We start from the raw sequence: 72,089 nt of genomic DNA on the forward strand, positions 1-72,089 counted from the left end.
CTGCTGTTACAAGACCCTAAAGCCTGGCAGCTAATTAAAGCTGGGGAAAGATCCAAGAAAAGTTACAGCACAGAAAATTATTATTCACGCTTTAATTTTCCAGTTGAAATAATACAGTGAATCTCACTTCCAATATCATCAAAGTCAGCAGTAAAAACATAGCCACCACATACCCTGATCAGGAACAGTATAGGAGACCTCTGATTAAGGGAAAAAAAACGAAAGCCATGAGTAACAAAATCCAGAGTGAAGACTAGAAAGCAATCAATGATTACATTTTGAGTGAATAATACCTGCAATTAAAAAGGCTAAATGATGAAAGATTTAAAAATAAATATTTGAGGGCATATCTTTTCCCTTAAAACCACTTCAAAGTAGGAAGAAAACACTGCTTAAACTATTTTTCCCTTAATGCAAGATCATCTACATCAGAGTCGATGTTAATTAACGATCCCTATTTAGAGGTTAGGGTTATTTATTACGGTGCTGCCCTTCAAATATATTTAAATGATTACAACATATCTCAAGGAAAATTGATAAAATGCCTATGTCAAGTTTTGTGAAAAAAATATATACCTTCATTGACCACATCAAATCTGACCAGAGTCTGCATAACTAGTAACGGCACTGCAGCCTGATAAATACAGGTCCTCAGAGATGACAGAGCTTACTCTTGCAAATAAACACCATCCTAAGAGCCACTCTGCTCGCTGTGCTGTAAGAAAGCAGCATTTACGCCCTTTGTCAGTGAATGTGACAAAGGGGATTTGTGTGTTTAAGTTCCTCCGACTGTGGTTTAAATAGTTGAAATTCTCATGGGGAAGGGAGAGATGGTCCCAACCTTTTTTCTTCTTTTCTTTTGGTGGCAAAGAAGCTATCACAGTTCACATATATAAACAGCAGATTATCTGGCAATTGTACTCAAAAGCTGCAGTCCACTCTGATAGAGGACTTCACGTAAAATCAGTCCCATAGATAAATCTAGAGGACTAAAACCAAACTTTTAAAACATTACTGAAGACTAGTGTATGGGGTCAAACCATTAGATAAAACATACACAGAAAAGCTATTTATATTTTAGATGATGGAAAAATCTCAGATTAAGAATTTGTGATAGGTACACTCATAGAACTTATCAAAAACAGTAAGTTGAAAATGATATTAGGATCAAAACCGTCTGCAGCCTCTTGGGCAACATTTTAAAATGATTCTGTAAACCAGCATTGAAATATTCTATGTACTAAATAATTTTTAAAAATAGCCCTGTACACAATTATGAGATGAACAAGCAATTTTTGTTTCTAGACTTGGCCATGTGAAATCTAACTAAAGGCAGTCATACATTCCTGTGCATGTGCACAAACACTGTGTCAAAACATTTCTGTTGGCCTTAGCTGCTTGCTTAATTCTGAGGAACGTACCTCCATCTTAGGGCTCTTGCGAAATTGTTAGAATGAGTCATCTTAAAACAAACAAACCAACAAACCCAACAATAAATGCAGCTCTTTGCGGCAGCTTTTAGAGATGACTGAAGGCACAGTAAATCCATTCTGAAGTAACTTTTCATGACTAACCATTTGTTTTTCCACACTGCAATAAAAACAAAAAATAAAATCCCCGAAAACCTTCCAGGTATTTTCAGAGACGTGGGTGGAGGACTGGTTTAGGGTGGCAGGAGTCCCACGGAGAGAAAGTGTTGCTCTCCTGGGCTGCTGTAACTGAGGTAGTGGAGAGGCCTGAGCTGGGTCCTACACAACCATCAGCCTAGAGACCAGCTGGTCTGCAAAATTTATCTCCTTCATTAGCACCTTAGTATGAACACTGAAAGTGAAAAGTGTCCTTCTGAGGGTCTGCTACGTGGGGGTATAGGACTATAGCAGCCTTTGGGAACAGCAACGTGGCTCCCCCACGTATCGTCCTCAGCTTTTGAGAGCAGGGTCTCAGAAGAGCGTACATGAATATCGCTTGCAGAAATACTGCCGGTGAAGAGTAAAGTAATTTATTACTGTAAGTTCAGCAAGATTTATAACAGGGTTTTTTTTCTTCAAACAGATATTGCCCAAAAATGTCTTTAAAAGAGGGATGGGATTCCATTTCTGAACTAACCTAGGTGAGAGATCAGACTGTTAAATCTTTAGCAGGATGCTGGACATACCTCAAAGGAATATATTAACTTCAGGATGACAAAGCCCATATGCCATTATATCTCTAGACTAATTCATTTTATAACATGAACTAGGCATCACAGGCCAAACCACCAAAACTCTGGCGCTCCCAAGTCTAAAGTGACTTCATCTCTCTGCAAGCTTGGAAATCCACCTGGCAAGAATCCACTGTCTGGAAAGGAACTGTTCCTTTTGCAGAAAGCATGGCTGTTAAGAAAAAAAACCTACCCCATTATCCTTGGAATATGTTTCAGAGTTCTGAAATTCAAGGCCAAATTTTAGTAATGGCTCATGAGCAGATTCTGCGACGTATAAAAACAAAACACAAAAGCCCAAATGTTCCCGAAGGAAAAAGTTGCATGAAAAATGCCCGCTGCTCTGGGGCCTCGGACACGACTGTTCCACGTGAGTGGTTGGAGGTTTATGGTGTGGGAGTATTTTCAGTTCCTGGCTTGTCCCAAAGGAGCCGTGGTTCTGACTTGCATTCTCACCTCATCCTGCCACAAAGCAAAAGCTCTCAAGGTACGGAGCCCCTACGGCGTTCATACCGATGGCTGCGAGGGTTTCTCTGGTTATGGGTACCGGGAAAGACTCCCAAGAAGGAGAAAACCACTGTAGATCGTGGAGTTTCACGCAGAAGACGTGACCGCTTGCTACTGCTGATCAGTTAATTGTTGTCACTTCTCTCAAAATCAGAAATGAGGATGCTTTCTTCCAAAGCAGGAACGTCAGCGTTAATCTGCGGCAAATAGGCATTTCTGACCCACAGTATCCTGCGGAAGAGTTGGTTATTCTCTTTGCACAGGCACCACAGAAAAAGGGAAATGGCAGCCAGCATCACCAACGTCACGAGAACAGCCAGAGCTACAAGCCCATGGTATGATGCTGAAAGGGAAGGACAGAAATTGTTATTAAGCCAATATACCTATAATTACAGATAATTCTAAATATAAACGTATAGATGTTTTATGGAAAACATATTATTACTCCTTATATGTCACTCATTTTAAATTACAGGTTTAACAGTGAAACATGTTACCTCACAAAATATCAGCTCAAAATGTATTACTCCTTATTAAAAAAATTAAGAAAGTACAGAAGCAACTTACCTTTTTCAGAGGGTTCTGTTGCATCAATATCTGAAAGAGAATCCAGAACTGTCATAAAATTACCCACAGAGCTAACAGTTACGATATATATTCTGTGTGAAATTGATACTGAGAAGACAATCTACGTAAAACCATAAGAGAGCAGGCTGTTCTTTGTTTAATTTGACTCATGTCAAGGGGATTCCAAGTGGCCAAATTAGACATGACTTAATCTGTTATCTAAAAATCCCTTAAATTTGGCGGAATATATTAATTGACATTTGTGCAAGGATGAGCAGCCATATTTATCCACTTTTTAAAGTACAAATGCATGAACAGAACCGTGCAGTAGTCGTTGCGCCCAACAGTGACTTGGGCATTTTGCGTGGGCTCTGGAAACCCTTCAGCTCTCACAGACCCATGTTCCAACAGCCGTGGTGCCCGTGCCGCTCTCCCAGGCTGCACCTGCCCTTCCTACAGGCTCTGTGGAGCTCAGCCTGATGCTCGGCACATGATGCTTTCCCACGCAACGGAAAGTCCACCACAGTCAGCAATAACGCAACAGCTGCCCAGGTTCCTCAAAAGGAGGTTACCCTGGCTGGTTGGGTTTTTTACAGCTATTTTTTCTAATATCAAGGGACAGAATTATTTAAATGAAAAATAAGAGCAAGTAAGCAAGCAACAAGGACCATGTAAAACAATGGTTATAAGGACACAACTGCCTTCTTTAATGGAAGTACATACCTGCATCCATTTTACATATAAATCCCTTTTTTTCTCTGCATGGAGATAATTTCCAGACTCCATCTGTGGTCCTCAGGCTGATACAGGAATTCCCTTTGAGATGCTCATATTCAGGCTCCCTGATGCCCCAGTTAGAATAATTTAAGGGAGAACCATCAGACCAGGAGACTGTCTCATCTAAGGGCAGAAATAATAAATCATTATAAAATACAATATTTTGATAAATATAGAATCATAGAATCATAGAATGGTTAGAGTTGGAAGGGACCTTAAAGATATCTCAGTTATATCTCAGTTATAGTTGGACTTACCCTCACATGAAAAAAATACTGTATTATGGAATGCCAAGATTTTATCTGTTTGGCCACTGTATTACTTTTTTTTGTTTGTTTTGAAGGATTTAAAAACATCCTATGTAGTTGACGTAGAAGAAAGCCTGTAGTGCTTCTTTAAGAAGAAAACAAAGGTGTTGACATACATGCATACATATTGAGTAGTGAGAATACTAAGTAATGATTAAAGAAAGCTTGACTGGTTTTACTACATCAGGTAGTAAGCAGTAAAAAGAAAAAAAAATCTCAAAAGACAACAGTGTTTTGGAAGATGGTGACACCAGCATTAAAATAACCAAAACCCAAACCAGCTTCTTACATGCAGCTCTCTTCCACCCAAAACTTACTGTCTGTAACATTCAGGATGTTCAACCAAACCATTTGCACAGAGTAACCAAAACTGCGCAATTCTTCCAAAATGAAGGCATTTTCATCTTCATCTTGAATAGTTAGAAGATTTGATCCTACAAAATAAACACAGAACAAATTTTCAAACAATCCACACCATTAAAATGTAACACTGCATTTCAAAAAGTTAATATTACAGGCCTTGTTTGAAAAGCTTGAAAAGTCTGGTTATACATTGTAAGTTCTTAAATTTACAATTAATGTGAAAATGCTTAGGCTGATATAAAACTGTTCTCACATTATCGTAAAACAAGTCTGAAGGAGGAAAAATTAATTTTATGTGTTATTCCAGAAATCAATATTTTCACATGGAAAGGAACATTTTTTCAATCTATGTTCCCTCCAATGTCATAGTTGGCTGATGAGCTGCGCTATCATTATCTTCAACTAGAGAAAACACATGCCATGATTTCAGTAATTTCAGAAAATATGTGAGTTTTTTAAGGTATCACGATGAAATTTTGCAGCTACAAAATAACCACTTACCTTGATTTCTGCAGACTTCATATGCAGTATCAAAACTTGTGCCCTGCAGAACTGTGGAAAAGCTGTAGCAACTGTTTTTGAATTTGATCCAGGGAACAGTTTTTTCTGAACATAAGCCTTTATAGGCAGGGAGTTTCTTTTCTGTGATAGAAATAACGGCACAGCTTTATTGGCACAACAACATACACAATATAACATTCCACACGCTGTTTTGGAGTAATGCTAATAAGCACGCTATTGCGTTACGCCTCTATTTTTCAAAGTGAAAATCTAGTGGTTGTATATATTTGGATTAGAAGAGCAAAGCTGGTTTTATTTCTGATCAAACCCGTTGCTGGATTGCAACAGCAGTATCAGGACAATCTAACCGGCACTGACGCGCAGCGGGAGTTGTGAGCAAACTATGGGCACGTCAGAGCCCTGCGGGCTGCCCAGCATCTCCCAGAGGGCTGGGGATTTCCGAGGACTGCGGAGTTTCTCCCCATTAAGCCGCAAAGACGACGTCTGCCAAATACCGTGGTGCAGAGGAAAGTTTCCAGCCTCTCCAGCCTGCAACGTGCCGCGGCAAAGAGTCCCTCTGACTCAGGGCAACTCTACAAGCTCACTTTGCGATACCCAGCATCACTTTTTCGGCAGTGCTGTTGATTCAGCTACGTTACCTAGGGTCTCACACACCTCCTACTTTGCTGCAAAACGCATTTTTTTAAAGCTGAAGTAAACCTTAGGCTATATAAGATTACATAACTTGACAAGCAAATTAGAAAATTAGTCAGCTTCAAAACAAAAAGCATGCTAAAGGATCATTTTGGTCTTGAAGGATTCCAAAACGGCTTTCTTCTCAACAGACCCAAAAGCTATAACAAGCTGTAAGTGAACCCCTGGCGATCAATACAACCGGATAGGAATATTTTGAGAACTGGATGCTGCCAAAGACTCTGCAGTCCTGGACTGAATGGAGATCCAGACCTGAATTCTGGATTCAAATGAAGGCCGAGTAACTGACAGAACATTGCAGGAAACACAATATATTTTAGGGTACAGGAAAACATTCTTATCTTTACGAAAAAGGTTGCAAAATCTTTTATGTGCAATCAGCGAAGATGTGACTCTAATTTTTCACTTTGGTCTGAATGCTTCCCTTCTCCCATCCCACAGTTAATTGCAGCAAATGGAATTTATCTCCCTTCGAGCTAGGTTATTAGCAATCATCATTTTTCACAGATGATACAGTGCTCACCGAAGAGACAGGGTAAGTAATTTTACTGTTTCTTTTCTATTATGAAGGTTCTCTTCCCATTCTCCTATGGACCAGACCTGATGGCCAATATTTTATGGGAAAAAAATGGTTATGCAAATAGGAGATACAGCAAGGAAATGCCAGCAATATACTTCAGTTTTAAATAATACTATCATCATTGCTTAACCTCAAACCAATTAATTTCCTTTCACATACTTCCACTGTCAAGACATACATTTGCAGCTGCAAAGATTTAATATAAAACTTCACTCTGACTTACTAGGTGGCACATGGCAAACTGCTCCTTGCAGAAGTCGCTCGCAGTTAGCACTTTTCCAGTGCCCCGAAGTATCAATGTAAACGCAGCTGCCAAAGGCCTGGGACTCGTCGTCTTCCCAGAAGGTAAACAAAGACCTTGTCCCATCCGACCATTCAAAGTTAAGCCCGTTCTGCCAAAACAAATTTAAAATTATCTTTCTGATATGCTTTAGCACTGTAAAAGTTCGTCTTCTTCTGGTGGCATCCACACCAGATGTTACAGAATGTCTGATGTCTCTGAAGGCCGGATAGATCCAGAAGGATCTACAAAAGACAGATCCAAGGGCCCTCCCAACTTACTTCTGGGAGACCACAAACTACGTCTAACCTGCTGTTTTCAATAGATGGTTATTTGGGCCATTGAGCAACTACAAATAAAACAACATCATTTCAATGTTGACACTACAAGAGATTTTCTGTGTGTTTTTAAATGTTTTCTGTGACTTTTAGTTTTCATTAGTTATTGCACCAAACTGGCTCTCATTAGATTTATATATTACATTGCAAAGAAATGGTTAGGGCTCAAGCTTTCCCAGGTTTCATTTCCAGATGCAAACTTCCTGTGACTTCAAAAGAATGGCACAACTCATTGGCTTGTTACTGGAAAAACTCCTTTGCAGCATCACATTCATAGCCAGGGAGCCCACTACGTACATCTGAAGTGAACAGCCCAATCCAGTGGTTGAATCCCAGCCGGTTCACAATGACTGTGAGGAAAGCCTGGTGGTACTGGTTGGTAATGCTGACCAACTCCGCCCCGTTTGCCATGCAGGTTTTTAAAGCTGAAGACCACGTAAAATTCCCACGTATTAGCTTATATGTCCTGTTTCCATATTCTAAAGTATCTGGCACAGGGTACATTGCAGATGCGTTGATGACATGTCTGGATGTGTCTGTTATAAACAGAAAGGATTTATTTATTTTTCACAACAGACAGCTTGCACGTAGCAGAACAGCTCCTAAAACATCAGAACCATCCTTAAAAACAAATCAAAAAATAGCAAACTCCTTGGTTTCAGGAAGGCACTGTGAACTTCAAAAAGAAAAAGAGGATGGCTACTAGAACAGTATCTAAAATTCCATCACAGCACAAAACATTACAGGAGTTTATGAGTTTAATATATAACCAAAAAAAAAAAAAAAAAAGATAAACCCTGGATGGAGTTAGTTCCACTGACTGGATCCTTGAAGGTCAGTAAGAAATCACCTGGGATCTGGGCATATCCCAAGGGACCGGCAGTAGTGGGCTGCAGAGTGCTCTTACCCTAGATACCTTGCATGTAATTTACATTACCTCTTTTTTCACCCGTTATTTTTAATAATTTCCAAGATCAGTTTACAGCAGCAATCCTGGCCTCACAAATAATTGTTCTTGCACAACCGAGAGGATGACAAACTGTGGTTCATGGTACAAGTGCTTGGGAGGTTCTTGAGCTCATCTTTATTATCCATGAGCCAATGCAGGGAAGATCAGAGTACTAGCGCTTAAAGATAAATCCTGTGTGCATGGAGACTTGACTTAAATCTCTTTTTGATGATAGACTAACACAGCAATGTCCAAAAAAAAAAATTAAAGGAAGAAGCAGACTTTTTAGTTTTAAGAAATAAAGAGAGAGAGAATCTCCCATGTCAAAAAAAAATCAGGAGACAATGACCATTCTGCTCCAGCCCTGACTGTGATGCTGCTGTGCTGGCTTTTCTACAGGAGCCAAATGCCTTAGCTAATGTGTATGAATGCCCACAATACAGTTTAAACAGGACTATAAAAATAAAGCAATGCCTCAGTTTTAATCCTGTTTGTCAGTTTGGATTAATTACTTCTGTCTGTAAGGCTTCTCTGTGATTACAAAATGAAGTGGTTGCTTTGCTACGAGGTGGAGTGTTTTTAGACTTGGTTCCCTTTATGACTAATGGAAGAGGAGTGTTAACAGGCATCTTAAAATAGTAAACTGATTTATTATTTGTCATTCACAAATAATTTAAAATTAGAAATTTCTAAGCAAGAAGAAGTTCTGTTCTTGAGCTAACTGAAACAGTCTATTTTTTTCCAGCTTTCAGTGTGTGTCACTGCCTAAAGAAAGAAAAGGCAGGCAATGCAGTAAAACGCTGACACAATCTTAACTCAAGCAACACTAAGAGAACAGAGCCCAGTTCAGATCTCCTGCTGGTTTATTTCACTTTAGTCTCCTACAGAAAATAATTCAAAAAAGGGGAGACAGGAGATGGGATGTGGACGGGATGGCAGAAGCAAAGCACCAGCTCATCCTTCCAGGAATTGACACATCTGTTTGGACATTTGAGCAAACCTAGCAGTTCACTACCACCAGCAAGAGGCTGCCTCACTTCTCCCTTCCTTCCTTCGTGGGGAGGATCCTGAGCACCCACCACAGCCCCAACACCCCCCTGGCAGCCTGCAGCATGGCCACCCCAAGGCAACAAGTTTTCCTTCCTGCCTTTTAATGCCTTTTCCCTCTGTCTGAAGCAGCAGCAAGGGGTTAAAATACAAACGTTCGGGAGGTAAATGAAACAAACCAGCAGGAAAATGCATTTATTTATTTTTTCTACACTACATGCAGGATTACTCCAGCAATCCCCGCAATTGTAGTTCATAATAAATGATGTCAAATACAGCTATGATTTGCTAGAGCCACATGTGAGCACTGCCCAAAGCTTGTATTTGTTTATTCTACTTCTTGACTTGCTCTCCCTCACCCCCTAGGCAGCTGGCAAGGAGAGCCTTGTCTCTTTAGACCCAGGGCTTAACTAAGAGGTGATATATAAAGTTGAGCCATGTAAAGCCACCTCCACCGTAGTACAGCACCCAAGGACACTCCTTACAGTTCTCAGATTGCAGCCCTCCCTTCGCTTTAGGGTTAATAATTTGCTGCTGGGTCTATTTTGGTACCAAGCTCTATCAGGTTCCCGCAGCCTGGGGATGGGCTCCGAAGCCACCCGAGTGCCCTGTGGATGGATGCCAGCGGCTCCTGAGCCAACAGGCAACGCTACGGGATGTGGCTTGAGGAAAGCAAACAATGTGTGTTCCCCGCAAAAGCTCCATGCTTCTGGCAAGTCAACTTCATGGGGACAGAATTAGAGAAGGGTGAGAAGAAAAGCCAAACTACCTATTTGACTGGCTAGTCGGTCCACACTGCTCACAGAAATACATTTTCTAGAGTCTATTCTGATTTAAAATTGCAAGTCCCACCACCTAAAATTTATATTTTTTTAGAAATCATATTTTTATCAAAATTACCCTGTTTTGCCTTTTGTAATTTCATGCTGTTACTCTGCTTGCAATGACAGAAAACATGAAATTTAATCTCTATTCCTGAATCTTAGATATGCAACAGAAAGCTCAAAGTTAGGAAGAAAATGAACAAAATACTTTTTCAGAAATTACTTCTACATCACACTGTTGATTTATTAAATACTGTAGAGCTAGTCTGTCTAAATATCAGAGTAGAACTATCTTAGAAATCTTTTCTGCTCCTGGTTTTATAGACACCTCTAACAAGATGCTTCCAGATGAGAATAAAGTAAACTGAATTCAATATAGTAAGAAAAGAGAACAGAAGCAAAGCAAAAGAAAATCTTACCCTGAGTCTTTTGGCAGATAAACCCATAGTTTTTCTGACAATTTTCTAAGTACCATTTTCCCGTAAAATGAAAATTAGGGTTATTTGATACCAATGTACATAGTGGAAGTTGTTCTTGAATGTTTGCACTGTTATAACGCTGTCTCTGCAATCAACACAGAACCTCATATTAATTAAAAAAGACACCGTGTAAAAACAATGCATAAAAATGATTACATTACATTTAGAAGAATAATTATCTGAAAGTCACTATTATAAATATTTAGGTAGAACAATGAACACTTCCATAAATAAAATTTGAAACAACAACCTCCTAATGAAAAAGTCACAAGCTTTCACTGAACAAACTAAAATGCTAAGCCCAATATGGAGTAACATAGTGTAAAACAATATATTAAAATATGAAATTCATAATCTTATTCCTAAACTTTGCTCAGACCCAGCATATGACACTAACCATATAATTCAAACTTTGGTGCTTAAAAGCAATTGCAAGAGAATGTGACTATAGACACAAATTACATAAATAACTCTCTCAATAGTGCCTTTTTTGCTACCTCTAGTTATGCCTATAAATCTGTGCCCACAGTTGTTTGAAGTTGCAAAAATTAAGAGAAGACTAATTTGCTGGAACAAGTTAGGCCTTGTCTTTGTGGCAGTCATTATTTTTGTGGATAAAACATCTTCCCACTGTCCTTAAACCCCCTGGAAATACTCACATCCACTACTTCAACTGGAGACCAGTTGGAATACACTGGAAGCTTTTCATTCACCCATTTTTCATAATCGTCACTCTGGAAACCTATCCAAACACTAGTTTTCCGTCCAAATAGATTCATTGTTATGAAAGCTAGAAAATGAAACAGGAATAAAATATAAATAACTGGTAATCACTTAGGGACAGATGAAGTCTCTTCCACCATACTAAAGCAGTGAATAATTTAATTACTAATCAATGTCATTACATAGTTACTAGAAAGTAAGACCTTGAGCAGCATTTCAGTGTCATCTAACTATAAATTCAGTTAAACTGATTAACTTCAGTTGGGTTAGGATCTAGCCCATTAACTAACAAGTTTTCAAGCAGCTTAAACACCTTAAGTATTAGTTCAGGGTACCGTCCCACTGAAAAAGCTTTTCTCACTTTTAGTTGGAAATAAGATTTCTGCACTGAAGATAGCCAATGAGATTCCTCCCACCTCCAAAATAAGTGGTTTTACAAATTTATGAAGCTCAACCGCAGATTACTATGAATAGGGATTATAAATGTTTACAAATGTGCTGGCATTTATTTCTCTGACCGTTCCAGCCTAGCGCTATGCTTATGTGGTATAATATAGATCAGATTTTAAGTACTATTAATGGATAAAAATAAGATTGCTTCTATAACAATGTGGTGTTGCATTCATAAGATAGAAATTTTACATAGCAAAATTTTAAATGGGTATTCCATATTTTTTTTTGTATTTCTAATCCTTGGTAGTAAGCATAAAAGAACTTATAATTTCTCCTCAAAATGTAATTGTCATATAGGTCAGTAGATATTTGAATCTTTACATTTTAGGAAATAGGGGAAGAGAAACACTAACTTGTTTAAAGCAGCAAAACCATAAGTAGGATCTGAGCGATCTTTTTTCCGAAATCTGTATCCAAGACAAAACTTTACTACAGCATCCTACCTAATGAAGATGAAATTTTATTTATTTAACAATATTTTCAAGTATTCTACCTTGTTCCAGTTCATCTTCAAGGGAAGCGAGTGACCCATCATGGCTACTGCAGAACTCTTGTGCAGAATACCAGGTTCTCAGATGCTCTGGATCCTTTGGAATTTGTATCAAAAAACACTGTTTTAAAAAAAAAAAAAAAAAAAAAAAAAAAGAGCTTGTTTTGGTTTTTTCTCCAATTTAAAAACCATTTATCAATCACTAAGAGCGATCACTAAAACATTTCACATGCTGTTACTAAAAACTAAGTATTTCATTAGTTTCTGTCCTGCAATAGGCTTCTCCAACATGCTCGGTATCAGTGTTCAGCTGCAATCAGGCTTGGATTCAAATTACTTGTTTAAAGGCAAACACAATCTGGGTTAAATTTATCCTTGTAGTCCCTGCAGTTTAGCACCAGGATAAATCCAGCCACCTCAATGCACGCTGCTATTACGGAATGTACGTATTTCAGAGAAGCCTAATGAAATCATTGCCTTTCAACCTTCAATTGCAAATAGACTTTGGTTTATAATTATCTTTGATGAGCCCTATTTGAAACAGCATCTTCTGGGGGATGGCAGCAGTTTGGGACCATTTTGTACAACCAGGGGTCAGAGATCTGTTTTGAGACCATAAAAGACTCTTGGAATCGTCATAAGTGGAAAAGAGAGGATGGAACAGGCTTTTTACAGCAAGAGCACAAATACACTTGGATAGCTTTTGCATATATGAGTATTCATCTCCTTCAACTAAAGTAAAATTTTTGACATCTAATTAAGACAACTTCCGTGTGCAAAGCTACTTAATATCTGTAAACCTGTCAGTAGTTATAAACCTAAAGACTCTGCTTTCAAAAAGTAAGAAATCTTCAAATATCGAATAATGCTTAAGAAATCTAATTTCTGTCATAAGTACAGAATGCATTTTGAATTATCAAACAGAAAAAATGTTTTACTTTGAATCCAAAGTGCAACCAGCCTTTGGGACATATTCCTTGTTGGTTTTGGTCTTTTGGAATCTCTTTCTCTATTTTCCATGCAAATTTACGCTTACAAATACAAGGAAGAGAGACAGTACAGTTTTCATCACCCCAGAGTCCTGTGTAAAAAGAAAAAATCACAGTTCAATGTTGGCTTAAGAATCGGAAAGGGTTTTTTCTTAGCTAGCTTAGATATCATTAAGAAGGGAATCCTTTAGTCATTAAGTAAAACAAGATTCTGCATCAAATATATTTGGACATACCGTACTGCAGTGGATTTGATCATCCATGGGACTCATATTTTTATTCCCACTTTGATTTTATTAAGTTAAAGCAATTCCTCTACACTGAGTCACATAACATATGCCTCTATCATCATGTATTTAAAAAAATACTCATTATGCAAAAAAAAATAAAAATAGGAAAGGTATAGAAATTATGCCTTCCAGATAAAATAGTTTGACTTCCTTACATTGAAAATTGTTGGCAAGATCCAGGTACTGACATAAACTGCTGACCTGCTGAATACACGCTGACCTGAAAATACATTTTTCAGTGGAACACAGTACACTCAACAACTTGTTGACCAGCTCCCATCTACTGGCCAGCTGATGGGGGAAGGTGGGCGTCCCTTCCTGTTATCTGATACTAACTATAGTAACATAAAACTCAAGCATTCAAAAGTCATGAATCAAAATCCTATGATTATGTGTGGAAAAAAAGAGGGGTTTTTTAGTTTTAATTTTTTTAAATTTTAGCATTAATTCTTTTCAGTCACAAATACAAAGCTGGGTATTTTTCCTTTTCACAGAACCTGACATGTTTTCTTTATCATATGACTTGCAGATCTTCAGAAAACAGAGACTGAGAGATGACAGAAATCACTGGAAGCAGCAGCACTGTAAATTTTTTTTTATTACTCAAGCAAACTGTAGAGCTATGTGGTGGTATAAAGGCTAGCACTAAAACCATGGCATCCAAAGATCTCTCATCAGATTGGCTATAGGGGCAAAAACAAACTAGAAAGCTCAGTATTTAAAGTTGTGTGCTGATAGAAAAACAGTTTATAAACGTACGAAAAATTATTGCTTGTCCATCTGGTCCATTTGGCTATGAGAAAACTGACTGTGACAACCAGCAATGCATTAACATTTTTGCTGTGCCACATAACAGATTTTTAAGCAAAACTAAAGATTCAGTATCACTGGAATCTTTATATTTTGACATTCGAGTACTGGAACTATTAATATACTTTTAAATCCTACAACCTAGTCTCTGAGCGTATTCATGATATTTTTAATATTATTTTCTTAACCATGAAAGTAGTTATGCAAATTATAACCACGTAAAAGGACTATGTAATACCGGACCATGTAATAGGGATTGCATTTCTTGAAAGCAATTAAAAAACTATAACCCCTTTGGCCAACAACAGAATCAAGTCACAACTCCTGCAACAAAAGGAAAGACAAAATAAACCTGTTTGTGATGAAATGAATCCGCATCTTTTCACTGGTTTCTGCAGATCTCTCTCCCTCCCTTCATTCCAGTTCTGGTATGTTACTGGTGATTCATCCCTCCAGCTGCATAGAAATGTTAAGAGTGTAGTTACACTTTTTCCTGCCCTTACCTCAAAATACAACCTCCATTAAAAGTGTTCGTAAGCAGATTCAGGGTAGAAAGTGCCCCTTTATTAACCAAGCTTTAAAAAAAGACAACCACCACTACCAAGGTTGATATTCATATATTTGGCTTGCATATTTTAAACCCCTTTTAGAAGAAATACTGTAACATGAAAAGAAATTAAGGGTAATATATTCTGAATGATATTTACATGAGAACTGAAGTTGTCTCTTGAATATCCCACTCAGTCACCAAACTGCTTTAGCCCATCAGACTGCATGGCAGCCTGTAAATGGGGCACGTCAAGTACAACCCCCAGCAGCAAAAGTGTAGGTATTCTTACCGAAATTCATCGCTGAGGTTTTCTGCATGCAATCCAATCCACCAGTGAACATCATTATTCGACAGCTACAAAAAAAAATTAAAACTTATTTGCCACATGTTTAATTGTTGTTGCCCTCTATTAAAGCATTAACAAACCTCTAAAATCAGGCTGTTCGTATTCAGATGAACAGCATCTCCACTGGGTTCCAATGGGAAGAACAGGTGCTAAATCCTGCCCATGTTAATTTATGTCACTTCAGTAAGGTTATGCACTTAAGTAGAGCATGATTTAGCCCCCAGTTTCCACTGGATTGCTCATGTATCTTCTGTAAACTAGGAATTTTCAGTTTTAGGAATTTACAGCCTATCTGGCTTGAAAAGGACTGTAGTCTTAGGCTAGAATTTGTTTTTCCCCAACTACTAAAAATAGACAATAGCAAGTATTTCCTTTCAGCATTAATATACTGCTGGTTCCTTCTTAATGTCTTCAAAATGTTTTCTATGAATATTTACTGACTTCATATAGCTCATACAAGAGATTCCTAGAGATGCTTTCCAGACTGATTGTTGTTCTCCTGAAAGGTTCCAGACCTCTGGTCCTAAAGGGTGAAGCATTATGGATCAGTCAGAGAAATGCTGTTATTCAAACCGCCACTCATTATTGCTGTGCTGACTTGATTCTGCCTTAAACTATGAACGGGCTTCACTTTCAGGGTTGGCCACTCCACAGTCACAGTTTTGGGGCCACTGGGAAAGAGCTAACAAAGGGAAAAAAGTTCTGAATGTGCAGGACACTGGAAATGCCACCCTGTCTCTGGGAAGCATTTATTTTTTTCCATAAAGAACTGAAGTGCAGCCTGTGTTGTGGCAGCCACACTGCCCTTGGAGTTACAGTTAGGATTTCACCAGCTCACAGCTTATATAGCAATATCAACTGCAGAAAACAGACGTTTCTGACCAAAAAAACTAGAGACTCAGGAATGCTGTCTGATTTGGCATTGCCTGGCCCCTGAGTTTATAAAGTTCTCTAATCACAGCACTCAGCCTAGACATCACAGTTTTTAAAGAAACAGTGAAAAATGTAGTTTCAAATTCCATGCTAAGAAACTTTAACCAAGTTTTCTAATGACACATGCTAAGTCTATTGGGGCTGCTGAGTATTATTTTAGTGATTGCCATCCTTATTCCTGCTTCCACAGGAAAGCAGTTACAACCACTTCAGGACACACTTGGCTATACTGGGAAATCTTAACCAAAGCCAGCAGGCTTTACAATCCCTGTGTGTTATATTCAGAGACAAAACTTGACGGAAGTTAACCCGATTTCCAGTGCCAAGGGAGTAAACTTGGCTTTTTCATCGCAGAATGCTCACAAACTGCCATAATACCCACTAACTTTAATAAGTTTGCTTTTAAAAGATCTCTTATAAGTAAACATGACTTTAAAGAAGCATTCTGATTAGCCATCTGAAGTGATCTTAAGCTGGAAAAATAAATCTGTTTTTTAAAAGTTATACCATTTTTAAAGTCATAAACATTCAGTGGTAGGTAAGGCAGTAATTACATCACAACTCAGTCTCTGGTAAATGCAGAAGAAGACAGCCCGGTCAGCTGTGTTGCTCTTTCATTATAAGCTATTTCTGCCATGAGCTGTTGGTCTAAATCCGGTTCATCGTGTTTTAATACAAAATTACTTAAATAGCAGATAGAAATGATGCATAATTCCTTGGAAACTTAGAAACCCCATCTTAATACAACAGAATTCTACTTATGCTTTCTATTAAAAGTAGAGAAGGCTGTACACAGTGCAAGAAAAACTAGCGTGGGTTGAGAGCTTCTATACCGAGAACTAGTTGGTTTTTTAAAGATTATGCTATGATATACCTTACATTACAGCCATATAATTTTGCTCTCAGTAAGACAGACAGATTATTTTTATTCTTTTTTTTTCCCCCATATTTTCTTTATTTTGCTTTTACTGAGAACACCTGAAAAAAACCACACTTAGCTTCTCAGGAATTCATCTGCTTTTGCAGCTATTTCTCAGCTTCAAATCTTTTTGTTACATCAGAGTGCTTCACAGAAATTCTGCTTTCATCCAGAGGGAATTTAGAGGCCTATGTCTTTTTTTCTATATAAATATCCATAGTCACAAAGGGGTTTAATTCAGGAGACATCATACAAATGTGTGAACACATGGGAATGTTGCTAAGCGTACACAGAGGAAAAGGTAATCTATTTTCCATGGTCATAAGCACCCACCTCTATGGTTTAGAGTTCTAGATTTCATCAAGGTGCAGAGAAATTAGTAATTCTTCATTCTTGGCCAGCTCTCCCCAGGAGTAACCTTTCAAATCATCACATTGAAGGTTTAAACTATGAAGACCATTTCAAACATCTGGCCTTGCTGCCCATGTTGTGCTAATACACCCACTGAAATGTCCCTCGGTATTGCCCCTGATGACCAGCTGTGAGTTGCTGAGTGGGAATGGAATGTTAACTGTGGAACTGTGCAGGATCAGGAGACATCCTGGTGGATGCAGAACCACTATGTGAACACCTGAGGAACCATGATGGGTCCCCTTGTTCATGAAGGGGTGGTTAAAGAAGAAGAAACAGAGAAGGATGCACACCACATGCAAAACAAATCTCTCTCTTTACCCCTACTTTCATCACTTTGTGATAGGAAGCTGGTCTTTGCTCCTAGTAGGTCTTTTGAGGCAGACTAACTGACCTGTTCATTAGCAGGTATTATGCTGCAGATTCTGAAATGATTTCTTTAGCTAAATAGTGCCTCAGGGAGGGATGTGGGAAATGAAGACAGCAAGAGAATTATTTCTGAAGTAAAATGTCTTTCAGACCCTTCTCGGAGCAACAGGCAGCCAGATATTCCAAAAGATGCAGCAGAAAATAACCAGTTACTGCATGAGGGTTTATTTTTTTCCAAAGGGGAAGTTTTTCTTACCTTCTTAATTTTATTTAGAATAAAGGCTTGTTCAGCAGAAGAATGTATTGTTGCCATTCCGCTACGAAGCCAGCTACAGACAAACTCATAGGTTTCCCAGTCTGTAGGACTGACATGGAAAAGATATTCTGCTCCTTGATAATACAACCACGGCAGTTCTAGAAAACAAGCAAGAGAGTTAGTGCTGTGCAGGGGTAAAAACTCATTTCAAATCTCATTCTATGTTACACCCATGGCCCGCCTTCAGCCACACGTCACAGGACAGATATGCCACAGCAGAACCATATCCGACATATCAAATTATGAAAAAAAAAAAAAAGCACGACGAGTAAATTTTGGGTTTATATTCTATCCTGTGATACTGCAGTAATGGTTACAGGGTTGCCCAGCCTTTGCAAAAAGGCAGTTTTAACCTGATGGATAGGTTTTCAAACTCCCGTGCTTATTACTGGCAACATTCCTTTACCTAACCTGAGTAGTATCTGATGTTTCAGTGTTCCTAAACAAAAGAGTGGCAGATTTTGATCTGTAGCAACAAGTTCCTACAAAGTTCCTTAATGTAAATTTTTAACTTAGAACATTTTAGTTATTATTTTTATCAATGGCTTAAATTATATTGTTTCAAGATGCAAAAAAAGAAAATGTTTTCATACCAGCTACGTACCAAACCGGATTCTTTGGTTTAACACCTGCAAAAATACATAAATAAATTAAAACATTGCTGATTAAGAATGAAGAGAGAGATTTCATTGAAATTGCTTTTTCCGCATAATAAGGATTTAATCAAAATAATGAAGAATATTGCTATTCTCGTTCAGGAAAAATAGAAAAAGGAAACATGGAATAAAATAAAATAATTGCCACATTTACTAAACAATATTTTTAGTATCCTTAATAAACAAGAACTTTGTTTAACTTCCTAACTAACTGCTAATCATTGCTATCCATTTTGAAACTGACTGCACATATTAGACCTGTTAACTGGCCAACAAACCCTAATGGACATATATAGCTTTACCATGGTTTCATGCAGAAGACCAATGAAGTCCAGATGTGGCTAAAAAGCAGGCCTTTAGATATTTCATTTCCTTGTCTCTCCTGAATTGCAAGTAATGGGTATAATAATTAAAATTTCACCTTTTGGTATTTTGCATATCCATTCACGCTTTTCATTGCAGCGTGCTGGAAAGACCGTTCTATTTACTTTGAACACACCACAGTTTCTTGAGTCATCTTCAACATACTTGCTTTCCAAAAATGAAGATACAACCTGAAAACAGCACATTCATTATCTTTAACCACCAATCCAAGAGGAAGCACTTCAAAATCTCATTATGGAGAAAAAGGAAAGATTTGGAGATGCGTGTACGGTAAGAACATCGTAAGTAATAACTAGAGGACCACCTCAATTAGGGTGGTAAAATCCAGAAAATAGGATCCATAATCTCACAATGTCCTGTTCAAATTTCCCACTTCATATCAGATGACTCCTTCATAAAAATAATTTAATAGCTATGAAACCTAATGATTTTTTGACATGATTAGCAGTGGTTACCCACACCTCACAGCCTTTGCTTTGGTTCAACACGTTGCATGATTGAGTTTTACAGTTGCATTCTGTAATTATTTAAATAATGCTGTTCTTTAGGGCTGAAAACCGGTTAGATTTTAAAAGCTGACTGTTCTTCAACTGTTCAATGTTAAATCCCAGATACTAACCATTAGTGTGGCACGTGGCACCAGCATCTTCAAGGATGCAAAATCAAAAGCGGTATTAAAAAAGGAAAGACCTAGCTCTGAATGCAGGCGCAAACCTAACGGCCATAGAAAAAATAAAGTGTGTAAGCACAGCTCTATGGCTTTCCAATGTATGTACATATATATATATATACACACACACACAGGCTCACTCTGCACATACCTGGTCCTGGGTTGACCACAAAGTGCTTTGCAGGAGAGCACGCATCTGCAAACTTTTATAACCCTACCAAATTCGTTTCTCAGTTGCAAGGTTGCTATTTTAATAGTAGTGTACTATTGACCCTATTGTAACAATTACTTGAAGTGAAGTAGGTGGACATGAAAAACAAACAGTTTTCCTGGCCAACGTTTGCTCACAAGGCTTATTTTTGTGAACATATGCTCAGATATGACTCGAAAATTTACTAAAATATGTAGTATACAGATAGTTACAGGTGTTCTGTCAGACCACTGCCACGTCCCTCCAGAAAGCGGGTTTCTTTTATTAAATCCAATCCAGAACTGCCTTTCTTCTGTTCTATGAGGGAAACAAAGGAAACAACACTTCTCATGCACTTTTTTCTGTAGCTATTAAATAGATTATTTTTTAAATAGTGCAAATACCCATATTCATTTTTTTTAATTCAATATATCATTCCATAACACATTACTTGTTAGTATACTTAAGTAAACTCTGATTTTCCTACCAAAATGCTAAATTGTATCTTTAAAGACGAAACCAGTTAAAATGAGATTAAAATTGCCAAACTTCCATTTCAACGGATTTGTTAACTCACAAGAATATCATAGAATCATAGAATGGTTAGAGTTGGAAGGGACCTTAAAGATCATTGAGTTCCAACCCCCCTGCCATGGGCAGGGACACCTCCCACTAGACCAGGTGGTCACCTGGTCACCTTGCCATTAACAGTTGCTCAACATCTACTACAGAGATCATCTTCAAAACAAATCACATCACAGTGTTGCTAATACACTTCTTTTTATGCATTTCTAAGTTCATGTTAGTCAATAGTAGAGACTTCTTCAGCCACTAGGTGGAGAGGATGGAAGAACCTAAATTGTAGATTATTTTTACATATTAGTATGATTAAGATAAATCTTGTTGGTGTTAAAAATATATTTACCTATCAAAAATTGTATATAATAAATTGTTTAAAAATGTCTCTTCGTAGATATGGCTAAAACTAGCAAGATGTGCTCCAAAATCTTGGCACAATGCTTCTGCTTCTTCCCATGTTCTTCTCATCAGAACTTTCTCATTGTGAAATATCTGCAATAAAATAAACACTGCCATAGATGTAGTTGATTTTGGATAGCAGTTGTTTCAGAAAACCATAAAAATCAAACATTATTTGCAGGTTTTCCTACAATAAAGCCATGTATATTCCAAGTATAGTTCTGATTCAAGTCTTAAGACTTTCACTTGCAGTAAAACACGGTGAAGGATGGTAAGAATTGATTTTTGTTTGTTGAGTAGAAGAAATAATGATTTATAAAAAGTATTTTAGGAACAGCGTATTCCTAAGTCAATGTAGAATCAGAAAAATTCAGAGCACGTTCGTCATGTACCTTGTAGCAGCTGAGTAGATTAGCTTCTGACTCCCATCCAAAATAGCAGGAACTCAAATGTTTTTGAAAAGTAAGTTCAGGTTCTTCATAAGAATTGATTTTCTGCTTGCACAATGACATTGCTTTGAAGTTCTTACAGCTTTTCACCTCCCAATAACCAACAGGGTGCTGCCCTCGCATAGCCACACAGCCTCCAGAGTGACCTAGACATGGAAGTGTTGAGTATCAGAATAAAGCATTTGAATTTTGTGAATTTTTGGTGAAGTGACTGTTTTGTTGGCATCAGGTTCTGGATAAAACCTCAATTAACTCACAACAGTAGCAAATTCTATGGGCAGCGACCAGTTTATAAGCCTCCTTGGCTGACTTGAGCTTGTAAAATGAACCGTGACGAAGGATTCCTCTCACAAAATGCAGGAGATGAAATGCAGTTTCAGAAAGTACTTTTGCAAACTGCAGTAGCAAAGCAATAAATATATAGAGTCCAAAACTCAGAAGTGATTACCAAAATGGAGTGTCTTTATTATTATGTCTCCGTTTTCAGGTATTGCTAAGAGGTTTATGTTTCAAAAGATGAACAAGTACTTCTCTTTTTTTTTTTTTTTGGTTTGTTTTATTTTCTTGGAACATCTTACTTTGGATTAATATAAAACAAACAAAAATCAAGCAAGCAAACCAAGTATTGGCAAACTAAAGGGACCCATTTATCAGCACGTTACTCACGTGGCTGGTACTGGTTCCAGTTTGCGTAGCTCACAGAGAGATTCCCCCCTGCTGTGCTTAGCCAAAAGTATTCTCCTGTGTTGTTAAGGTCTTGCAATCCTATCCAAAAATAAGTTCTCTCAGATTTTACCATGCTACGGATCATGCTGTTGATAAAATCTTGTTCAAACCTTAATAAAATAATCAAGATAAAAAGCTTATTAGAATAAAATAGGTCAACTGGTATATCAGTGAATAGCTCTCATGAAATGATTTAAGTTATGCAAGAAGAGAAAAATATGTAAGAGGAACTTAATTTTCTTTACAGAATTCTGTAGGTAACTTCCAGCACAAGTCTGGGCACATAGGAAAAACAGTAGATAAAGATTTTATGAGCTCAATGATTATACTAGACAACGTAAAAACAGAATATATTAATGACGCACATATGAAAATAAGACACTCCTTGTATGAAGGAGAAAAAATAGTGGGGTCTGAAAAAGCTACAGAAGAAAGAAAAGAAAAAGCTCTGCACAGAAGTATCCTATTAGAACAGCACTGAGAAAACACAGCAGAGGGGCTCAAAGCATGAGCTGATCTCACTACAGAAGGAATTACTTTTTCCTTCTTTAATTTCCTCACTGAAGCTAACTGAGAGATTTACACCCTTTTTGCAAGTAATAGTTGTTTTATATAGTAACCCATTTGTCAGTCAAATGTAATTTATTCAGATATAATTGGTATAGCATTATACAAAAAATGCTTTAGTTTATGAGCATATTTAATCAGCTTCCTATGCAAATATATACAGCAAAGTAAATTCCCAGTTTGATAAAGACTTATACAACTTCTTGGTCTCACATATTGTGAAAAGAATAGCTAAATACCATAAGAATGATGTTAATGTAAAAAAAAATTAATATATCTGTAACACTGAGAGTGAGAACTTTTATTTAATTTTCATTTCCTCTGCCTGTTCTCTTTTTATATCAACTCTCTGTCCTCTACAACCTACTTTTTAATGAATACTTTAGGATCAATACAATGAAAAGCTTTTGCATTTTTCACACCACAACAACAAACCTCAGCCATAATTAAAAAAAAAAAAAAAAAAGGTAAACTAATAACAAGCTTCCTCTGCCACTCCAACAACAGAGCTGGGAACTAACATAATACACAGCGATGGCTACACCTAGCAAAAATCAAATAAAAAGAAATAAGCAGAAAAAGACAAAGGATGGGCTTCCAGTGCTGTGCAGCGTGCCCTCAGCTCCCTGTGACATTTGAGCTGCAAATGCTCAGCTGTGAGAATTTGTCCTGTATTCTCCCTGTAAGGATTACTGTCACACTGCAGTACAGCGCCGTACGCATTGCGCACAATCCTGAAACCACCCGGCAGGCCAAATTCCCATTGATGTCAATCCCTATGTGGGGTAGTCCATGCTTTCCTAAAATTTCTAGCTATCCTTCATCTGATTGCTGATGGTTACAGTACTTCTCCCATCCTAAAGGGAGGGGAGATTTCCTCCCTACGCCTACTTTTTTTTTTTTTTTTTGCAATAACTACATGGAGATTAAAGTATATATGTAATGTATCTATCAGTAGGTCATAAACTTTAATGGGAATCCAACATATAGGGTAAATCACAGAGATCAGAGAAAACCCAAGCATCTGGACATCTGCAGCGGAAAAAGCCTTTGCTGAAGCTGGAATACAGGTAAATAGGAACAAAGCAAGGGAAGACAGGCTTCAAATGGTTTCAAACATTTACTCTCTCACCCTATTTGCTGAGAACTCACGTATGCATACACAAATAGAAACATCTATAAAACATTAATTGATTTGGATTAAAATATGATATATTTTTATTAGAAAAATTGAATATATTTTCATTTTTCATTATAGTTTCCAAGTATGCTAATAAAGATTCTTAAAGATGTTACATACCTCTGTAGAAAGCATTTTGTTTAGATGCCTGCATGTGTGCACATTGCTGTGTTTATTAGCCTAACAATTGCTTTTTACTAAATTTATTTTCAATTAAAAAACAAAGCAAAATGCAACTTTGATTTTAGCCGATGTTAGTAATTATGCTTGCCTCTCATATAAGTATTATTTCGTAATAGTAATACCTTTTGCCATGCAACACTTTCTAAAGTTAGAATAGCTCTTGTTAGAGGTATCTTCACGCTGTCTAATAGGATTAACTACCTGTTTGTTACTGATACAAGTGCAGATGGGCAGAAATAACCACTGGAAGCATGTTCAAAACTTCGAGGGGTACTGTCGATTTTGTAACAATATCCACCATGTCTTTCCCATCCCTTAAAAGAAATGAACATTATTTTATAGATTATTAATTATTAGATAGTTGTTAAAAAACTTGATCCCCTTTTGTACCTTCTGTCTGATCCATCACTGACAACCCTATAGTCCTTTTCCTTTCTACTGTGGTTCAAGAGTAGTTACCCTCAAGGTCACTGAACACATGGGTAAAATTAACAAAAGTTTAAAGTTTAAATCCTTAAATTGTGCAAAAACTGGCTTAACACACACACACACACACTAACATCTTTAATGGCTATGACAAAAACGCAGGCAACAGTTAAGGCACTCTCCCTGCATACTACTTTTGTTTCAATTTTATACTTTGAATATCGTTTTACTGGCTGAGTTCCGGGCAGGAACGCCAGGCCCCTCTGATAGGCACCTCTGCATGAAGCGTGTAGTAACACTTCTTGGTTTCCACTTGTGGTAACTCATTGCTGATATCTAATACCTGAAGTGCAGGGCAAACACTGTCAGATTCAGTTAAGTTGTTATAAAAAAGGATTACAGCTGCCCTTTGTCTTCAACTGTAAACAGAAATACTTATTCCAGAAATTGCTGGCCTTTCACACAGCAATGCACTCTAGTTATTTACCTTTTCTCAGCTCCCTTTCTCATTTTCAAATAGAACTTCCAAATAAATTAAAAAAAAAAATAAAAAATTTAAATGAACAATCATCCTACTCTAATAATGCAGAATTAAAATGACACATTTTCATGGTTTATCAGATGAGCCAGAAAACTGAGCCAGTGGTCAGCCTGCCTCATTTCTTCTTATTCTTAACCATTTATTTCTTATTCATCTCTGAGTGTCCAGAAGACACTACCGGGACCGGTGCGAGTTCTGCCTGTAGAAGTGCATGCGGGGTACCTGCCTGGTTTTCCTGTTGAGTATTTTAAATAATCAAGAGAATGAAGAGATAATAAACCATCTCTGACTAAACCTGAAGGCACACACAGACAGGAGAACCAGCCGATCTCGCTTTGCCTCCTCCGTGAGGGAGGTGCTGCTTTGCAGGGGAGCTCACAGAGCAGCACAAGGGGGAGCAGGCACAGCACCCAGGCTGGCACCATCAAACACTGCTGGATGGAGACGTTAACAGCAAAAGGAGAAAAAAGGGGAAACAGATGAGCTCTTTTTCTGCTCTCCATCCTCAGGTACAATAAAACACAGAAGAAGATGCTGCAGAGCTATTTGGGACAGCAATCAAGCATTATGCACATCCTTCAGCCCTGCTGACTCTGGAGAGGCAAATTTCAGCTTCTAGTTAGGAGTGTGTTTGCCATCAGGATGGCTGACAGCTCCGCCGCATTTTGCTATCATCGTCCTTGGATGCATGGAAGATGTCTGGGCACTGCCCTTCGTACAGCACAAAAGTAGAGAAGCAAAAGGAGCTGCAGTATCAATTTCTGTGGTTCCACCTGAACGACATGCATGCATGGCTTAGACCTTGGCTTTGCCAACAGAAATAAGCATCTGGCTCTTTCCCTATCCCCATACCAATGAGCTGGGACATCCCCATGGGAAAAATGCGTTGGCAGGCACCAAGGGCTCTGCATAGCCCAGGGACCCAGTGGGCTCTTGGCAGTCCCATGGGGGATGCAGCAATGCCGCTTCCGCTTGGATGTGCACTTAAAACTCAGCGAGCAGGGGCTGGAAGAGGGCCAAGTATTGACTAAAAATCCCTCTATGGGGATGCAAGTAAGAAACAGCAAATGTCTGGTTCCCTTCCACTGGAATTCTTGAGTGATAAATGCACGCACTGATTTGAGTGAGGCAACCCTCTCAGAAATATTAATCTGGAGCAATTGGCACTGCATAATTTTCTTCTTAAAGCTTTCTTGGTGCCTAAAGACTGGAGGAAAGTAATGTGACACTAATCTTTACTTTAAAAAAATAATAACAAAACTCTGGAGTAACTAGAGGCTGGTAAGCTTGCATTGAGGGCAAGCACAGATTGACAAATTCCAAACTGAAAAGGCTGAGTAAATGGTCAATAAAATGGTAGGTGGCATTCTGTACAGATGAATATGAAGTGATGCACATGGGGGCCTCCCCTGCATTCCTCAATCATTTAACGTATGAAATGAGGGACAGTTATCTCATTCCCAGTGGGCAGGAACTAGATTTGGGTGTTCTGATGGTTAAGCTTAGTCAAAAATTCAAATTGAACCTTAAGAACTGCGAGGAGAGAAAGAACAGAGAAGGTTACTCCGTCCTTCTAAATTCACTTTTTGCCATTTTTTAGAGTTCTGACCCCCAATCTGAGAAAAACATATTAGAAAAGAAGGGCATCAAGGATGATGAAACGTATGGTGCTGCTTCCACAGAAGCAGTAAGTGAGCAGGCTGGGACTCTTCAACCTGGAAAAAGGAGATGCCTTAGGGAGGGTATAACACAGGTCTACAAAATGATGAGTGCCATGAAGGTGGGCAACTACATTGGTACAAGACCCTGGGGACAACAAACAAAGCTAAGCTAGCAGGAGGAAGGTTCAACATGGAAAGAAGGTCGCATTTTTTCAGTCAAAGGGTAGTAGATTTGCAGATCTCCTGGCTAAATAATGTTGTGAATGCAAAGAGTTCGCATGAGTTCAAGGGGGAACCATCAAGCACTTGGAGGGGATACCCAATGTGGGCTGGTAGATGCACAAATCTTAAAAGGCTCAGGAAATCCCCTGAATGGTTGGGTGTGAAGGGAAAATTGGGAGAAGCTTTATCTGTATTTGCCTTGTCCTGCTCTTGCCCAAACAGCACTTGAAGCCACCTGTGGGAGGCTGAACAGGAGGCTGAATAGACCCTTATTTCAAACAGCTGCCCTTCTGCTCTGTACGAGGTTCTGTAGCTTTAACAGCAATTCTCTTCTTAAAAGTACAATCCTCTCCTGTTACAACAGCTGTAAAGACAAATGCTCAGTTTAGTACTATAGTGCTATCTTTTGATGCACTAATTAAAGTGTAGAGAACTGGAGAAAGTCTTCAGTTCAAATACAGTCAGTTCTGCACGCAGAAACCTCCAATTCAATAATCAAGCAGCCGACAGCCCCACAACCTGTTTCAAAAGCCGGTTGAAAGGAAATGTTTAAAACCTTTATTTCAGTATCGGGGAAAACTGCCCAGAGAATCTGACCTTTGCAATAAAATATTTTTCTCAGTAATAGCCTGCTGACTAGGAAAAAAGAATAGTTGACCTGCTAAGGGAAGAAAGCGCTTCGCACTTTTTATGTCTTAGGTTGACAGAAGCATAGGAAAAAAAGAGCTCAGGTTTCTGGTAACTTGATATGGACATATTGCAAAAACTGCAATCAGCAGAATCACAGAAAATGTTAAAGGCTAGCTCATCTGATGCACAAGTCGTAAAATCAACATGAGATGAAAGCTCAGTAATAACACATAAGACAATAAAGCTTTAGAAAAGCAAACAACTGTGCCCGAGGCCAAAACTCCCTGAGAATCTACCAGCAATTCAACATGAATGACAGTACAAGGTTAACGAAGCAGAAGATCAAATGTGAGAAACATCAATAGATACTCTGTACATTTAAGGTAAGTTTGCTGCAGCAAAATGGGAAAAAAATAGGGTAAATCTGGATGAAATAAAGACTTAGCCCCGGAAAATTAGGCCAATAACTAGCAACAACATACACACTGAATGTTAAAAGAAAGTGAGTTGTAAAGACAAAATGTCTGAAATCAAAAGTAGATTTGAGTAAGCTTAATACTGACTTCCTTTGATTAAATGACCATAACTTTTTTCACTTTAGAAAGAAAATTATCTATCAAAACCAAGGGAGTGTAACAGGGTCCAAGCATATGTTTTTACAGGATGTGAAACATCAACAAGCAGAAATTTATCCTGAGTAGGAATTTTGCCAGAGCAGACCAGACTACCTATGACCAGGGACTCAATCTCCAGTCTCAATCCTGTGAGGTATCAGAAGTTGAAGTGCTGTCAGGCTCCTGACTACAAATGGAAGTCCTGACTGTGACCAACCTTTCTTACACTAATAACACACGGAATTCTTGAGTTATGAAATACACTGGTCGAAATGAAACAAACGAAGTTACCCTAAACTTTTGGAAATGTTAAGCCAGAACCAAGCATTAACTTCTGCCTCCATAACGGTATGACCAGAAAGCTGGATCTGACCACTGCACATCTGAGGAAAAACTGGTTCCAACCCCAAACAGCTCAGCTTCAACCTTCTTGTAATTCACCTGAACTGGTGGTGTTCCTCAACTTCTCAAGAAAAAGGACAAGAAATTAAAAAAGGAAGACAACGAGCTAAAAGATAAAGCCAGCTAGAGAACAGAAGTTTTGTTAATAAAAAAAGAAGTTTACAAAACTCCTCCAGAGTTCGGAATAAAATTTTAACAACACAAAGTCTACGAGTTTGTTATTTTCACATTGTGAAAAGGACTGGCTGGCAAATAAAATCGTATTTTAACACGTTACATTTTACTACCAGAATGCAGTGCCTAAAAGCCTGAAAACCTGTTGCAATGTCCTATTTAGATAGCTGTGCTCCTTCCCATTTTTGTTTGAAAGTAAAAGGAATGCTAATGTATGAGTGGAAGAGTTCACTCTCCGTGTCAATGAAACTGATTGTTTTTCACCCTGACATTCCATTTCAATGTATGAAAACCATGTGTGGGATAAGGCATCATATAACAGCCATTATTTGCACAGATGGTGGACAAAAGGGTTTTCACTTTTGATCTAGAAAGAAATAGGAACTTGGGTCACAACCGCTGACAACGCAATGAGCCGTGAAAGGCATCTTGGGAAAGCTTTTAATCTTACATTAAAATTTACTTTACATACTTTTAAGGCAAACAACGAGATTTTCCTAGAAAAAAAACAAGCCTGTCATTAATATGAAAAACTAAAACTATCTATTTACATCCTTAAGTTCCATACCTATATTTAGAGGTTTCCTATATAATTCCATTTTATTAGTAAGGCTCTAAAAACACCAAAAGCCACAAAACCCCTTACCTCTGGACAACTTGACTCCAGCTCAGGAGATACCTGATTAAATTCTCCTGCTTTTTTGCAAATGTAAAAAGATCTATCTTCACATTTTTTAACTTTCCAATGTCCCTCCTAAGGGGAAAAAAGAAGTATATTCTGTACATACCCACGTTCTCATGCATATCTATACACACACATTAGATTACACTCCCTCACCCTATTTCAACTTTTCAGTAAAACCAAGTAATTTTTCTCACTCTGTTCATTTATTTATCCTTAGATGGATCATTTATTTCTACCAACACTGTCAGCAGGACTTTTCAAATCAATCATACGAATGGGTTTGTCTCTTTGAATCACTCTTTGGGATATAATGCATTCTAATTAACTAACACTATGGCTATGCCAGAACATTTACTTTTCAGAACAGATAGGAACTTTCTTCCTATCTATTATAGTTCTTTGTAAGATTAATCTTCATATTTGAACAGTCTTCACTCAAGATATTACAAAGTTTGTATGATATAATTTTCAGACATCTATACATAATAAACATGTACCAAAAATAATGCTTGAAGAATTATATATTGAACTTCCTTTTCCTTTCTATTTTACATTTTCATTTGTTCGTTTACATTTGCAAACTGAGTAAAACATGGTTTTGTGCACCTAAAAGTCTTATTTTCTGTTTTAAAAAGTGGGAAACCACTGTAATTGTCTTGGCTTTCCCATGAGTTAAGGATTGCAACCTGGACCCACTCCTGGAGAGACAACAGAAACTATTTTTGATACAGTTTCCACACTTCAAGAAAACATAATTTTCCGGGAAAAAAAAAGGATTATAGTGCCACTTACGTAAGCCAGTGAATTCAAGTACTGTTAACTGTAAAAGTAAAGTAAATTTATGTGCAAATCATGAAAAAACTGACCGTGCCATGAGTTGTGATTTGACAGGACAAAGCATTATTTGAACATTACCCCCAGTTTTACAACACCTGACTGTTTTGGGGTCAATTTTACTGCTGTCAGCTTCTATAGTTTTAAGTAGATATAGATCACTATCTGTTTCTGAAAGATACTACATAAAATTTATAAATATTGACAGCAAGATAAAATAGGCATAGCGGATGGTTTTTCAAAACATGAATTTGAAGCTTTCAAGACAGGGACTCATGCATCGTAAATTATAATATACACTACTTGGATTTTAAATTACTTTGTCTTTATCAAAATACATACGCATATTTGTTCTCCTTCACTTCGCAAGTTTTATGTATGTAACATTTTTATTGACCATAAGCTCAAAATCTATGATTAATTTTCTGTGCATCAGCACTGCAAAATGTATTGGTTTCTAAAGGCTACACTGCATCTATCACAATGTGAATATATTAGCAATCAAAAGACAAAGTCTAAAGGTCGTGGTTTAAAAAAGTGTGCACACTGAGAAAATAAATTATTATGAGCCAAAATAAAAGTGTCTGACTGATTCTTTCAAAAATAAAAGGAAACTTACAGATCCTTGGGCTGAAACACAGAGTTGTCCTGTTCTTTGAAAGGTGTCAGGTTCTCGGCTGTGCCAGTTAGAGAATTTTACTGGGGTGCCATCAGACCACTCAAAAACAACTGTGGTGTTATTGCTGTATAACCCAATCCATGTTTCAGTTACATTTTCTGTAAAAGAGTGAGTTCAGATTTTAATGGTGAAGAAATAATGCCTGTTGCTCCTGTAACAGCAACACCACTATTCAAAATTATTCATGCAATTTTCATAAGAATTACCTTCCTTCAGGTAAAAAAGGTAGCTGTATGAACTTTAGGAAACCTCAGTGATGAGATAATGTTCTACTGCCCTTGAAGACTAAATTGTTTCAAAAATAGATCAACATACACGATAATATGCTTTGAAATCCTGAAAAATACAAATCAAGACCATATGCATTTTTGTGAAATGCATGGGGCGGAAAGCCTGACATGGAAGGGAAAGATTTCTTTTTATAATCTTCCATGGCACGCTCAGCTTTAGGTTTCTCGGAGTGATGCTTGTAAGTCCCAGTGACTGCACAGTTGTAGCCACAGGGGCTGGCAAACACAGGAAGGACAAGCCTTGTGGTTGGATGTGATGCCTTACTTGACCAGCTACTACAGCCAGAAAAAACAGACAGGCCTTCAGGCACAAAAGCCCTTCTCCTGAAAAAAAGCCTGAAGTAGGTTTGCCACAGTAGCAGTAGGCTTTGAAGCTGAATGCAATCTGAGAACAATTACATCTATCCATTACAGTATCTCTGGAAAAGATGGTATTTGATACCTATAGAGGGTGTTAACAGAGGTGAGGAAGGTGATACAGCAGTTAATCTCCCAGGAGAAAGACAGACAGGACAGCGAAGAGGATGGATGGCAGGAGGGATGATAACGGGAGATATGATGTCCAGTAAATCCAGTGTAATGCACTGTCCTGCAACCACAGCTGATGGGACAGAGTTGATAAAACATGTCACTGTGCCTCAGCTTAAACTGGAAAGCTTAAACTCATGGCCAAACTGTGCGGCTCTGCCAGCATACTGATGTCAGCTGGAGGTACAAAATATTCATTTTTCTTTGCCTCTGTTATGTCAACAAAAGTCTTGGTGCTGCTGCACCAAAGAGCTTTTGTTCATAAGCTCCTTGTGTAATTATGCTACCTCTTAGGACAATGTGGACTAGCAGAACTCCTTTGATACACCCTGCTGCCACCATGGGGGACTCCACCAACATACCAGCAGCAGCAACTCTGCAGTATGGACAAGGCCAGCTTGAAAGCAAAAGATACTCTGAATTGTTGTTGCTTCTGAGCACAATTCTTGCATAAGGCTGATCACCTGAATACTTTGCAACAGTTTGCAAGGAACCAACTAACAGGAAAGGACAAAAGCTAGCAGGTTTACTGTGGCCTCATTGTGTTTACTTTGTTGATGCATTTCTTTTAAGTATGGTTAGAAGGTGATGCTATACATTTTCAAGACTCCTAGGAAGACTGTGCATCATGCTTTCTTCTTTTGTAAACATCACTTGGGTGCCCCATGTAATATAGTGCTTAAGTGGCTAACATTGTTAAAGGGCTGCACAAAAGAGCATCACAAAACACTTCAAGAAACAATGCACACTTTAACTCCCAAAACTCACCACTTTCCAGCAAGATAAGGAGCAGCTCTGCATCTGCCATGGAGGATATACTAATGAGCCCGCTGTTGTCACTTTGGCATGAGATAAAAGCATCGTTCCAGCTCTTCTCCTCTTTATAAAGTCTGTAGCAGTTGCGATTGTGTGGGTACCAGCCAGGTTCACAACGAGTGGCATAATACTTCCACGTATCTTTTAATTAAGCAGACAAATTTTGTGTATATTAGATAGGACTGCCAAGGTTATGCTATGTTTGTAACACATTCAGAGCTATTTTTTTATCTCCAAACGCTGAAAACAGTCATCCAAGATGACTTAAGGAGGCCAAAACACATACTCTATGTAAACTGAAATTTCTCTCACTTTATTTTATGATTCAACCATTTGAGCTGCTGAACTAGCACAAACACACTAATGGATCTGCCAGTCAGTTTAAAACATGTTATATCTCCCTTATTACCTCTGAACCTGATTCAAAACCAGATAAAGCTTTTTCAGATGCATTACCTCATTATCTGAAACCAGTAGCGAAACTTTCTTTTACATTCTCAGGAAGAAGTTGAAGCTATATAACTTGTTCTTATCAAAACAAAAATTAATGTTCTAGTAAACTCAATTCTGTGTTTAACTTTCCCACAGAATGGGAGTCTGAGGCATTCTATGTACTATATATTCTATACTCATTAAATACACAGTTAAGAAAAATATATGTACAATGCTTTTTCTGTATATCAAAAGTACAGAATGCCATAAAAATAACTGCAAACTTTGAGCTGCTTTTATACAACTTTCTTCTCTGTGGGCCACTGGTTAATTCCATTTGAATATGAAAATCTATTTTTAAACTCAAAAGTGTGCCTCTATTGTAATATAAAGAGAATGAGCATTGTGTAAGCCTCTGATCATGCAAGGAACCAATTAAATGCTATACATATTAAAATTATTCACTCATTTTAAGACTCTTAACATGTTTTCCAGGACTGCATTTAAATACAAGAAAGTCTTACTACTTCAGTTAAGGTAAACTATTCAACTTAAACTAGCAAACCCATACATTTAGTCCAGCTAAGATTCTATTCTGCTGACTTTACATTCATGTGGCTTCCTCTTGTTCTCCTTCCACACCCACAAATAGGCTACAGTAACATTGAGAGACTTACCCAATGTTTCATGCTCTGTCTTATTTGCATATTTTTTGCATACAAAAGGCAATCCAGCATCACATAAATAACTTTGCCAGCCGAATTTCAGTTTTGGATTAATCACTGCGCAATGATTTTCTCTAAAACGGTTATCAGAGACATCTGCAAACACATTTTTGAGAAGCACAAAATTAAAAAATTCCGTTCTTACTTGTAAAATGGTGTTGTAAGGCTCTCCGCATCTTATTGAATGAATGCATAAACATCCCTGCACACCCAAACTTCTAGTGATATTACACCGATACTATGGACAGCTGAACATTGACCACGATTTATACATGTGTGGCCATCCCTCCGTGGCTGCTGCTACCAGATGAGAGGCTGAAATAAACTCTAGTGTTTCTGTTGTATCTGCTGGTGGACAGACCTCAAAATGTAGCAAACCAAGTCACAAAGCTCATGTTAATGTGCTAATGTTAATTACAGCTTGTTAATGTAAACAAATTGAAACTCCTTTCTTCCATGAAACCAGCTAGAGCATAGCTTTTAAATACGCAATCGGAATCCTAAAAACACCTTTAAAAGTAAACAACAAAAGGGCTAAATCATTAATGCTTTCAACAGATCCATCTCAATTGATGCTACGTCCCTAGAAGGGGCTTTTAAATATTTCTTAAAAAAAAAAAAAGAGGTACGCTGGTTCACTTGATTCGCTTTTCAAATGCAGCTGCAGTCACAAAAAGCACAGAATGACAGTGCTACAACGTATCCAAGAGGAACATCAAGTACTTGCTCTCCAGTTCACGAACGCTAGCGGTGCTCCATCTGACCACTGCCAGCCAGCATCTTTCTCCAGGCGATTCAGGCCCATCCACAGCATCATGTCTGTGCCGTTTAACTGCCCTGAGAGAGAAGAAAAAAAAAAAAACCAAAGTAAAACACTTTCGCTGAGTTTTAAAATACCTACAGGTATAGATCTGCTGTCCTGACTTGCTACAACAGGAATAAAATAAAACCTCAGATCAGTCTCCAGAAAGTTCAGGATGTTTTTCCTGTCCTTAGAAATAGTCTATTACTTTGTTAATCAACACAGAGATGAAAAGTTAAGAAATTCAGAAGTCTGCATCCTTCAAAAGCTACTCATCCTGCAAACCCTTCCTGCAGAAGCTGTTGCTGGCCTTAGAAGTTAAATCTAGAACAAGAAGCAACATAAACGCTAGCCTGTTTCAGCTTTCCATAAACCAAATAACTTGCAGTCCCTTTATAGCCTGTAAGCATATCAAAAAGCTAATGAAATAATTTTAAAAACTTCCTATTTCCTATATCCTGTAATTGAAAATCAGCAATAATGGGAAGCATTGGGCAAGACACCCGAGGCAGCCTTTTGTATCCTCCACTTGGTCCCCCTCACACACGCTAAAATACCCAGGAAAGCCATGCTGTCAGAAGGCTCTGTCAAATTTGTTTGAGGTGCTTGCTGCACAGGGGAGAGCAAAAAGCTTATCAGAGAAGGAATGCCATCCAGTTATGGAAGCAGAGCTTGCGTTTTTCCCAAGCAGGACATTTACTTCACGCCTGCAGAAACGTTCCCATCATTCACGTTTGGTGAAGTCCAGCTTGCGAAGAAAACTTAACAGGAGAAAGGGACACCAGGGTACATTGCAGAGAAGGTAAATATTTGTATCGTTCTCCAAAGAAAACAAACAGACTCCATAAGCACAGCTGCAAGAATAAACGAGGGTCTCTGTGGGGAGGGAGAATTAAGACACCCTCACATAACACATACTACTTCTGCACTCGGGTTACTAAGGTTGTAACTCACTCTCACCCTTGCTTTTTTAAACAGCTCTACTGAGGTGTTTTAAGTGATGAAGCCTCGCAAGCAGCAATGGGAGAGACATCACACAGCATTAGGCTCCAAAGCTCACCCCTTTTTCATGCGTAAAGAGGAAATCTAACTACAGGTTTCCTACAAGGTCCCCAGAGACACGTCTACTCACTGCTTAGGTTACTTATGTAGTCCTGCTCTTCGGGGTTGGTGACACTCAGCAGGTCCCCTCCTTGCAGCTGACAGGCGGCCCGTGCCTCACGCCAGGTCAGCACAGACCCAAGGTTGAACTGGTAGCAAAGGTGTGTGTGTGGGTTCTTCTTCCAAAAACCACCGCAGCCACTCTCTGCTCAAAAACAGACTTGTCACCAACAGCCCAAGACTACAAGCTAATCAGAAATATAACGGCTTGAACAATTCAATTAATTAATGACAGTAGCATCCCAATGGAAGCACGATTATGAATCCCTTTCATGTTCCTTTGTTAAAGAACATATGGAAATAGGGCAATAACAGAATAAAATGTTGCTCCGTATTTCATACGGTTGATAAAACACTCAGGAGCTGATCTGCAGCTGGTAGTGATTTAAGCCAAGAGAGCTACGTTTTAATTTATACCAGCTGACCATTTGTTCCTAAAGCCGAATGTTTGAAATATGCAAACTATGAACACTTCACCCAACTTACAGAGGAGCACACACTGGACCTCCTTCTATCTTGTACTCAAGAGAATAAACTTGCTATAATTACAGAATCACAGAATCACAGAATCTTAGTGGTTGGAAGGGACCCTTGAGATCATCGAGTCCAACCACATTAAAAAAAAAAACAAAAAAAACTACACAAACAAAAAAACACAACACACAAAACCAAACAAACAACAACACCCCCCCCCCCAAAAAAAAAAAAAAAAAAAAGCACCCACCAACTAAACCCCACACCCACAACCTCACACACAACACCCCACCACAAACCACAATCCCGGGCACTAGAGCAAGCCCTGAAGAGCCACGTCTACACGTTTCTTAAATACCTCCAGGGATGGTGACTCCACCACCTCCCTGGGCAGGCTGTTCCAGTGCTTGACCACTCTTTCAGTAAAGTAATTCTTCCTAATATCTAATCTAAACCTCCCTTGCCGCAGCTTCATACCATTTCCTCTGGTCCTGTCGTTATTCCCTTGGGAGAAGAGGCCAACCCCTGCCTCTCTACAGTTTCCTTTCAGGTAGTTGTAGAGGGCAATGAGGTCTCCCCTCAGCCTCCTCTTCTCCAAACTAAACATGCCCAGTTCCCTCAGCCTCTCCTCATAGGACTTGTTCTCCAGACCCCTCACCAGCTTGGTGGCTCTCCTCTGGACACGCTCCAGCACTTCAATGTCTTTCCTGTAGTGAGGGGCCCAAAGTATAAGCAAGGCTGAAAATACCATCTATTATAATGGCTGCCTGGAAATTCCCATTATAAAGACACATTTACAGCTGTTTTTAAGATGCTTTGGAACAGAGATCTGAAACGTAGCTTGAGCAGGGAGGGCCTTTCCCAACCATTTCCATTGATAGAAAATACTATTTTGCATATTTATGCAAGAAGCTGGAATATTCATGAAGATTATACATCCGACATCTTTCCGATAGCACATATTTTTAAAGCTATTGCTTTTAAGTGCTTTAGGCCCAAGACATGTCCAAGTAGCGCGCAGAAGAAAAGGAATGTGCAAGAAGTAACGCAGTCAAACGCAGAACGTGACTTTGCAAGAGCATCCCTCACTTTACATGCTTCAGAGAAGCTGCCTATATATCACTGGGACAGAGGAGAGAGAGGTCAATGGCCTGTGCAGAGTAACATCCTTCTGCTCACCCCCCTGTAGTTTTGCTTTGGGGATGAGGACTTGGGTCTCCAAAGTCCAAACATGATAAATTATGATAAAATTTGCTGAAGTCATCTTTTGTGTTTTTTAAAGAGACATTCCCCTCTTAACAGAAGGGAAATAATCCAAACCAGAGCACATCCTAGAATTACCAATAAAGAGCAAAGATACTCTTGGGGGCAGGGGGAAAGAGAAGACATGCAACATCTTACCAGCATTTGGGCAAAAGCCCCATTTTTCATCTTGTTCATAGTGAGTTGTTGTGGCACACCAGTCAAATTCCTTTCCATCTCTGGTACACTCATAATACCACTTGTTGTTATATTTAAATGGAAAAATACATGGGAAACCAAAAGAATTTCCTAGCAAGGTGTATGTTTCTGGAAAAAGTAAAATGCAGAGATTAAAGGAATGCAGACCACAGAAATTTCTTCGCCCCCGTATTTCATTATTCCCATTTTCAGCAGCAATGACAAAAATAAAATGTCTAAAGTTATTTTCTAATTTTAATTTATAATTGATAACAGCATTACTAGTGTGAGCAACCTGACTTCAGTGAACAGAATTTGGAATTAAGAGTTTATGATATTTGTCACCATGAAACAAGGCACATTCTCATAACTTACTACAATTTTTTAAAAAACAACCAAAACCTAAACAATCAACATATAACATCTGCACATACATTTCAGAACAACTATATAAAACAGTAGTTATCAGAATCAGTACATGCTCAGATGCAAACTCTACTTAATATTTACTTATTGTTTATTTGTTAGATGAGCAATTTAGCATTATTTCCCTTGCTCCTTCCACTCTTTATGAAGTGGATTTCTAATGTTTTTTCCATTCTCTTTGTTGTTCTGTGGGAAAGGAAATGCGAAAGACAAAGGTATATTAAATAAACTTTTAAAAATAAGTTTTTATACCATGGGGAATAACAATCTAGCTAAAGAACTGATGTTACATACATCTGTTGTCACAATCAATTGTCTTATAAATTATTTAAAATATTTTCTCCTATTGTCCTTTGAGCACCAAAATATTGAGATAACCCAGTGCAACTGAAAGCTGTAAAAGCTTCACCTCAGAGAGTGTCTCCTTAACATCAGAGCTTCTACAAAAGGTCAAAGAACCACAATCACACTTAGAATGAAATTGTTTGTCAAAGATCCCATGTTGATAGCCTAAAGATCAAAGTCCTCCAACTACAGAATCAGTACATACTGCCAGGTTCCTAGAGGTTTCCAGAGTTAATGGCTCGCTGCGCACATATAAAAAAGCAGTTTACACATTGTAAATCCCCTTTAAAGCCTTCTGATATGAACAGATGATACAAAGAAGATGGGTTGAGAAAAAAAAATAAAATCAGGGTTGCTTCTCTTGGCTGCCTGCTACCATGCTGCTAGCTATGGAGGTGCAAGGGATTATCTCAGTCCTGGCAAGAAACCAAATCAGACAGCTGTAGACCTCTCACCACAGTCACATATTTTTATTTCTTTGAAGGCAGAGACACCCTCCCCTAACCTGGTGGACTAATAACAGGCTGCCTTGCATTTGCATGTGCATAAGCTAAGGCGGAAGGAGGAAAATAGAAACTGGAGGTGGAAGAGATTTTGCCAACGCAGTTAATTACTTCGGTCCTGAAACTAAGCTACAAGCATCTGCCTAATGCTGATCCTCTTCTCCCAGATGTCGCAGCACTAGGGCTAAACCAGGTCTACTTTCATCTCGCTATATGTACATAGCAAATGCATAAGACTTTTTGTGGGTTTAAATATTTTCTGTCTGGTTTAAAAAAAAACAGGTTGTACGCTATAGTGCTTTCCCAAGTTATCACAGCTCCCAAAGGAACGACCGGAGTTAGCAGAGGCCAAGCCCAGCTACACCTACAGAGGAAACCACCGAGACCAGATCTGCAGCCCAAACACCCAGTTCAAATGGGGAGAATCAACAGCTCCAGCCTGAGACACGCTGTGCAAACACTAGGTCTTTCCTTCTACGGAAAAGCCGAGGAAGGGGTCAAGGTACAGTCTGTCTGTCGCTGTTTGTAGTCAATGAGTTTATCTCAGTCCTTATACCTGGAAAACTGGATCTTGACACACATTCCTACGCCTTTGGTAGATGTACAGCAGGATTAAAAAAAAAGCCTGATCTCTGCTCCGAAGTTTGGCACGTTCAGAGTCCAGGCACCAAACGTTGCAAACACTGGGTTCACGCACGCTGTGATCACAGACTGATTTTCAGTGACAGGAATTCCAAATCCTTCATTATCTCTCTTTGGGTTTATCTGATAATGAAAGCTGCAGGACAGGCCACAGCAAATCCTTAGTTCCCCTTTTTACTTTATAGAGGATTTGAAATGAGAATTTCCTGTTTTGCAAGGATACTGGTGGGGTTTGGGTCCATATAACAGATAAGGGAAAAAAAACAATTTTGTGGTATGCTCACCACAACCATTGCATAGAAGAAAGCCAAACTTTGAGCCCCAAACCACAATAGGGGATGGAAGGGATCATAAGCACCTGCCCTGGCTGCAAAAGAACTTTTGAAAACTTTTCCCATCTACATTTCTGCGACAAAATTTTATTTTTACCTTGAAATTGTTGTTCACAAAGGTCTTCATCATAGGACATGTACTGTTGCCACCAAGAAGTAGATTTTTTTTTGGCCACAATACGTTTGCTGTTTTCAACGGCTAATCTGTACTCTGATACACCAACTAATGCTCTTCCATCACAATTCCACCATAATGAGTACTGAGTTGAATCACACTCAAGCATACTTAACGGCTGTTCTGGTCTACTGATGTTCAGTCCTAGACAGGTACTTCTGCCTATGTTGAAAAGACGGCGATTGGACACCCATTTCCATAACATGTCTTTTGAGAGTTGACCGCAATCTTCCAGAACAAGGCCAACTGTGTCCACTTTAATGCACAAGTTGGAGTCTTCACTTTGGATAATAAATATCCCTTTATCTGTAGAGAAATTTAAAAAAAAAAGTTTCAGTCTATAGAATACTGCAATTGATGAAATCGTATCAAAAGACAAATGTTTCAGTTGGAGTTATTTAAGGTAGAAAATATCCATCAGAATAACTGGTACTTCAAAAAATAAGAGTACTGATCTAAATTTACTGCCAGCTGAGTTTTTAACATGCGGACCACTTGCAAGATCACAAAAATAAGTTTAGGTAATATTTCTCAAGTTGGATAGCAAAAAAACACGGGTTGCCTAAAACCATCAGTCATGTTCAAAGGAAAAAAAAAAACACTAGTCACCAAGAAATAACCAGTAACAGAGCACAGGTTTAAGTGTTATAAGGAGTCATACTGCACATTGTAAAATAATTTGCGGGGTGGGGTGGTGGTACTGAAGAGTGCAATTAAAGTAAAAGCTAGAAGCTTAAGGCTGCCTGCCATATTCATTCTCCACTCTCTGCAACTACAGAGGCAGAAAGAAAATATTTTGCATTGTAAATAGGATACAGAAAGGGTAGGATTTATCTATAACATGAGAGCTGGTGGCCAAGGGTTAAAGTATGTCTTCCCTACTGGATGCATATTGTTCAAGTACCCTGGAACACAGCAGATGTGGGGTTAGCCTGACACCCCTGCTTTCTTGGAATCATGTAGAAATTCACTGAACTATGTGACATCACATTATAAGTATGTGAAAAAAAGTCAGCTGTTTAATGTCTTGGGAACAAATGTTTAACTGAGCGTATAGACTGAAAAAAACGAGGGCAGTTGAAGAACTGGAAATCAGCAAAATATAAACTTATAACAGCTCAGCTACTTCATTCACTCTGAAATCCAATGGTAATTAACCCATTGAGTTCCTGGCATGTTACAGGCAAGGTATCTATTTTATGCCTCGGGAGATTATGCATTGAAAACCTGAGCAGCACTTCCATTTTGCCTTGAAATTTTACAGTGCCACGTGTGCTCTCTAGCTGCTGTAATTCACTACATCTAACATCTCAAAGCAGTAACTACAATTCAAAAAAAACCTCTCAAACTGACTCAGCCCACATCTAAAGTATGAGATGCAGAGGTCCACCCAGATGCTGTCTGTGGGTTTAGTACACAGAATTTAGGTGTAGCTCTAGAAAATAAAGTCTTTCCAAGCAGCAGTGGGACAGTGCAGTGTACCAGACAGACGGGAGATCAGCTCACCAATGTAACGTGCACACAACAAGCAGAACAGAGAGGATATAGATTATAGAGAGGTTTTTGGTTACAGATTCTGCACAGAGCACATCAAGTAGTCTGATTTACAGAGAGGACAGAATCACACTGCAGACTATACCACTGGTAACAGGGGCTGTTTTCCATGTGGCTATAGGCATCGGTATCTTGTGATGGTGTCAGAGCAGTGGCAAGACTTTCTGACTGGCAGCAGGTGAGAACCAGCTTGTCACATGTAATTGCATCTCCCAAGCACCTAGCAGCTGTCCCAGAGGATCCTTAACCATTTGGGGCAGGGTTCCTTTAATCCATCATATTTCTACAGCTCTAGGTGTCTGAGCTCACTGAAAAGGCATCAGACGACACTTTGTGACAGATACCCAGCTTTGCCCTTTGCTTTGGAGTTTTCTGTGAAGTTGTGTAGTTTGTGCTGGTTTCATCCTTCTTATCCAACCTAATCCCCCATGGGCGACATAGGCATCTCGATCTACATGGCCAGAAAGGGTTCTGCCCCTCATGCTAGGGTATGTCTTTCCACAGCTGTCTTATCTTGGTTGACCAAGAAAATACACTGTTAATTTGCTAGATAAGTGGAAGCTGGGAGGTTGTTAGCACCAGTAAACACTGATTAACGAGGTTAATTCACCGTGATACTGGGATTCACACTTAAATAACCTTCTTACGCAAACTCCTAATCTACCTCCACCTTGCCAGCACCCAGCAGTTCCTGGGGACGAGGGAGAAACACCACAACCCAAAGATGAAGGATTCTCAACTTTTGAACGCCTTTATCTGTAAAGCTCTTAAGAGTTGCAGTGACTGCTGAGAAAAGATAAGGGTCTTAACGCAGTATACGCAAATAACCCAGCTGGAGGATCTCTGTGCATAATAGCGCGCTTCCCTTTTTCATTCTGCAGCCAAGAACGGCCAGACCATAATTCTTAAGCCACACAGCCCCCTTCTGAATGTGGTTTCCATTCCCCAACTAAAAAATCCCATTGGCAAGAGAGCTGTGCTGGCCTCAGGACTGCTAGCTCAAGGCAGAAGTAAGACACAGAAGATGACAGGCTCAGCAACACCTCCACAGGCCCCAGCCCAGCCCTCTCCTCAAGTGGGGCAGTGAGACAACTGGAGCAACACCAAGCCTTGGGAACACCTCTAGGGCTCCCCGCCTTTCACCTCGTGAAGCTACACCATCCATTTTACAGGTGCTCTCACAGACAGGTTTTCTTACAAAGCTCCTGGGGTCAGGGAGGATTCTGTGCCCAAAATCCTGCAGGAGATCTCCCAAGAAGAAAAGGAGATAGTCTATGCATTAGGAAGTGGCAAGGTGGAGGGAGGCCTTTGGAAACACCCCACTTCTCCTTTGTCCAGTCCCCTCCATACAAGGACAAGAAGACATGAAACAAAGTAAAGCCCCAAGCTGATGTGAAGCCACAGATGAAGAGCCAACAGCTGACCAGTACCTCCAAGTTCCTGTTTACTTAGGTTCAACACAGCTAATAGTGAATAAATGGCTGTAACAAAACTAGGAGAACAAGATATCTTCACTTCCTTCCTCCTCACCTCCCACTTCCTTCCCCCCCCCAAAGAAAGCAGTGAGAATTGCTTATGTGGTAACAGAGAAAACGAATTTATTGGAAATGAGAAAAACATAATTTATATTCCCTGCAGATGCAAGGAAAGCAATGGGCAGCGGAATAATAAGCGGGGAGGACGAAAAGGGCACAAGGCACAGCCAGCGGGGCAGGTTCCCAGGGGTTCACGCTTCCAAAGCCCCTCACCCTGTCCAAACCCTCCCGGCCGGGGTCGGCCTGACCCCAACCCGGCGACCCGGCCCCGCCTCGGACGCGTCCCGGCAGCGCTCAGAGCCGCCGGGGCTCCGCCGGGAGGCGGGAGAGAGCCCCAAACGGGAGGCCCGAGGGCTTCCCCACCGCTGCGAGCCCCGCACTCGGGGCGGGGGACGGGGCCGGGAGGCGAACGGCTCAGCCCGGCGCGGAGCGGGGACGCCGCCGCTGCCCCCCGACCGGCCGCGGGAACCCCCGGGGTGCGCGCCCCGCGTCCCCCCACCTCCTCCCCGTCCCTCCCCGGGCCGCCCCCCGGAGGCGTCACTCACTCCGAAGGGAGGGCACCTCGTCCCGGCGGGGGGCGGCGGCCCCCCGCGCCCCGCCGAGCAGCAGGCAGCACGCCAGGACCCTCAGCCGCACGCCCAGCATCGCCGCGGCACTGCGCCCACCCGCTCCGCGCCGGGGGACCGGGCCCCGCCGAGCCCGGCCCCGGGGAGGGCAGAGGAGCGATCCCACCCCGCAGGCGCCCGGGAGGAGGAGGAGGAGGGGCGGCGGGGAGGTCGCGGCAGTTACGCTGGAGCCGCCCGCCGGCGAGGGGGGGGGGGGGCGCCGGCGGAGACCGCTCGGACGGGCTTGGGTTCGCCGGTCATGCAGCTGAGTCTGCCCCGAGCGGGGATTGTGGACTCAAGCGGACAAAAAGTTGTGTATTAACGTTATTTTCCCTGAAAACACGTAGGTTCTCATGCCCACACTCCAGGTGCTTCTAAAAAGAACCAGAAAATTACGGAAAGGGACTGGAAGTGGGGGACCATCGGTAGCACGGTCCCTGTTCACGCGTTTGCTGCTCTGTCCCTGAGCATCCCGGCTTTTACAGACCCCACTCGTATACTTGATTTTTTTAGCTCGGTCAGCTTGTCCCATTGTCGTGGTTTCAGCTGGTCTGGCCACTGAATGAATGACCAGGACACAACTCGAAGTAGTTTTATATTTTGGCATGGGGAAAAATAATTGCCGCCCTCCGTTTTGTTCATCTGTGTCTTCATTCAAATATTTGCAGGAGTTGCCCTACTTGGGTTGAGTTTCAGTTTTACGGAAGCTATGAATAGCAGAGGGAAAGTCAAAAGCAGAACTTCTGGGTTAAAGATAAAGAAGTTTTACTGGAAATCAGCAGGACAGTTAGCTTTTAATCTGCATAAGCACGTTTCTTCATTGTTCTTTATGCATAGCATACAAGTATATAAATGTATACATAAATGTATAAAAATAAATGTACAGTGTTGGAGCATAACTGAACTGAGCCTCTGTTCCCCCTTGTCCACCTCAATCATGATACAAGGATGGAAACAAAAACCTCTGGTCTTGGGGGGAGCTTCTCACTGGTAGTTTGGTAGAAAAAGGAATTGAGAAGCAAGGGAAGTCGAACACTTAGAAAGGTGGAGTTAACTGGAGGGAGTTCTCCCCCAGAGGGTTTAACAGATGATAAAAATGTCTGGTAGAGGACAAACAGCAGGAAACATTGCTGAACAAGCTGTTCTAGAATGGACCCGACTTTGCCAGACCGAAGGGTTGTAACTCTCAAGGAACTGTAACGTACCTCTCAGGAAAGCTGCAGCTTTTGGAGCATTTCAGATTGTGAGGGACGGGCTTGTTAATGAGCCATTTATGAAAATCTGGCCATTTGGAACTGCCTACATCTCTTCAGGAGTATTTGGCCACTGCTTTGAGTACTGAGTTCCAGAGAAGGGCTCTCTTGCCCCTGTGAGATCATGCTGTGTTCATGGTACTATGTTTTTGAAAAAAAGGTGCCAGTGAACAAAAATGAGGCTACTCTGGCCTGTGGGAAGGAGCCCCATCTCAGGTGGACTTTTGTGTTCATTTCAGTAACATCAAAGTAAGCACATTCTGATTACAGATTCGTAATAGTGACCATCTCAACAATGTTCTTGTAAATATTTTACTAAATGCAGATTAGCAACTTGCTAATTCTGAGTAGTTTTCCTTGCTTCTTTTTTTTTCTTTGATATTCAGGTCTTCCTCTTTGACTAAACATTTTTTTAGTGTTTGGAATCTATTCTGTTCTTACTAAACAGGTACATCTTTTCTACTGCAGCTGCAGTTACCTGGGCCTGGGTATTTATAGCTAAGCTATACCTACTTAATAATAATAATAAGACATCTTTGCAGGCATGGTAGCTTGTAAACCAACATTTGGCAACATTTTCTGAAGTAAACTTGATGACATAGTTTATATCACCTTGCACATTAAATTGTATAATTTCCATTTTTATTTATTTATTTATTTATTTATGTTTTTGAAGCTTTGCCTGTCTTCCTTCAAGGCACTTGCTGTAGAGTTTGGGCTCCTTTATTTCATTTTCTGTCTGGCATCCACTTTTTGTAAATATTTTTGTCTTCATTTCTCTGTCGAGGATCTGTTCTATTTCTTTTTGTATGTACTTGGACCCATATATATATATGTGTGTGTATATATATATATGTGTGTCTCTATATGCACTTTTCTGAACTGATCTGCCTTTGCTATTTGGGTACTCTACACAGATGTTCAATAGGTTTCCCTATCTCTGCTTAGACATTAGCTCAGTCTTCTGTAAGAGGCCTATATACAGATATGAACCCAATGTGTCTTCATGGCTCTCACGCACAGATACAAGCCCTCATCAAAGTCACACTAATTCTTTTTTCTTACAAACCCATTGCTTTTCCAAGGCACACACACACAGATCCAGTGTGTCATGGGCTCAGCATCTTCTCACACAATAGTTTCTGTTCATAACCTGAAGTCTGAGGGGAGGTCTCATTTTTTTTTCCCTACCAGCCAGAATGAGAATACAAAACCAGAGAACAGATAGGAAGAAAAATATATCTGCCCACTTTACCTATATTTTTCCCATATTCAAGGCTTTTAAGCAAATCCTCACCTTACTAATACAGGCACACTAATACAATGTGTTTCACATAACTTTAATTACCTGCAGCTGGAACAAAAACACACATACGCTTATAAAACTCTGCAGTTCCAAATGCCTCTCAGCAGTGGGGCCTTCTCAGCAGAAGGACAAGGGTAAAATAGAGGGTGAAAAGAGTCCTTTGCAGCTTCCCAAACGTGCTGTCAGCATCTCTGCAGGGAACGCCAAGAAAGCGGGGAAGTGGCTGTGGCTTGCTCTTACCCTTTGAACATCCTCTCTTGCACCCCTTGAGGGGAGGGACACTGCCAGGTTGTGCAGGGAACAGTCGCGGATTTTCCCTCAGTTGCCTTTTGCCGAACTTCTGAGAAAAGCCAGTCTTAGGTCAGGACTTTGGATCGGTTGAGCAAAACTCAATCACACTGGCACCGCAGAAAGGGGAATTACATGCAAAGAGCAAATAGTTAGTAGAACCATATTTTTGCCTGACGTGTTTACGTAGCTTTTAACAACTTCTGCTCCCAGCTGCCCCACGACTGAATTTGTTGGCTTGGACAGCCTATGCCTAGAGATATTTTGCAGAGTATTCCCGTCCCTGTTAACTAGCACAGGTTTGCAGAGCTCAGAGCCGTAACGTACACTGCTTAAAGCATTTCAATACTTTGTCATGTCTCTGGCCTCAGTGTTTAACTTAAATCTTCAACTCTGGCAAAGAAACTAATTTATTGCTTACACTTTAAGCATTTATGTGCTTATAGTGACTTCAAGCCTTTGTATACATCCACCTACATCTATAAGGTAACAGAGACACACAAGTACTTTGCTAACCTGAGGTCAGCATGCTTAAAACATACATGGCTGCCATCAAGGGAGACTTCCATTGTTAGTACTATTGTAGTGAAATCAATTGTAGAATAAGACAGACTTTTTTTTGCAAAGATTCGCTACAAAAGAGCAGTTAGTGTGTTCCCAAGAAAAGCTATTAATATTAGACTGTAGACTTGTTTACTAAACAAACTTATGACTCATTGTACTCAATACCAGAAATTACACATACTGGATCAACAAATGTTATACTTTTTTAAACAAACCAATAAAGCCAACATTTAATTGCTTAGCAGATATTTTAGAGTAAATATAAATCCCATAGAACTTTCACAACTTTTGTTTCACAGTTTAAATGCACCTGAGAGACTGGTAGTTTTCTCTGTGTTTCTTAATCATATGCTAACATGTATGATTAAGTTTTGTCTACAATTTGTAGACAAAACTATTCCTGATTTGTTTGGCAAGATATGTCTTCTACCCTGTGCTAATCAATTCCTGAAGCACACCACCGCTTTATTTCATAAGAACAAAGCTTCATAAATCAGGGTAATAGCGAATAACAAGGCTCTACTTAAACAACAACAACAAAAAAAAGGGAGTGGACTGATTCTCACAGTGAATCATCGAGGACAGAGTTTTTATCAGCTCCAGGAAAACTGATGCTTTCAAGCATGAGTCCTTCAGCCAGTGTGTTCCCTCCACGTCTGCATGCCCGCGCTGGCATGCCTGTGCTGGCATGTTTGGCAGCAGAGCTGCAAGGCAGCACAGCAGTAGTCCAAACCTGCAGTTGTTGGTCTCCAGTGGCCACCACCTTGCCAGCTCCCAATTGCCTCTCTGTGCATCCTGCTGATCCAATGGTGTCTGAAACAGGAGCATGTCCGTAAGTTGGGCTTGGCTTTGGGTATAAACTGGAGTGGGCAGAAGTGAGGGTAGGGCATAGCGCTGAGAGACCAAGAACAACAACTTATAAAGGACAGACAACCACTAACAACATACCGTCAATCTAGTCGGGGAGAAGAAATAATTGGCTGGGTGTAACACTCAGAACAAGGATACATGCCTGCAGAAATTCTGGGGCATAATGTGTACCCGGCACTGCCCTGAGTTCACGGGCTGGGAGAGGGTGCGCCGTTGCACCTTGTACGCTCCTCTCTGCAGAGATCTGTATCTCCAGCCAGGCATACGCATTTAGGCTCAGAAATCCTTCAGCTAATGGAAACATTTACTGTGCTCATTAGAGAGCATGCCCACGGTTTTACTCTGCCTCTTTAACCAATTTCTTGTCAGGTAGAATAATTTTTGTGTTAGATACCTTACTTTGTATTCAATAAAAATGCATAGACACTTATGGGGTTTGTTCTCTTCAGTATTTTGTTTTGCGGTAAATCTGGTATACAGTCAGTCTCATATTTGAGGATTTAAGAACCAGGATTTAAGAAAGTCTGGAAGCCAGAGCTCCCCTTGGTTTCACACAGTGGTAGCATTGTCCCAAATCTGGGTTCTTTATCCGGTGAGCAAAGAGCCGACCCACACAAGGTCAAGATATTTATTTCACTTCTGCACAGAGATGGGTGGCAGGTGGTTCATCCAGAAAGCTAGAACAAACTAGTTTATACATTGTAAGTTTTTATATTTTACAAAAATCAGATAATTAGCATACTAAGCAGCAGCAGCTCATGATTTCACAATAAACTCCTATCAGCTACTTGTATTCTTGCTTCAAATTAAAGGTATAGTACACTCTTAAATTACTACACATGCTCAGTGAGTAGGGGGTCTCATCTAGGAGGCGTATAGCTTAAGATTTGGAGGTGTGGTTATCGTGTTACAATGACCACAGTTCACCTAAAGGACAAATACTTTTTATTTTCAATACTTTGTAACAACCTGCAACCTTGCAGTTTTAACAGAATGCCCCAATTTCCCCAAGTTAGGTTCCTGGTGTCTTTTTGCTATCTACACATCTGTTTCCTTTGATTGCCCAAGGTATTTTCCTCCTTAGCAACATCTTATCTGCTTTGACTTCATCAGTAGAATCTGTCTTCATTAGCTGTATAAATATATTTTATATTACATCCACACACACGTAAGGGTAGGCACCAGGGAACCACTTGTTAAAATTTCTGCTCCCTTCTCTGAATTTTATGCTGGTAACACAATCGAAAAAGAGAAAATATTTTTCCTTTGCATCTTTCCATGCCCAAATTGAAAATTTATTAACAAGCATAAGGAATAAAATTAGATTGATAAAACCCAATGATCTTTAGTCACTACTCATTTTGGGTAGAAGGAAAATAACATTTGCTGGTGGATTGTTTTCCTGTGAAAGAACTGGACACGTCTGTGAGGATAGTGCCATTTCGCTGCAGGGAAATTCTTTTGCTAACATGAGGCTGACTATGAATCACTGAAAGCCTCTAGTGACTTTCTAACCAGTGGGAATGACTTGCCACCAATACGTTTAGACCAGTCAGGCCACATATCTTGGCCTTTGATACGAAGAAAGGCAGGAAAGTTCCCAGCTATTCATCTAGCTCCTCCTTTATCACCTTACAATCTCAACATGGAAGAACTCAAAATTTAATGTAAATTAATTAAATCTGTAACTGTACAGAAAATCACATAAACTGAATTAAACATGTTCAAATGCTTTTGTCCTTAGTTTGGAATAAAGATTAACTAGATTAAGAGCAGTATAATTCAAAGTGAACGTCGTCTACATAGTTTTCATGTGGATTATCCAGCCCACAAATTCCTCAATTTATTTTGGAATGAATTTCCCGAGTGCCGGTAGTGGACAAACCCCAAGGGACAGTCATTCCACAAGCTCTTTTGGGATGCTGACTAATCATCCACAGTAAATACTATGTTCAGTGATAAACATCTCTTTGGGATAAAGCTCTGTATCTGCCAGATTCAGAGAGTGTCAGAAGAGGAATTCAAAATCTGTAGTCTACGGGAGGGAAATGTTGAACTGGTTTCTCGCAGCTGCTGTCCCAGACAGCTTGAAGCAGTAGCTGCAAGTACTCTAGGATGAATGCGAGAGGTACAACCCACTGTAAAATCTGTAAAAATTCAAATTCTCTTGCTTGGCTGCGGTTCATTTGATTGTCACCTTGTGTGTTGGCTCACAACACATTACCACAGAGGACTTTCCCTGCAGGCACTGGTGGGGGGGCAAGTGTGTCAAATGGTTTTGTAACAATTCATTGATTTTAAGGATTTCTAGGACTCTTAGTCTTGAACTATTTTTTTCCTGGTTTGATATATTTTCAGGCTTAATTTCTCCATCATCTTTGAAATTATTGGAGATTTTTGGTTTGTGGTTTTGTTTTTTCCCTGTTTGGATTGAGGTGGGGTTTTTTTTTTACATTGGTTTTTTCATATCTGTCCTTTTTCAAATCTACCATATCCTAAAATAGAAGCAACTGAGAGTTTGTTACATAGTAATTATACTATAATTATAGGTCTGATTTTTAACTAAGTGGAGAGTTTTAGAGAAAGCAAGTTTTAACCTCTCACGTAAGATCAACAGGAGATACAATTTGCCTTTGAACTAGAGTTATTAACTTTAAAGCCTGAAGTTGGTGGTACACACTTTTCCAAACACAGGTAACATCCAACTGCTGAACACTAAATAGAAATTTCCTGTTTCTTCATACATAAAGACCTTGGTTTTATTTACACTCCTACCTCTTCTAAACGTGGAAACAGTAATGAAAAAACCCACTGTTGAGAAAAGTTACCACTTGAAAAAAGGCATTTGAAAAAATACATCATGCCTTGAGAACTTCATCTATCTGAATACAGAAATGTCTTGAAACTATTTTAAATTATCCGATTTGATTAAAAAATAAATAGTAGTGTAAATAGCATAAGGAAGGGAGAGGTTGTAATGAAATTCAGTTTTTGGTTCTCTTTGCTTTTGCATGTCGACTGGTATAAGAGAGAGACTGAGCTGGCTGCAAGAAACAAAGCCAAAACCCTTGTATTTATCTACACTACCTGTCATTATTGTGCTTTTGTTGCTGTCAATATTAGCTGATATGTACATCAGTGGAAACAGAGAAGAAAAGGTTCTAAGTAGGAACCATTCCTAAAAACAAACAAACAAACAAATGTATAGACTTTTAGGGGTAGAATGCATTCTAAATTACATGCAATGAGTATACATTATGAAATTGTATCAGTTTCAGTTTTCACAATCCACTGTGAAATGCACAAGAACATGATCTTATTGTGTGCCTGGAGAACACAACAGACTTAAAATAGAGTTCTGTCAAGGGTGCAGAGGAATGTTCTTTTTCAGAGTGGGAAATTAGCAGGCATCAAAATACATGACTTTTCATTAGAGGAAAAAAAGGAGAGGTAACTTGCTGATTAAATAGAAAATAAGCACTTTGCCATGTAGTTCCAAAAAGATATTACTGCTGTTACACTTACAAAATGAATGGATCTTTAGCTTTAAGCAAGTTGTGCAATTTAGGGTTCACTGTATAAAAGAATGCCACATGTAATAAACCAGAGTTCCAGAAATGGGTTGCTTACAGCATTCATCCATTAACTCATTTTGTTGAGAAGTGAAAGGACTTACTTCTGTTTGTGAAGAAAATAGAAAGAAATAGAAGGAAATAGAAGAAATAGAAGAAAAGAAGATAAAATAGAAGAACTACAGAAGAAAATCCAGACTAGTTAAATTTCATGCGGTGTCTTAAAAAGAGGGGAGAGGAGTTACAAAATAAGCTCTAGGTTATGCCAAAGCATGAGAAATTTGCTAAGATTAATCAACATGTGAAAAAAATGGTAGACATGCTGAAATAGAAAATGAAGAACAATAAAAGTATATGTAAAAATGCATTCAATTTTACAGTCTTTATTCAAAGTTAAATAATTCCTTTTCTACAGAAACAAGTTGTGACAAACAGACAAAGATAAAAATTATCTTTCTTTACTTTCTGATTGTGTGTGGTAAGTTTTGTGGGGCAATAATTCCCTTATGCTCACTGCAAAACAAACTTGGACATATGTATAATGCTAGACAACACATGGAGAGTATTGCACTTGACATCTGAGCCTTGGTTCCTAGACCCGTTACCCACTACTTATATTACAAAATAAAGTTGGATGCAGTCTGAACATATACAATACAGGTTAACATGAAACTTCTATAAATCAAATGAAAATTTATCCATTTAACATATATTACTGAAATTGCCATTCTACAGGGTGTAAAAGATACACAAATACCATAAATTTTCTAATGATTATGCTTTTATTTAGTTTAACTCTTCAGTGAATAGAAGCATTAGTATTAAAAATGTTTTGGCCACTGTCAAGGTCCAGCCTCAGGTCAAAACAATATTCATGGAATCAGCAGAAAGACATTTTCATCCCACTCACCACACAAAACCCCACTTATAATTTTGATAGAGAAAAGAAAAAAGATAAAAATTAGCTTTGGTACAAATGTTGCAAGATAAAAATGGTATAGCCAATAAAAAAAGATGAACACTACTCTTCTTTCTAGGGTGAATGCCAAGTAAAACCTTGAAAGTTCTTGAAATCTGGGGGTTTAGTCAAAATTTATGACCTAAATTAATGCTGTTAAAGAATGGCTCATGTGAATGAGCCTAGTTCTTAGATAGCCCTCAATAATAGAGACCTTCCTCACCCAGGCTTTCTATTTCCTCTCTTCTGATGAATTCTTAGTTATTTGAATGATTTCCATCCTGACGATTTTGAAGGCGCACAGAACATTTATAGTACAGTCAATCACAGAAAGGAAATGGAATAAACCATACTGCCTGATTTCTGTACATCTTTGACAATTAGGAGGATTAATTGGACTGTAAACATTGCCTACATACCAAATTGGGTCTTTGCTAATGATCAGAAGATGCAAGTGATAGGAAGAGAGTGAGTAGCTTTGTGAAATGAAATCTCCTGTAAGAACAGGGAACATAGACCACCAAGTGTTTGATATGAAATATGAACACCACTTTGTTAATAACATTTGAATACTGAAATGTGTTTCGATATTGAAATGGGTGACCTAGAGAAGAACCCTAATATTGAGCAGCGGAATCAGCCTTCTCAGAAACAGAACTTTAAAGGTATTTAATAAACAGGATAGATTTTTATTACTTTAAAGTAATGAAAATATTTTCATTTCTTTCAGAGATAGTTTGTCATTTGATGACTTCTACATGAAAAACAAAAGTAACAGATAATTTACATGGGCTAAATCCAGATTTCCCTAGTCCCTTAGGCAATCCTGATTCAAGTGGAATCTGAGACAGCTTTGCCTCCTGCAAGTTTATCCATGTGCCAGGAAAACAGGATTTGGTCCCAAGTGTAACTTGCACTGACATCTGTGGGAGTCTAGTGATTGGAAGGGCTGCAGGTGCAAGCCTTTGTCCGTACAGAGTTTCCACTATGAGATATGCAGGAATACCGAAGAGTACAGATATGAACCTGTAATTAATCTGATCCAGTTTAATGGCAGCCATAATTTCCTTCACATTGCAATCATTTTTAATTTAATACGTTTATAGCATCACCTTCTTTTAAAAGGCATCTGATAGTGTTTATTTCTCTTTGCACAGAAATATATATATAGGTTCTAATCTACTAATAGACAGCATTGACCAGTTTGTTTAAACAAAACAATCTTTGTAAACCAAAACTAATAGTTTCACTGAAACTAGATCCTCGTCTGTAGCCATTGACTCCAGTAGGCTTTGGATCAGGCCCTAAAACAGGCATGGGTCAGAGCTAGCTAATATATCAGTCTCGCATCCAGGAACTGTAGAGGATATAGAGACTGAAGTTGCACAGATTTTGTAAATCTTTATTACAAAACAGATATGAAGTTTTTTAGATCAAGTATATGATTTACCATAGGGGACATACGTAATTGTTTGTCTGTGACTGTGTCGATGTACCTTTAGTTTCTAAGTCATCTTTTCTAAGTATATTCATATGTACATTTTGACCATCTGTTCCAGAGTACTAAAAATGCAGAGGAAAAGTGATATTAAAAAGTAAAGTAAATTACTTTTAGCTTAAAATAGCCTGATGTAATTTTTTATACCAGCATGGTAGCTGATTTTGTTGGGGCTTTTTTTTTTTCCTAGTGCTGTATATGATAACAGCATTACAATTTAAGAATTTATGACAAGTCATTAGTAACTAGCTAAAATTGAGATTTTAAAATCCTCATTAGTGTCATAGAAATTAATATGAAATGGAATCCACATATCTATTTGTTGCTTAGTTTGGAACAAAAAAAAAAAAAAGGCCCAAAATTGCTGAATTGCTGAATATTTTACACACAAATAAATGGTTTGGCTGCTGGGCATTGAAAGAACCTCACAATTTTGGATATATCATCAAAAGAGTACTGTCTTTGTGTGTGATACTGAGTCTTTGCATGTAAACTTTTCCTGCATGTAAATGGCTCCTGCAACGGTTCATGTAATGGTCCAGCGTGTGAGGTTTATTTTGAGTGCCTAAACAGGATGTAAACGGTGAAATGGAATTCTGATAATCCTCTGGTTTAAAGTTTCTCTACTGGAGTCTCTAATTCACAAATATTCCTCTTTTGCTCTGAATCCTCTCTACTAGAAATTAAAGGAAAGAGAAAAAAAAAAAAAAGGCAGTCTATGCCTGGAACAGAAAACAACTCTGCAAGTGAGTAAAGGACTGATGTAACTTTCCCTGAGATAACCCCAGGGACTGGGTTCTTAAAGAACATCAAACAGGAACAAGGACAAGGAAAGAGGGAAATGGGACAAGAAAGAAGAGTTAGAGAGGAGAAGTTTCTGTGTACCTCAGATTCACAGAAGATCGGCAATAACACTACTTGTTTCTGATGAAAAAGCGTTCAGTCACACAGGTGAGACGGGGAACCTCTAACCTCAGTAGCTAAAGCAACATTCATGAAAAATTATCTTTTTAAATTTAGATCAGCCCACCAAATAAAATGGTGCAAATACATTCCTAAACACAAATATATAGGATTGTGTGTATGGACAAAGTAGTATACAGCTCATTGTATATACCTAATTTCACAAAAATAGGCTTACATATGATAATTTTTAATCCTCAGTACTGATGAGAAAATTAAAAATATTTGTGATGGTATTTCTTTAAGATGAGGGGCTTTAATATTTTTTTTTTTTATATTTCTAGTAACCCTTACCACTATCTACAGTCTTCCCAAACACAAGATACATTTTCTCTAACAGATAATTATACCACTGCAACGTGCAAACAAACATCAACATAATCAGCTGAGAAGAAATGAGTGTTCTTACATTTCCTGCCAGTAACACAAAGTTTGTAGTGTCGGAGGTGCTAATAGAAATCTGGAGCCATGGGCCCTTTTTGTTTATCCTGGTTCTTGTAAGTTACATTTTTAAAAGTGGTTGTTGAGCCTCTGTACAGTGGATTTGTTTCCTAAAAAACAAAAACAAAACCAGAAGAAATGGAGTCAGCAACATTTAACTCACCTGGCCAATGCTTCAGCTGCAAGCAGACGTAGCCACACACCACGGCCTCGAGCGCACCCCTTCAGCAAAGGGATCATTTTGATCCATCATTCTGACCCAGTGTTACGATGCAGGTCGTACGTGCACCAGCTAGTACCACTCTGCTTCCCAGTGTGCAGGAGAAGATTATTTGTGCTCTGCTTTGTGAGAAACTCGGGCCAGACCTCTGCCTGGCCCAGCAATTCATTCCCAACAGGAGTTGATGCAGGCTGTCTGTGGAAAAGCTGACAGACATCTCACAAACCTCCAGGGACAGACAGGATGTCCTCCTCCTATGGGTTTGCCTATAAACATTTTGAATCCATGCAAACATTTATCATCTAAAGTGTCTTTGGAAATAAATCCTATGCCTTAAACAAGTGTTGTGCAACGATGGTTTTTAGCTTCTTTGGAGGCTGCTATCTCATTGTACTTGTATGGGAAAAGTCAGTGAACAAATGTCCTATCTTCAGTTTCTCCAGTCATAAAGTCCAATAACACATTGCCCACCTACTATTTCTTTTTTTTTTTTTTTTCTGGTCTATTCTTTGTACAGAAGTAGCTTTGTACCTTTGATCATTTTAGAATACCCTTCAGCAGTTGGCTTATATTCCAAGCCACTGAAATTGAGACTGGTCTATATGAGGCAGCACAAACCAGTCTAGGGTCAGGAACATCCTTCCCTTCGCATCTGCCTCCCAGAGGAGAGTAATGCACATCATCAAACAGTACTTTATCAAATATGTCTGATATAATTTGTGTATCACGTTGTGGTTGGACCATCCTAAAAAACCAGTGTCTTAGTGGTGAGGTGTAACTTGTCACAGTCCTCTTGCTCGACCCCCGCAGACTACTATGCCTCAGGAGAAGGGCAGGTCCCGCCTGCACTTTTCATCCTGGCCTCGTCATTCCCTTCCTATCATTCCCTCAAGCGACAGAAAAGAAAATTAAAATGCCTCAATCAAGCTTATCCTTCCCTCTTACCATATGTAGCTCTCCCAAAGGATTGAGAAAACATTCTCAAGTGGCGCTGCCTGCAAGTAACTGATCTTTACCATCTCAAAAGCTGAAAGGCCAGCAGTGTCCACCGTTGCAGAAATGTTGCAATCACAGGGCTTTACACGAGAACAGAGCTGGGTGAGTGGCAGCCTGTCCTCCTGACACCCACCAGAAACGCTTACTCAACATGCTTTTTTTCGAAGAGCCTCAGAATTCTTAAAACTTTTGCAGAAGAGCAAAAATGTCAAGGGCAGAAAGGAAAGATGAAAAGGGAACCTGTGGTATAAGCCTGCATTAGACATATGCAAGCTATAGATAGAAGGCCTGAATTTCTCTGTCCTTTCACCTACATTTTCAACAGCTTACATTCATTGCCCCTCTGTGTAAGTGGGCTCTCATCATCACAGAGGCCATCAATAGTCTCTCTTTCCTAAAACAGGCTCTGTTTCTGGGAAGAGGAGTACACCCCTGATAATTACATAGGCAGGGAACAACTTTGCTAAGATTAATCAAAAGTGAGGTACTAATTAAAAAACAACTAATAAAAAAAATGTTATCTAAACGATTTTACATGTGGAAAAAAATAAACCAGGTGACTGAACTCTAGCTATTTTTCATCCCTAAAAAATTGTAATTTTACTTTGTAGAATACTAAATGTAGTGAAAATCTCCCAGTAAAATCCACCAATTTAAAAGAACAAAACCAAGACAAATAGAATTTTAGAGGCAATTGTGCATCATGCAACCACATTAAAGAGCCTCATATAAAATTAATGCATTTAACATACCGTTTGCCATTTCACTTTTGATTTTTCTGCTTCAAATTTGGCCACCTCTTTTCGGTCTTGAACTGACACCAGTAATTTCCATATGCAAAGTAGAACAATGCCAATGAGAAGGATAGCAAGGGTGACACCCACCATTATCATTGGGATGTTTGGAAGCTGTGGGCAATCTGTGGAAACAAAAACCAATTATGACTACGGATATGCAATCAGTAAACTTTAGGCAATAAAAAACAGCCAAGAGGCATGTTGGGCTTCTCATATGCTGGGAGCTGTGCATGCCTTTTCCTTCAAGTCCATATTATTTTCTTCCTGCTAACCGGCTGTCATGGTTTAACCCCAGACAGCAACGAGAACCACACAGCCACTTTCTCACCCCCCTGAGATGGGATCAGGGAGAGAATTGGAAGAGTAAAAGTGAGAAAAGCTCATGGGTTGAGATAAAGACAGTTGAATAGGTAGAGCAAAAACTGCACACAAGCAAAGCAAAACAAGGATTCATTCACTGCTTCCTGTGGGCAGGCAGGGGTTCAGCCATCCCCAGGAAAGCAGGGCTCCATCACATGTAACGGTTACTTGGGGAGACAAATGCCATCACTTCAAATGTCCCCCCCTTTCCTTCCTCTTCCCTCAGGTTTATATACTGAGCATGATGTCATATGGTATGGAAATCCTGCTTTAGCAGGGGAGTTGGACTAGATGATCTCTAGAGGTCCCTTCCCACTCGTGATGACAATTCTGTGATTCTGTGATTCCTTTGGTCAGTTGGGGTCAGCTGTCCTGGCTGTGTCCCCTCCCAGCTTCTTGTGCACCCCCAGCCCACCTGCTGATGGGGTGGTGTGAGGAGCAGAAAAGCCCTTGAGAGCTTAGCAAGAACTGAAAACCCCAACGTGCTATCAAAAGTATTTCTCATCACAAATCCAAAACATAGCACCAATAAAAAAGTTAACTTTATCCCAACTGAAACGACGACACCCGCTGAAGGGTTTGTGAAACTGGCTGAAAGATAGTGCATTAAAATGTTTTAAAAATCAATTGCTAACTTCTTCCACTGCTCTTTTACCGTTTTGATTAGCAGCTGCTGGACTCAGATTCTGAAAAGTTAGAAAATTATTTTCAATTTGTGTCATAATTCCAAAAAATAAGGCTGAGTTGACCAGATTATAAGTTTTACAATGTTACAGCTGAAGCTCTGCTTCAACTGACTGGTATTCAGTGTGTTGCAGAGGAAAAGACTCTAGCGAGATTTGTATCAGAGTAAAGACACCAATAATACTGAGAAAAAGGAGGAAACTGCATTTCACTCATGAAAACACTGAGAAAAAAAAATCCATTAGACTTGCTGAGAAGATTGGACTGAACAATTGGAAGGAATTTTGCATTTCAAGTTCTGCAATAAATTTTATCACACACAATATTTCAGAGTCAAAAATAAAACTGAAGGTTTTGCTTTACCAAAACACAAAGTTTGGTTATTGTAATATTAAGAAGTATTGTCCATGAAAGACACTGAACACTACTATTTTACAAAGTTTTCTGCTGAACCATGGTTTAAGGACATTGAAAATCCTTTGTGGTCTCATTTGGCTTACATGGATTGTGTTTCACATTACTTTTTTGCTTGATACCATTATTTAACTAATTGATGGTTTGGTTTTAGCAATGAGTTAGCGCTCTGGCTACTCATCCCATCTTGACTTTAGTTTACAGAATCACAGAATGATATGGGGCTGGAAGGGACCTCTGGAAATCATCTAGTCCAACCCCCCTGCCAAAGCAGGTCCACCTAGAGCAGGTTGCACAGGAACGTGTCCAGGCGGGTTTTGAATGTCTCCAGAAACGGAAACTCCACCACCTCTCTGGGCAGCCTGTTCCAGGGCTCTGCCACCCTCAAAGTAAGGAAGTTAATGAACTGTGCCTTGCTTATGATATTTCTCTTTGGGTTTGTTTTTTTTTTTTTTTCCAGATCTATTTAAAATGCAGAATAAATGTGTTTAATAAAGAGAATCTTTTTTAGCGGTTTACCCTTAAATTCTTGCATTCTTACGGTAGAAGCTGCTTTTTTTGTGCAGTGAAATAACTTTCATTCTTACATGTATGCTAAAGAAATGCTACACAAAGGGTTAACAAAATAAACACCATTTGTGCCAGCAGAAGGAGGTTGCAAATCTGCATGGTTTTCCCTTAAACACTAATATTTAACACCAAGACACTGGGTGTGTCCAATTAAAAAAAAAAAGTGTTTTTATTACTTGGAAACTAAAATGTTTGGCAGCTGCAAAGTGCGTCTGTGTTCTCTCCTGTCTTACATAAGTAGGAGCTTTAATGAAAAATCAGTGGTGAAACAACAGTAAATCAATGAAAAATCAGTGGCGAAACAACAGTAAATCAAGAAAATCAAGAAATAATGTTAAATGAAAGAATATAAAGAGATCTGTTGAATATGTTAGTTATGCAAAAATATTAAAAAAATAATAATGCTACAACATTAAGTGTAACTATAAATACATTTTAGAATTTGATCAGGTATACAATCAGATACTCTTTTTGGATATTTGTCCATCTGTGAAATACAAAGTGAAAATTTCAAAGAGAATTGTTTGTTTCATATAATGCAAAGGACATTTGGTATCACCATCTTAGAATTGCATAGGGCGTTAGAAAAAATAACTTAGTCCTGCAGCCCAGGGTTCATTCTGTCCATCTTCCGTGAAAGGCCAAGTATTTATTTTACTACCACATTAAATAAGTACTTGAGGAGGTGCTCTTTGGGCTGGGCAGAGGAGAACTGCAAACACAAGGAGGTGCAGTGCTGCTTAAAAGAGCTCAGCTTCTAGATAGCTGATCCTGCCTGTATTTTAAAATCAGATTTCATGTAGAAAAAGCAATATTTACTGCTTGCCTTTCTGTTCTATGTTATGAATGACTGTCCTTCCCTGTTCATCCATAGCCAGTAGAAATGTGGTTATACATTCGCTTTCCCCCTGCAAAGAGCAGGGAATGGATTTATCTTCCGAATAATCTGCAGAGGGAGGGAAAAAAAAAGTCATTTGCCAGATCAAATGAAATTTAACGTGTAATAACAAGAGAGACTTCTGGTATCATGTCTGTCACAGCCTCGTCTGTGAATGGTAAAGAGTGAAACACAAAACAAGAAACACCCTCAAAATTTCTACTAAATTTAACAGCTTTTCTTCCACACCAAGTTTTGTTTTGTTTCAGATTTTTCACTTATATTTCCAAAGAACTGATCCAGGTGTTGTCAATCTGCACTGACCATCTAGTGCACCTTATTAATCTGGTGTACTGTGAATTTCAATGAATTGGAAGGGCTTCCAACATGCTTAACCACCAGCTGTCTAGGAAATTTAATAGTCCCCAATTATAGGACAAAGTAAACAGTATGTTCTCTTTGGTTTACAGCTACTCCTACCGTGTCCAAATTATGTTTCAGAAGTAGATATACATAAATCAAACAGAAATGGATATTGTTAAAAGGGCTGCCATTTATTTCTCCCACAATACCCCTGTCAAATATTAGTGTGTCCAGTATTGTCACAACAATAAATATAAATTAATAACAGAAATTTATGATTCTGGGATCTTCTTAATGTGATTCGACGCGAAGCAGATAAAAAGTGACCCGAGATGATAGTCTGTCCCGGTTTATTTGTCTCTCCATTTAATGTAGATCTGCACAAAAACTTAATCAATTTTTTTTTTTTCAGATAATTCCTAACTGGGAAACATTTTCTGCTGAGAAAAGTTCATTCAAAGAGGGAAGCTGGCTGTGAGGGATGATATAAAACAAAAAAGACAATTGAAAATTGAGACTATGGGTGCAGAGCCAGAAATAACCGCAATTTGGAACCTGACCAATATATAATATTTTTACAGAGCAAAAATATCCAACCCTATAACTGTGTGCAATTATACCGCTGTGGCTGAACGCTTGTTATGTTTCCATATAACCAATGATTTAAACAGCATTGGAAACCTAGGTATGTTTTCAGTACATTTTTAGTAAAACTTCTTAGGTTTTATTTTTAGAGGTAAGAAAAACCAGTAAGCTTCTCAAACATTGCTTTGAAAATGGTCGTCACTTTAACCTCTCCAATATTTCTTACCAATCAAAACTCTTACTGAAATTTCATAAGCAACTGTGCTAAAAGTCTTAAGTCCTTAAACTTTAATAGCAAGAAGACTAATGAAGTATAAAGTAGGAATCTGACAGGAATATGGATTTTAAGAAAATCTATGGCACATAAAGAAATAAGTGCTTGCTCTTTTTTATTTTTATATGGTTTATTATCATACAGTTTGATCTTATAGAAAAGACTATTAAAATTAAACACCATAGAGAGTGTGAAAATATAAATAGTTGACTTCCCAGTGGTCCTTTTCTCTGCTTGTTTTAAAATGAGAATCACATCTGGTTGGATTTTAACGGAAACACACTCTTGATTTGTGACAATCTCATATTTAACCTGTTGCCTGTCCTTGGTGGCAGAGCAATGTGTTATCTATCAAGGTGACAGGCACACAAGACTTGCTGATTTAACAAGATTTGGTTTTGTTAAAAGGATCACAAACTGCAGACTGAGTGTACTCAATTAATGGTGCTCAGTGCCAGGTCGCAATTCCAGTAACACTGTCACACGTTTTGCAATATTTGTTATTTCCCAACTCTTTTAAGCAAGCAGACCCAAAGAGTATTAGCTTGCTTGAGAAAGAGAGAAAGAAAGAGAGAGAGAGAGAGGGAGAGAGGGGGAGAGAGAGAGGAGAGAGAGCGCTAGCCACCTTGCAGGCAGAGAAAAACATGGAGGCATATTCCAAATATCATCCAGGAGGCAGTAAAACTGGAAATATATTAGTTATTTTTAAACTGTAATTTTTAATTTAATGTCATAATTTGAGACCAAGGGGAACAGAAATCTGATGATGTGGAAGGATGTAGAAATGCATGCAAAGATGCCAGTTCAAGCTATTCCAAACCCAGCTTTGCTTAGCATTTTTATTTCTCTGAGGCTATTTTTAGGATGCAGGATCTGTAAGAGAGACTATGGCGTAGATTATTTTCAGTTCATCAGCACAAAAATTTGCCTACGTAGCTAAAGTCCTGTAATTTACACCTGCATAATTTTCTCTGTTCTGCAGGAAATCATCATACTTTTCCCACTTCTCCCTGCATCCTCATTCCATTAATTTCAATGGTATTTGATATCACTGGACGCACACTGGAAGAATTGGGTAACGGTGGCAAACTGGATCCTTGAAGTGTAAAAGATTGTTTCCTAACAGATACTTAGATAAAAGATTTTTTAAAAAATTTGTCTGTAAATGTAAAGGTTGTTATGCCCTTTCTTGTTTGTCCTTTGCTCAACAAAATGCCTTTTTTTTTTTTTTTTAACAGTTTCGTCTCACTTTGAGTCAGAACAACAGAGCAGTGCTGATATAAGAGGTCTATTCAGGCCCCAACATCCACTTTGTTGCTGCGCTGGGAATTTATATGCTATCAACTCTATGGGGTAGGAAAAACTCCATTTCTCCAAGGAAAGTGTAACTGTCCCTGTCGGGCTTGTGGCAGGAGCAGCCTGGTGCCCTGTGGCTGGAGTCACTCTTTAGGAACGGTAGTTCCTCCTGGGCAGCAAGTAGAGCAAAAAGGGCTCCTCTTAGACCCATCTGGCAGAGGGGGAGTTAGCACAATTTAGTATTCAGATATTAAAAATGGGTGAAAATAAATATTCAAAAGTGATGCCTGCCATTCAGATGAGCCCAGTAAGCATGAAGCCATCGCACCCCCAGAGCTGCGGTGCCATCCCATGCCCTGCCAGATCCCCAGGCAGAGAGGCTGCCTGCCCAGGTGACCCTGTGGCGGGAGGAGAAACCCCCAGCACCTCCGGAACTGAAGCAGAGGAGGCCAAAGGCACGCCTCAGAGGCTAAAACAGGCATTTCCAGGAAACAGGAAAACGCCAAGCCTGTGCTTTTTTTTTAATGCTCCACAGTTCCAGCCATTGTGTTGCAACCTACACATGAAAAAGAGAAAGTAAATCTTTGAATGATAACGTTTTATTTAACCTAGAGCTATTTCTAGTTTTCAAAAAGCCCTGAAGCATTAAAGAGTCTGAAATATAAACAAGAAAGAAGCAGTATGCTATCATATGAAGCTGCTTAATAATCTGTCTTAAATATTATGTGGTGGTCTAGTTATACCACTTTCAAAAATATTTTTTTTTATTCAGGTAATTTTTGTTTTGGTTTGTTTGATTTTAAGATTATTTTATTTTTTTATTTTTTTTTTCAATATCTTTTTTTTCCCCCTCAGGACTTCTAAATGTGGCTACCTCCATGCCAAAACCAAAGTCATGTGCTATGATCCAAGCATTTTAGACGAAACACAGTTTACAATAGCTTCATTCTTAAAATTTTTTTTGAGGAGTCAGGATGGGAACAGTTATCCAGCCTTCCCTACAGCAGTTGCTGTAACTGGTGCAAATAAATTTTAAATCTAAAGTAGTAGCTGACAGTCCTGATCAAGGAAGCACAGGACATGAAAAAAAGGAAATAAGCAGGAACAGGAGATGATGTTGTCATTCTCATGTTTCTGTCACCTGTGTGTGTGTGTGAACAGAGCCATGTAAGTGACTGTTCCTGCTCTTGATCAGTATTCATAATATTAGAAAGGAGAATGTCTTATATATTACTAACTACTATATATGACTAACTATCTGCCATCTGGCAATAGCAACCTGAAACCTTTACCAACTACAGCAATACAATAAAAGCGCTCGTATGTTTTCGAAACTTGTCAAGACATATTTTTATATTTATAAACAAATACTGATATGTAGAAAGGCAAAGCATAATAATAATTTTAATAAAAATAGAAAATTAGAATTAGTTTTCCTTACGAGGGCAATATTTGCAACTTTTTAGCTCTATATTCTGGAACAATGTTATCAAAAACAAAAGGTGTAGCTTTGTTGGAAAGATGTGTATCAGTGAGATTTATGCATGCATGCAGCTCTGGATGGGCTTCCAACAGTTTGTGGGCACAGTCCCTAGATGTGCATACAGCATTCTGCATTGTCATCCTAACTTTTACACTTGTCTGATTTCATGCTTATGATAATGCACCTTTGACCTGCCTCACCTAACAATTGCATTTTGCCATAGGACTGGGGCTAGAATTGCTATTATAATAAATTCAGACTGCCTACTGTACGGGCAAGCACCTTCCTCTACAGGAAAGAAAAAGACTTTGATGTGATATTTCATTTAAAGCTATATTTTTTTCTGAGAATACTATTTTATTCAAGGTTAATTTCTACTTGAGAAATTTCCGTAGATGGAGGGCAGTTTTGAATTACAATGTGCTTAGCCTTTGTGTCTTAATAAAGCCTGACAAGAAGCAGAATGTCTTTGCCACAGGTCAAAGGGCTGCATCCAGTTGCCAACTGTAATCAAGAGTCTGCATAAGGACTGGAGTCAGGTTTTGCATTTGTATGGTAAAAGAAGCAGCCACACTGGAACTCATGGTGCAGGCTGACTTAACCTCAGGGGCTTTCATCAGCCCCTGATTTGCAGGGACTCATATTTATTAAAGTCTGTCCTTTCTTACATAAACTGATTAGAAAGTAGGTGTGATCCAATGAGTTAATTAACCTGGAGGGGTAATACCAGCCCTGATCTGCATTTCCCACTTACCACAGAAGAACCATAGACAGCAATTGCCTTAAGATCCCTAATATAATCCCACAGCAGAAAAACAAGGCTGCTTTGAAATATAAAATTACTGAAAGTGGAAACTATCACTAATCATGCACACACAGAAAAGGAAGATTGAATGTACAAACCTTCTGCAGTGCTGACAGTTGCATCAACCAATTTGCATTTTTCGCTGCATTCTCCCAGAGACTTGTCATCAGAAGCCAAGTGACATTCCACACAGCTCCTGTGGAAAATAATTCAGTGGCTCATCAATCTCTGTCTGTCACAAAGCAACAATATAAAAGCCAGTATGTATGCATCTGCATTTTAAAAAGAAGCTAAACAAAAGGTCTTGTGCTATGGATACAGTAGTTCTCAGAAATATGATAGGTATGGCCACCAAAAAAGCCCAACAAAAAAAAAACACCCCACCTGAATAAAGGTATTGTGGATAAGCTCTCTCTTGTCTTCTTTTTTCTCCCAGTTTATTAGCTACCAGACAGAACCCCAGGAAACATTATTCATGTAGGTCTACCAAAGACATGGGGTTACTCACACATAACATTCATTTTCAAAAATAAATATTCTGAACTAATCTCATACTAAATACCAGCTGAAGGAATGCCCTTCAGATGAACAATATCTGAAATCAACTTCAGAGAGATCAAGCTGGGGTTCCTATTATAAGTATTTCTTCATTGAAAGTCTATTGGATAATGTATTAAAACACTATTCAGTTGTCTCAACAGATGTTTCTTGAATGTTATTATTTGTGTCAGAAATTACTTAGATCTAATGCAATTACTAATGCAATTTATTGGAAAATTATTTACTTTATTTAATGGTGGAATGATAGAAATATTGTTTAAAATCACAGAGTCTAAACCAATTCCTTTAGAAGTCTCTAAAAATCTTCCCAGAAATTCAATGAGGATTTTAATATATCGATAGTTTACTCATGGAAAAAGGAAGCAATGAATACAAATAATATACGAAAATTTTTGATGCAAAGTGTATCTTGCTGATTATTCATAAATGGCTTCAGCCAGATTCAGGTACTGAGACTCTGAGAAGCAGCCTGAAGGACTGACTGCTTAAAGAAAAGAGAAGAAAAGAGAATAACTGCAAGAAAGCATCCCCAAAAGAACTGGCCATTTTGTCTTGCATTGAGTTACATATATCCATGAGAATATGCTGAGGCTGCCAAGATTATCCTCATGGGATGGAGATGACCTTATCACTCATTCTGGAGATGGTGAACAGTAAAAGTGAGCAGGTAATGGGATAGCCTATCTCATGGAGACAAATTCAGTGTTGTTGGTGTTTTTGTCATATTTGTCATGTTTCTCATACTACCACTCTTTCTCTCAGCTGCCTATCCAGTAATCTCCATCCCCTCTGACCTGGTCTTTCAGCTCTCTCGGTTACCCTGCCCAGGTATTCCCAATGTTCTCTCTCTTCTGGCTTTCCCTGCCCTGCACTTCAGCAAGGGAAGATGCTGAAACAGAGAGAAAAGATCTGACACCGCATACAATATACATGTTTAAATAGGCTAATATAATGCCCATCGTGTAACTTTATATTTCTTACTCTCTGCCAAATTGCTCAGAGCAAAGCAGCAGCATTGTCCTTCGTGTTTAGAGCAGCTGCATGCAGAAGTTCTCTTTACTTAAAGCTTTGAACAAACTGTTTGGCTTGGTTTTGTAGGTCCAATTTAACACTAACATAAATGACGATTAAATCGCTTGTCATATAATAGCTTCTCATCTCAAATATAGTGTAGGCTGCAACAAGCATGAAAATACAGTGGTGGAGAGCTGGTATGGAAGAAAAATGGCTTCAACTCTAAATAAGTAGACATGAAGAAGGTCATGAAATATTAACGCAATTTACTCGGAACTCAGCAAGCAAAAATGGGGTCATTAATAATGTGTATTCTGTGAAGCCTAATTCAACTTCTAGCTTAAATTTCTACTGAAGCCTGCTCGTTTTGGGCTGACTGTAGTCCTGCAAGAGCTCACGTAATATAAGCATAAGTATGTGTGTACTCAGAGCAGTCAGCTTTGTGTCACACATGGTTTTGGTTGCTTTTCCTACCATGCCCTGTAGCATACACCATGCATCACAGCAGGAAAGCTACATAAATTTTGTATGCACGGTGAATAGAAGACACTTCACCATTTACAAGCCATTTATCACCAACTTATACATGGCATACAGCTACCCACTGATTTCATCCCCAGACTATGACCCAGTTTATCACAGCTGGGCCCCTGTAATTCAGCCAAGCTTAACTGAATTTGGACTATGAATTTGCATGTGGGTAAAGCTTGAGCAGACAGTGTGACATTATGGATTCATATGCATGAGAATGGCAATACAAAGGCCAAACTTTTCTGTGAGTTCTCATTTTTGCTGTAGAAGCTATGCTAGGTATTTTTATTCTGTACTGTGGACTGCAAGGAGATTCATCTGTATTTGTCTGATGTTATCATATAAGGCCACCGTTCTGTTTACTTGTACAGCCAGGGACAGCAGTGGAAGTGTGATGTTGTGCTGTTTGTAGGTGATCAAATTGTTTTCCATCAAGTTCTATTGTACGCAAGTAATGCTGATAACTGGTTGATGTACGAGTTATGACTGCCTCTCTCAAAGGGCAAAGAAGCTCTTGAGTTCTGGTCTGTAAATCCAGTTTATGGCAGTGGCAGTAAGCACACTGCTGAGGCAGTATAGGAGACAGATACCTGGATGATACAAACACCAAAGACATGAAAACAGCACATTACCGCCTGGAACTGCAAGGGTCACCGCAGAGAGGGCATTTTTCGCACGTTTGGCCTGAAGCCCCTGGGTGGGTGCAAGCACACGACCCACAGACGCATTCGCCTCTCCCACTGCACAGCGTCCCATCCTCAGCAATGCAGGCGCTGGTGTCAGTTGTGCAGTTACAGTATTCACCAGTCCATCCACTGTGGCACAGGCATTCCCCACAATCACAGTCACCATTGCCTGGAGAAACATTATACTTCAAATGACTCTCTTAATAAGAATCTGAATGATGGCCTTTAAAATAATTCTCCTTAATAGTTTCCCTTCTCCGACTCCTCACCCTTAAACATCCTCCTCCTTCCCCCAGCATTTTCAGTTTTAAGCAAGGATCAAATTTTCGCTTAGGCTGGCTGTAAGCCAGCACAGCTCCATTCTCTTGACTGGAGTCCTCCACACAGATCTTATCTCCCAAAAGTGCACAACCTAATGGGTAAATCCTCTTTCATTTATAGCAGCGTAATTTCAGCCTGTCTATTCAGCACAATTGCATTGCTATTTCCTGCCTGTTTAATGCTACTCCCATTGTTTCAATAGAATCACTTCTGATTTACAATGATACAGCCCAGGAAAAATTTATAAATACAAGTTCTCAAATTCTGATCGTATCTTGCTGAGATAAACCAAGAACCACTGAGGTTACTGGGTTAAAATTACAAAAATATCAGAATTTTCCAAAAGTGATTAATTAAGATGAGTTAATCAAGATGTCTATGTTTTGATAATTATGTCAGAGTGAAATTGTACAGTGGCTAACACTGATGTATGTCAATATACTTACCCAAAATTCCTTGGAGCTACAAGCATCTACAACCATGAAAAGTCTGACCCAGTACGATGGTAGCTGCTATGCCCCAATAAAGCCATGCCAACTGAGACTAGCTATGGAGCGGTTCAAGGTGTCTCATTTTTAAATTTGAATACAGGGTTAAAAGTTCTTTCTTGTTTAAAGTCTAAAGATCATTCAGAAATAGTAAATTACGCTTTATGCAGAATTCATTGCAACTGAATAGATGGTGAAAATGCAGATTCATGAGCCGATACCTAAGAGTGAGATAATAAAGCTCTAAAACGCAGACACTAAAAATAGCATCAAGGGACCATACCTCCGCACTGGAGCCCTCTGTGTCTCACGCAGGAGAAGTCGTCGCACTCACAGCGTGGCCCATAGACCTTTCCGTAGAGGGACGGGTGGCAAACGCACTGCCCGCAGTAGCAGTCGCCTCTCCCACTGCAGGAGCTCTGCTCTGCTGAGCCCTTGCAGGAGCTGGTGCCCAGGGAGCCCTCGTGGCACTCGCAGTGTGGCCCCGCGTACCCCGGGCTGCAGACGCACACCCCGCACTCCAACGATCCTTTCCCCTGGTTGCATTTTGGGCTGTTCTTCTCGGCCTCTGCCTGACAGTTACAGCTGCACTGGGGATGAATTTCCATTTCCAGTGTGTCACTGAGCCCCACTGGTTTTATCACAATATGCCTTCGTTTTTTTTCACAAGAGGAAAGACTCACAGTCACATTGAAAGAGACCTGGAGGAGAAAAACGGTGGCTGTTCAGAGCTGCAGCACACGTAGCTCTGCAGGGTGCTCTGGAAGCACATGCAGAGGACAGAACAAAAGGGTTGCAGATCACAGAATCATAGAATGGTTAGAGTTGGAAGGGACCTTAAAGATCATCGAGGTCCAACCCTCCTGCCATGGGCAGGGACACCTCTCACTAGAGCAGGTTGCTCAAAGCCCCATCCAGCCTGGCCTTGAACACTTCCAGGGATGGGGCATCCACAACTTCCCTGGGCAACCTGTTCCAGTGCTTCACCACCCTCACAGTAAAGAATTTCTTCCTAATAGCTAATCTTGCTTTTTTGTAACTTGTTTGGAGGAAGATTATTTAATAAAGAGCAAACTCTTTACCCTGGTGTCCTAAATTCCCTGGACTTCATGTCTTTTGTGAATTTGTTCTGTACTTACTGTATCTCCCACTTTCACATGAGAGCATTTCCTCTGGTGTGGAAAGAGAGTCCCGTTGTTACAGATGGCTGTGAAAGAGAGATTGAGCCCTTCTGTCTCCCCCAAGACCTCCAGCTCCACCTCGGACCTCAGCTCCTAAAAGAAAAAAGGTGTGAGATGAATGGAATGATAACATGACCAAGTACTGCTCATGCTCCACTTTTGTGTGACAGAGATTTTAACTTATTCCAACCTAAAAGGGAGTAAATTCATGGGTTTAGCACTTTATTCACAGTCTTCTGTATTGCAACAAAAATTGAGAACAAGCAAAACAAAGAAAGTGCTGACAGAATCGGCTTTCAGTGTAAAGCAATGGTGGTATCAGTTTAATATCCGCTATCACGGAGCTGATTTCCTGCCCTTGCAGGAGAATAAATTCAGTCTTATTAAATCATCTTTCATCACTAAGTGCTCTGCTGACTGATACAGGTCTGTCTTTAGCTCTGGTCTTACCAAGGAACGAGTTTGTGTCCCTGACTGCATTGCTCACACTGGGCTTTTCCTGCTTAGTCAGCCTATGGCAATATTGCTCCCCGTCTATCTCTGCTGGTGGAATCAAACCTCACAATCTCTCTCATGGCAGGGCAGGCTCTGAGCTCAGTTTTGCCTCGGTGCAGGGCCTTCTTGACTGATCTTGATGTTTCTAAGGCCAGATCCAGAGCCAAATCCCATGGTGAGCTCCCCCAGCCATGGGCCTGGCTCTGTTCCTTTCTTCTCCCGGTGGAAATTCCTGCTTCATGAGCTGTCAGTCCTATTTCAAGCTGTATACAGCAATATACTAATTTCTTAAATCAATTTGTTCAATTAAAACTTTCATTTCTTAAGGGAAAAACTTACTTCCTGAACTTGCTCACACCCAGGTTTTTATATTTAACACTTTAAAATATTTTGTAGCAACTTTGCTTACACAACTTAGTCTTAATCCAAAGCCTACAGCAGACCGTAAGGAAATTCCCTATGACTTCATTGGATTGTGGATCCAGTAAATGGAAAATTTTCATAAGTACCTTAGCAATTGCTGAGCAAAAGTCTCACTGACTTGCCTTTGTGCTTTTGTGAGCTTAATTGCTTTACAAAATACCCCCTGCACTTCAATCACAGCATGAAGAACTCACTGACCTTACTTCAGTGAGTCATTCCAGTAAAGTCATCAGGTTGACTCACTGGAGTAAAGGTCTGGTCAGGTAAAACCAACTAAAAGTAGAACAGGTATAAACCTGCATAGCCAACAACTCCCTGTGTCCTTTGTACATGTTCTGGTCTCCCTGGAAATTTCTCTTAGGGTTGTGTTTGGTGAGGTATTTTTAACATATTTTCATTTGGAAAACCTTGTCAGTAAACCAAAGCACTTTAATAAAGAACAGCAACACGTTGTGCAGGACACATTCACGCAATACCCAGAGCACTGGGCATCAGGTTGGTAACCTTGGTAGTTCTGGAGGTGTCCAGTTTTGTCTTCACATTTGTTCTAGGGTTAGGTGCTTATGTTGTTGTTGAAACAATGTAGAGATTCTTAAAAAATAATGTTTGCACTAGCTGTGCTCTCACAAAAGGACCAAATATAGCAAACCTCTAGACAAAACTGTAAATGTTGGCATGCGCTAATATTACAGGAAATATACCAAATAGTCCCTCTTCCACCAGCTGCAAAACTACAAGGCTCAAATAGAGTGCAACCATGAGAGAAAATTAAATGCTGCTGAAGAACAATACATAATACTTCGAATCTTGGTGCCTGTACTGGGCCATTATGAACCTGCCTTGCAGTTGTGAGATGTCAAAATACACACCCTATGCCACTGAAAATGAGCACATAAACTGTGACAGACTCCAGTTTCTTAGATCTTAATATCTGTGAGGACTTCTAATGGTGTTTTAAATCTAAGCTGCCTGGCCATACTTTGGGGACAAACAGCAGACAGTTTAGGGAGCTTTAAGCCACTCATAGAGAAATATCTGTGGTTCAAAAAATTTTCTGAGTGAAACAACAAAGCAGTGTTAGAAACTTGTGCCCTTGAGTCACCTGTCCTGTTTTAATATATTATTTCTTTGGTCTTATTTCTTGTAAGTGAAAAGGTAACCAAGCAGTGAAAAAAAAGAATGGAATTTTTCTGGAATTTTAAAAACCTGGAATAACTTCAATCAGACAGCCTAATATCTGTCACAATGCAATTTAACCTACAGCTCTGCAATACAAAGTTATG

The 72,089-nt window shown here is 39.3% G+C and overlaps 2 protein-coding genes across 2 annotated transcripts in view; both read right to left on the reverse strand.

Moving 5' to 3' along the window:
• Positions 1–2,832: 2,832 nt before the first annotated feature.
• Positions 2,833–43,709, reverse strand: PLA2R1 (phospholipase A2 receptor 1). The gene is made up of 30 exons (XM_074144887.1): positions 43,610–43,709; positions 39,898–40,281; positions 37,514–37,681; positions 35,610–35,783; positions 34,399–34,512; positions 33,628–33,771; positions 32,471–32,659; positions 30,825–30,982; positions 29,333–29,440; positions 24,218–24,330; positions 22,027–22,196; positions 21,304–21,506; positions 20,859–21,004; positions 20,167–20,251; positions 19,111–19,243; positions 18,627–18,662; positions 17,974–18,131; positions 15,029–15,093; positions 14,542–14,645; positions 13,039–13,181; positions 12,104–12,221; positions 11,094–11,224; positions 10,375–10,519; positions 7,433–7,671; positions 6,741–6,909; positions 5,224–5,364; positions 4,677–4,793; positions 3,998–4,174; positions 3,275–3,304; positions 2,833–3,050 (listed from the first exon to the last, which is right to left on the reverse strand). The coding sequence occupies exons 1-30, from the start codon at positions 43,707–43,709 to the stop codon at positions 2,833–2,835; spliced, it is 4,380 nt and encodes a 1,459-aa protein (XP_074000988.1).
• Positions 43,710–55,390: 11,681 nt separating this feature from the next.
• Positions 55,391–72,089, reverse strand: part of ITGB6 (integrin subunit beta 6) — a 32,192-nt gene continuing 15,493 nt past the window's right edge. Inside the window, exons 9-15 of the mRNA XM_074145957.1 lie at positions 69,847–69,981; positions 68,991–69,408; positions 67,845–68,067; positions 65,205–65,302; positions 60,250–60,369; positions 57,351–57,517; positions 55,391–55,492 (exon numbers count right to left, since the gene is read on the reverse strand). Coding sequence (XP_074002058.1) covers positions 55,391–55,492; positions 57,351–57,517; positions 60,250–60,369; positions 65,205–65,302; positions 67,845–68,067; positions 68,991–69,408; positions 69,847–69,981 — 1,263 coding nt within the window. The remainder of the gene's footprint in view (positions 55,493–57,350; positions 57,518–60,249; positions 60,370–65,204; positions 65,303–67,844; positions 68,068–68,990; positions 69,409–69,846; positions 69,982–72,089) is intronic.

The sequence above is a fragment of the Numenius arquata genome, chromosome 3 (assembly GCF_964106895.1).
Source record: "Numenius arquata chromosome 3, bNumArq3.hap1.1, whole genome shotgun sequence".
Classification (NCBI taxonomy): Eukaryota; Metazoa; Chordata; class Aves; order Charadriiformes; family Scolopacidae; genus Numenius; species Numenius arquata.

Excerpts from the sequence above, each read along its gene's own strand:
- PLA2R1 (XM_074144887.1), bottom strand. The coding sequence starts at position 43,709 with ATGCTGGGCGTGCGGCTGAGGGTCCTGGCGTGCTGCCTGCTGCTCGGC. Across the intron at positions 35,784-37,513 it reads GGGCTTTTGCCCAAATGCTG|AGAGTGGCTGCGGTGGTTTT; the intron begins GTAAGATGTTGC and ends GTTTTTGAGCAG. Across the intron at positions 13,182-14,541 it reads ATTCATTTCATCACAAACAG|GACTCTGGGGTGATGAAAAC; the intron begins GTTTATTTTGTC and ends CTTTTTACACAG.